The following is a 66,693-nucleotide window of genomic DNA, read 5'->3' as shown; positions in this document are numbered from 1 at the left end:
ATTTTTTAAGGAGAAGCAGGGCATGAATGTTCTCCCTGGGTTCCCGAGTTCTCTCCTCTGGGCCAAACCCCTTCCAATCCACCAGAAAAAAGGTTTTTCCTCTTACCCTCTTAGTGGCCAGAATGTTCTCTACCTCAAAAACGTCTTCAGCGGAAAACGGAGCAGGGGGAGTACCTGGATTGTTGGAAAACGAATTAAACACAACTGGTTTGAGAAGAGATACAGTACATGGAAGGAGGTTGGGAATCCGCAAGGTGGCCGGGAGTTTTAACTTGCAGGCCACTGGGTTGATTTGTTTGAGGACTTCAAATGGACCGATGAATCGAGGACCCAACTTATAGGAGGGTATTTTGAGCCGAACATGTTTGGAGGAGAGCCAAACCTTGTCTCCCGGACGGAATTGAGGCGGATCCAGACATCTCTTGTCAGCATGTTTCTTCATCCGCTCAGAGGACTAAAGAAGTGGGAACCTAGTATTCTCCCAAATGGTGGAAAATTCGCTGACCAGAGACTCCGCGGCAGGGTTGTCCACAGAAGCGGAGACAGGAAACGGAATCCAGGGATGTTGACCGTAGACTACAAGGAATGGGGACTTGGAGGTAGATTCGCTCTCATGGTTGTTGTAGGAGAACTCGGCCCAAGGTAGGAGCTCCACCCAATCGGTATGGTGAGCGTTGACAAAGTGCCGGAGGTAGCTGGTAAGGATCTGATTGATACGCTCCACTTGGCCATTGGACTGTGGATGGTAAGCGGAGGAGAAATCCAGGGTGACATCAAGCAGCTTACACGTAGCTCTCCAGAAGCGCGAAGTGAACTGGACCCCTCGATCAGACACAATGTGGAGGGGTAGGCCATGGAGACGGAAGATGTGAAGGATGAAGTCCTTAGCCATCTCCGATGCAGACAGGAGACCAGGCAGAGGGATGAAGTGGGCCATTTTAGAAAAGCGGTCGGCGACCACCCAAATCACAGTACAACCGGCAGAAACAGGGAGATCTGTAATAAAGTCCATAGCAATGTGCTGCCACGGGGCAGCAGGTACGGGAAGAGGCAGGAGGTGATCGGCTGAAAGATGTCTGGGAACTTTGTTGCGGGCACAGGACGAACAGCCCGAGACGAAGTATACCACATCCTTGCCCGGGGTAGGCCACCAGTAATGCCGGGTAATGAGCAGGAAGGTCTTCTTCTGACCGGCATGGCCGGCTAGTTTAGATGAATGGCCCCAGTGAAGAATCTTCTCCCGATCTGGAACCGCTACAAACATCTTACCGGGTGGAAGACGAGTCAGAGCCAAGGGGGCCATACTCATCACTTTGGAGGGGTCGATGATGTGCATAGGCTCCTCCTCTTAATCGGAGGACAGGAAGGATCGGGACAAGGCGTCAGCTTTAACATTCTTGTCCGCCGGGCCGTAATGTAGGATAAAGTCGAAGCGAGCAAAGAACAAAGACCACCGGGCCTGACGCGGATTGAGTCTTTGGGCATTCTGGAGATATGCTATGTTTTGTGATCTGTATAGATGATCACCGGGCATAGAGCCCCTTCGAGCAGGTAACACCACTCCTCCAGTGCCAATTTGATGGCTAGCAGTTCTCGGTCTCCTATGGAGTAGTTGCGCTCAGACGAGGAGAAGAGTTTGGAGAAGAAGCCACAGGTTACCATTCTCCCGGATGAAGAATTTTGGGTGAGCACCGCTCCGGCTCCCGAGGAGAAAGCATCAACCTCCAGGAAGAACTGTTTGTCGCAGTCCGGACGGTGTAGCACTGGGGTGGAGGAGAAGGCTTGCTTTAAGGAAAGTAAGGCCTCCTCAGCTTCGGGCGGCCATTCCTTGGGATTTGCTCCCTTACGGGTGAGCGCTGTGATGGGAGCAGTCCGAGAAGAGAAGTGCGGGATGAAGAGACTGTAGTAGTTTGCGAAGCCCAGGAATCGCTGAATAGCCTTCAACCCCTCTGGACGCGGCCACTTTAAGACAGCAGATAGCTTCTCGGGGTCCATTCGTAGATCTGTCTGGGAGATAATAAAGCCCAGGAACGGAAGGGAGGTCTGCTCGAAGAGGCACTTCTCAAATTTTGCATAGAGGTGATTCTGCCTGAGCCTAAGCAGGACCTGACGAACATCCCTCCGGTGTGTGGGAAGGTCCGGAGAGAAGACCAAGATGTCGTTCAGGTACACCACTACGCAGGAATATAGAAGGCCAAGGAAGATGTCATTGACTAATTCTTGGAAGACGGCAGGAGCATTGCAGAGACCGAAGGGCATCACACGGTATTCATAGTGACCGTCCCGGGTATTGAATGCAGTCTTCCACTCGTCTCCTTGACGGATCCGGACCAGGTTATATGCCCCACGTAGATCCAGCTTGGAAAAGCTCCTAGCGCCCTTAAGGCGGTCAAACAATTCGGAGATGAGTGGCAGGGGGTATTTGTTTATGACCGTGATTTGGTTGAGTCCTCTATAGTCAATACAGGGGCGTAGTGAACCATCCTTCTTCTTGATGAAGAAGAATCCAGCTCCAGCTGGGGAGGTAGATTTCCGGATGAATCCCCTAGCCAGATTCTCCTTAATGTACTCAGACATGGCTCGGGTTTCGGCCGACGACAACGGGTAAATATGCCCACGAGGTGGAGTGGCACCGGGTACCAGGTTGATCGGACAATCATATGGTCTATGAGGTGGCAGTGTCTCTGCTTCCTTTTTGTCGAAGACATCTGCATAGGACCAGTAAGGTGCAGGTAAACCGGGTAGATTAGCCGGGGTGAGTGGAGGACGAACCGGGTGGACCGGGACCAGGCAGGTCTTATGGCAATCCTGCCCCCAAGGGAGAACTTCACCAGTTTGCCAATTCAGCACAGGTTCATGTCTCTGGAGCCAGGGTAGACCTAGCAATAGGGAGTGAGAGAGTCCGGAAAGCACATGGAAAGAGATCCTCTCAGAGTGCAGCATTCCCACCTGCAGGGTTATATGTTCTGTGACTAGCAGGATGGTCACCAGAGGAGTCTTCCATCCACGGAGGCGACTGCCAATGGTTCAACCAGGGGTTTGGTGGGAATCTGATATTTCTCTACCAGGGACTGGGAGATGAGGTTCCCAGCGGCTCCGGAATCCAGATGTGCAATTTCAAAGTAGCGGTTCTCTCCCCAAGAGAAAGAGACAGACAAAGTCAGGGATACAGAGGATTTATTTTTGCCAAGGACGACCTCTCCGAGCGGTCCTAGACACTGGAGTTTCCCGGCTTCACCGGGCAGGAACGGATGAAGTGCTCCTTACTGCCACAGTAGAAACAGCCTCCCTCGGTTCGGCGAGTTTCTAGACGAGACTTGACGATATTGGTCTGGTCAATCTGCATAGGTTCGGGTGAGTGTGCCCGGGGAATTGCTGGTTGTGAAGCTGGTTTCTGAAAAACAGGAGCAAGACGAGGAAATCTTCTCTCCCGGGCAACCTCCTTGGTAAGTTCTTGGAAACGGATGTCAATCCGGGTAGCTAGTGACACCAGGTCATCCAGGGTAGTAGGAATGTCCCGACCGGCTAACTCGTCCTTAATCCTACCGGAAAGACCCTCCCAGAAGACGGACACCAGAGCCTCGTTGTCCCAGCCAAGCTCAGAAGCGAGGGTACGGAACCCTATGGCATATTGGCCCACGGTGAGACTCCTTTGGCGGAGACGTAGCACAGAGGAGGCCGAAGAGGATTTTCGTCCAGGTTCATCGAAGACTCTCCAGAAAGCAGCGAGGAAAGACGATAGATCGGACACCAGGGGATCCCCTCTCTCCCACAGGGGATTTAGCCATGCCAGTTCTTCTCCGATAAGGTGAGACATGATGAACGCCACCTTGGCCAGGTCGGAGGAAAACTGATGTGCCAAAAGTTCAAAGTGCAGTGTGCACTGGTTCAGAAAGCCCAGACATGAGACGGGGTCACCTTCAAAACGAGGAGGTGCAGAAAGCCGGGGACCTGGGTTGGATGCCGTGGTATTGGTGGGCAGCGGCGCTGCCAGAGCGGGAGTCGCACGACTCGGAGCGGACACAGGTGGGACAGACAGCGTGTCTAGGTGGGAATTGACATTCCGCAGGAAGTTCAGGACGGTTTCCTGTTGGGATCTCTGACGAGAAACCTCCTGGTACAGGTCAGAGAGGGAAGGAGCTTGGGGGCCACTGGGATCCATGGCCCGAGCAAACTGTTACGGATCCGGGTGGTGAAACCTCTGTGCTGCGGTGCAAGGAGGGACCCAGAGGGGCGTAACTAGGTATCAACTCGGAGCGACCTAGGTCATAAGGTGGCTCAATCGACTCCGTGACCAGGGAGGATCCGAGCAGAGGGACCAGGTGCTACTCTGGGGACAACCTTGTAAGGGAGCAGGTGACTCCCACGGTACAGAAGGCAGGGACTGACCGGTATTGCAGATGGGCACAGCAGGCAGGCTGACGAGTGATCCGGGTGGATGGACTGGCAGACACGGCAGGCGGGAGCCTCTAGGTAGGCTGTCAGGTGGTCACGGCAAGTGACAGGCAGGAGCCTCCAGGTAGGCTGACAGGTGGTCATGGCAAGTGATGGGCAGGAGCCTCCAGGTAGGCTGACAGGTGGTCCGGTGGTTATGGCAAGTGACAGGCAGGAGCCTCTAGGTAGGCTGACAGGTGGTCACGGCAAGTGATAGGCAGGAGCCTCTAGGTAGGCATGGCAGGTAGCAAGCGGGAGCCTCCAGGTAGGCACGGCAGGCAGCGGGCAGGTGCTTCCAGGTAAGCAGGCAGGCAAAGCCCATAGACAGACTGGCGGACTGAATGGAAAGTCTGTCGGACTGGAGAATAGACAGGCTGGCGGACTGGACTGGTAGTCAGGCTGGCGGGCAGGACTAGTAGTCAGGCTAGCAGCGGGACCTGAGGGCTGAAGCAGAGGTAAGTACACTGTGCAACAACTAATGCTCGGGCACCTCCATTTTGGAGGAGGTGCCTTATATATGGGAGGACCTCCGGCAATTGGCCAGGGACTCCTTAGGGCGGCGCGCGCGGCCCCTTTAAGAGGGAGGGAGCGCGCGCGCGTCCTAAGCACTGTGCCCGGGAAGCAGTGCACGCCGGCAGCAGCAGGAAGAGGAGCGCTGGAGAACGCCGGGCGGGGAGCGCGGCGGTGAGAGGGACGGCGTCTCTGCCTGGCAGGGAGCAGAGACGCCGATGCTACAAAAATCAAGTGTGACGCTGACAAGATGCCATTTGCCACCAGTTTTGCCATATTTCAGAGCTGCAACGTTACTGGAGTATCAAAAAGCACAAGGTGTGAGATACTCAGGGACATGGCCAAGGTAAGGAAGGCAGAAAAACGACCACCTTTGAACAAGAAACATAAGATAAAACGTCAAGAATGGGCCAAGAAATTTCTTAAGACTGATTTTTCAAAGGTTTTATGGACTGATGAAATGAGAGTGACTCTTGATGGGCCAGATGGATGGGCCAGAGGCTGGATTAGTAAAGGGCAGAGAGCTCCACTCCGACTCAGACGCCAGCAAGGTGGAGGTGGGGTACTGGTATGGGCTGGTATCATCAAAGATGAACTTGTGGGACCTTTTTGGGTTGAGGATGGAGTGAAGCTCAACTCCCAGACCTACTGCCAGTTTCTGGAAGACAACTTTTTCAAGCAGTGGTACAGGAAGAAGTGCGTATCGTTCAAGAAAAACATGATTTTCATGCAGGACAATGCTCCATCACATGCATCCAACTAGTCCACAGCATGGCTGGCCAGTAAAAGTCTAAAAGAAGAAAAAATAATGACATGGCTCCCTTGTTCACCTGATCTGAACCCCATAGAGAACCTGTTGTTCATCATAAAATGTGAGATCTACAGGGAGGGAAAGCAGTACACCTCTCGGAACAGTGTCTGGGAGGCTGTGGTGGCTGCTGCACGCAATGTTGATCGAAAACAGATCAAGCAACTTACAGAATCTATGGATAGAAGGCTGTTGAGTGTCATCATAAAGAAAGGTGGCTATATTGATCACTAATATTTTTGGTTTTTGTTTTTGCATGTCAGAAGTTTTTATTTCTAAATTTTGTGCACTGATATTGGATTACCTGGTGAAAATAAACAAGTGAGATGGGATTATATTTGGTTTTTATTAAGTTGCCTAATAATTCTGCACAGTAATAGTTACCTGCACAAACAGATATCCTCCTAAAATAGCCAAATCTAAAAAAATCCCACTCCAACTTCCAAAAATATTAAGCTTGGATATTTGAGTCTTTTGGGTTGATTGAGAACATAGTTGTTGATCAATAATAAAAATAATCCTCTAAAATACAACTTGCCTAATAATTCTGCACACAGTGTATATGTGAAAAATCCATGAGTAAAAAAATGCACATGCCGCTGCGGAAACGCACTAAAACGCATATAATCCGCACATGACTGTATCGATAAAGTTTTGTCAATGCTAAATACCAGGAAGTATCAAAAACAAAGCAGCTTTATTTAAAACATGACAAACCAAAAAGAGACATGAAAAAACGTAAAGTCAAAAACATGATAATAACGCATGTAAAAAAACACAGTGAAAATTCCCCGGAAGGAAACTTAATTTATTTAATAGGTGCAGAAATTCTGCAGAAGAACCTGCAATGTCAAAAACTACATATCTTGTGGAATACATTTTTTATTGTTTGATGCATACAATACAATAGTGTAATCTACTATGCTATTCCAGGATATTTTCATCATTTCCACCAGTACTTTTCAAGGCCATACACCAAATGCAGTTCAGGAATTATGTGTGAACAGAGCCTAAAGACTCCTGTTGGAACTGCAATGGTTGCCACAAAGGTCACGGTCAAGATGTTTCAGAAACAGATAGAACACAGAAAAAAAAATGTATGAATTTTATTTGGTCATGAAAATGTAACTTTCATTGTTTTAATAGCTGGCTAATTTTGTGATATGTCATGGCTGCATACTGTATATGCTCCTACATTACTTCATCTGTTGGTCTGTAATTTATTTGCCAGAGCGGGCCGGCTTCAGAACGGGAACAGATCTCTGTGGGAACTGCAGCATCAGCACTCTGGAAATCTGGATGTAGTTTGATAGTTTTCACTTTGTCGGGCGTTTGAAGTCCAAACCGTGAGGGTTGATAATACAGACACATTATAAAAACATCCATCACTGTTCTTAAGTCTTTTCATGTTGAAGACCATATCTGCAACTTTCTAAAGGAAAACAAATAATCACAAGCAATGATTACCAGCGGTAACAAAATGTAGTACATCAAATGTGGAGCTTTCCTGGGGGCTGAAGTCTCTTCACATTGTGGCATCAGGGTTCTGTTTCCTGAAGTGTCTGTCGCCCCTGACAATTGAGATAACATCTCAGCTCCACTATTCTGCCGGACAAAGAAGACACAGAAGTCCGATAAACCCATTATAAGTCAGTGGGATCTGCCAGGTGTGAACCTTTATAGGCAGAGAGTTGAGATGGCCATAGACTTTAGATATCCGACATCTATTCCTTCTAACTCCCCTGAGTATAGTCATTGTCAGCTCCACTGTGCGGGCATGTGTACTCGATGGTGGTTGAAAACGGGCTGCTTCCAAACTCCTCTAGTAGAGAAGCAAACAACTGGGCTTGTTGAAATCCAACATGTCCAACCCTTCACTGTAGAAAAAAGGCATGGACCGTACATCCATAAATCATATATTGAACTATTGTTGCTAAGCAAAAATTTACAAAATTTACAAAACTGAAAATGAGGTTCTTAGTTTATCTGATCAGACTGTATGAAGCCCACTGCCACGTCATGGCAGATCTCTTAGCGGGTCCCTGACCTTAAAGGTATGAGCCACTGGTGAAGCAATGCCCCGCCAGCAGGGGGAGAGACCCAGATGCCCCACAGTACACAAGCTGCAAGGCAAAGCCCCTATGGCTCCAGGTCACGACACAGCACAGGAACAGCAACTATAGCCATAGCCACCACACACAACAGGTGCATAGATAATGAACAGTGATAGGCGAGCACTAAAATGATCGAGTGCTCGATGCCCGGGTCGAGCACATTGGAATACTCGGGTGCTCGAACTGAGCAACGAGTCCAATGTAAGTCTATGGGAAACTCAAGCATTTTTCAGGTGGCTTCCCCCGGCGGTCTGCAGACGGCCTAAAAATTGCCCAAATCGATGGGAACAGTGCTCAAATGACATGGGAACTGCATGGGGCAGAACCCTGGAAGCATTTCTGACTCCCAGGTCACTTCTGTCAACAACGTTGTCAGAGGTATTACACCACTTTTAGGGACTCACAATAAAACATACAAAAAAGAAACCAAAATGGACTTTCCTGGGAAATATGTTAAGGAACATCTTTTTCAGGGTAATGACTTGCATATAAAGCAAAATAAATAACCAAAAACAAAAATGCTCCTCCACACCTTGGACTATGTACACACGTAGTGTTTTTGATGCGTTTTTGCACTTTTGCATTGCTTTCAACCGTGACAAATGCATTCACCAGGAAATGTCATTTTAACATTTTACAACCTTATCTGGCCATGTGGTGTGTGAGATATCATCAGACACATCGTGTTTCATTTATGAAGGAGGGATTCTGAAAGTCACAAAGCCTATTTTTATAGGGCCATCAGGCGGCCTTTACTATTCTTAGAGAGCCATCAGCCGGCTATGTTTTATTGTTCCAATTACTAAAAAGTGGGTTTCCTATACTGTTATTACATATGCAGTGAGCGGCAGGGTTGCCCAAAATTTAGACGCACTCCAATGCCCCTTGGAAGAGACATAGAGGAGGGCCTCATGAAAAAAAATGTTCCCACTATTAGGAAGTAGGTCTCCCATTGTGTTTGCCTATGCAGTGAATGCAAGGGTTGCCAAACATTTGGAGGCACTCCAATGCCCCGTGGAAGAGACTTGGAGGTCAGAGGGCCTCCTGAAAACAATGTTCCCATTATTAGGAAGTGGGTCTTCCATTGTGTTTGCCTATGCAGTGAATGCAAGGGTTGCCAAAAATTTGGAGGTACTCCAATGCCCCTTGGAAGAAACATAGTGGAGGGCCTCCTGAAAAAAAATGTTCCATTATTAGGAAGAGGGTCTCACATTGGGTTTGCCTATGCAGTAAATGCAAGGGCTGACAAAAGTTGGGAGGTACTCCAATGCCCCTTGGAAGAGACGTGGAGGAGGGCCTCATAAAAAAATGTTCCCATTAGAAAGGAGCGGGTCTCCCATACTTGTAATACCCATGCAATAAGTGTATGGGCTGACAAACATTTACCCCTGGGGGGTATACATGAACATACTGTATACAAAAAAATTTTTACGGGCATCATAAACACCCTTTAAAAAAATGATGTGGGTGTTGCATCACGGACCACGGTCCACCCTGGTGAAATAGTGGTGGCGGATGAGGATGATGAGAAGGTGAGGACAAGAGCAAATAGCCAAAATCGGGAATCGTATACCCATGTGTGGGTGTGAAGAGGTGCATGGGAATACACCTCCCAAAAAAAGACACTGGATTTGAGTTTATGTTACGCTTATTCGGTGGTGTTGAGAAGTCTGGCCAAACCCAGCCCTTGGTCATTTTTATAAGAGTCAGCCTGTCAGCATTTTCAGTTGATAGGCGGATGCGCTTATCAGTTATAATTCCAAAAGCGGCACTAAAAACCCGCTCTGATAAAACGCTGGCGGCAGGGCAGGCTAGGACCTCCAAGGCTTAGAGAGCCAGTTCATTCCACGTATCCAGCTTGGATATCAATAATTATAAGGCACAGAGGAATCACGGAGGACGTTGGTACGGTCGGCAAGATACTCCCTCAGCATCTTCCCAAACTTTGCACTCCTTGTGAAAATACCCCGCTCCTCAGTGCTTGTGCGATGGGAGGGGCTGAGAAAATTCTCCCAGAACTTTGACAGTGTTCTCCGGCCTCTGCTGGATTGAAGTTGTGTCTCTCTCGCCTGTACTCCTTGGTTGCCAACGAACTGTGACCTCTGCCGCCAGCGTTTTCAGATGGGAATTTTTTTAATAGTTCCGCAACAAGGGCCTTCTGGTACTGCCCCATTTTTGTAGACCTGTCCGCCTCAGGAATAAGAGATATAAAGTTCTCCTTGTAGCGTGGGTCTAGAAGTGTCACCAACCCGTAATGACTGTCACCCAAAATTTTGAGAAAGCGAAGGTCATGGGAAAGGCAGCGCTAGATAAACTCAGCCATGCATGTGACGCGCCCCCAGGACCGTGGGGTACTCGGCAGGCAGGCCTCTGGCTGCTTGCAGGGGATATCACGGTGGCTGGCCCGGTCCGTGACCCAGGGCGGTCAGTGAAAATGGGGGAATACTTTTATATGGGGACTTTTTGGATTTTCGTGATGCCACCTGTGGTGTCTGGTGAGGATCACCAGCGCTGCAACAGTCCTCTGAGACAGATGATAGGGCAGCTTGTGATGGAATCGCTCCCCACAGGTGGAGCGGGCCTCAGGGCAGCGTGGGGGCTGTACTGGATGGTGATGCAGGGGAGAGACGGCAGGACGGTCCCGGAGGAAGGACGGACACTCACATGGGGGTAAGCTTCATTACCTTTACTGGTGATGCTGCAGGCACGGTCCAGGGTACTCCAGGTGAAGGGCGCACTTCTGGACTCTCCCCAGTGAGCGGGTATGGGGCCACCTGATCCGTTGCTTTATTCTCTAAGCTTCAGGCCTGCCTGGAGCTGGGCCTAGCTTGTTTACTGTCTCTCTCTGCACCTGCTGACCTGGTGGTAGGGCTTTCTCTTTGGAGATCACTCTCCCTGGACGCTGGGACCTCTGTGACTCCTAGACCTGGTACTACAATCAGCATTAGGTGGACCTGGGACCTGTAGTTCTCCAGGGGTTCCGGTGGTTCCTACTGGGTATAAGGAGTCCCTGTAGGCGCGGACCCGGTGTCCGGTATATATATCGGGGTGAGCATGGTATGCTCCTCTGCCCCCCTTGCTACTTCTTTCTTCCCACCGTCGACCACACTCGGGGCCCTCACTACTTGGCAGCCGGCGTGCTTCGTCTTCACCGCTCTCTGCTCACTCAGAGCTGAGTTCCTGTCTGGACACTCACAGACTGAAATGAAACTAAGACCAAGAGTGATATGCCTGGCTCCACCTTCCCTTTATATATCCCTAACGGGCTCCCTCTGCTGGTCTGAGGTGGTAGGTGGAGGTGTATGAATGTAGTGAGGGCCTCTTGTGGAGAAGTCCATCCGTGCACCCTTCTGGGTTCTGTGGCACCAATGCACAGCAGGGCGCCACACATGCCAGACTGCTAACAGGCAAGACTTCCATGTCCTCACCAAGAGGATGACTGACCATGCTCTCCACCTCCTCCTCCTCTCTGTCCTCTGGCCATCCACGCTGAACAGAGGGTATGACAGTTGTGCAGGTAGTACCGTCTAGAGTGCATGATAATAGCTCCTGTTCATCCTCCTCCTCCTCTTCCTCATTGTCACCCAATCCACGTTGGGATGAGATGAGGCTGGGCTGTGTGTAATCACCCTGTATGGTTCCTTGCTCCATCTCATCATGCTCCGCCTGCAATGCATCCTCTTTGACTGTGATCAGAGAGTATTTCAGAAGACAGAGAAGTGGGATGGTGATGCTAATTATGGCGTCATCGCCGCTCACCATCTTGGTGGAGTCCTCAAAGTTTTGGAGGTTGGTACATACAGTACAGACCAAAAGTTTGGATACACCTTCTCATTGAAAGATTTTTCTGTATTTTCATGACTTTGAAATTTGTACATTCACACTGAAGGCATCAAAACTATGAATTAACACATGTGGAATTATATGCTTAGCAAAAAAGTGTGACTCTGCGGTCCAGCTCACCCCAAACCATCTCGATTGGGTTCAGGTCTGGTGTCTGTGGAGGCCAGGTCATCTGGCGTAGCACTCCATCACTCTCCTTCTTGATCAAATAGCCCTTACACAGCCTGGAGGTGTGTTTGGGGTCATTGTCCTGTTGAAAAATAAATGATGGTCCAACTAAACGCAAACTGGATGGAATAGCATGCTGCTGCAAGATGCTGTGGTAGCCATGCTGGTTCAGTATGCCTTCAATTTTGAATAAATCCCCAAGTGTCACCAGCAAAGCACCCCCACACCATCACACCTCCTCCTCCATGCTTCACGGTGGGAACCAGGCATGTAGAGTCCATCCGTTCACCTTTTCTGTGTCGCACAAAAACATGGTGGTTGGAACCAAAGATCTCAAATTTGGACTAATCAGACCAAAGCACAGATTTCCACTGGTCTAATGTCCATTCCTTGTGTTCTTTAGCCCAAACAAGTCACTTCTGCTTGTTGCCTGTCCTTAGCAGTGGTTTCCTAGCAGCTATTTTACCATGAAGGCCTGCTGCACAAAGTCTCCTCTTAACAGTTGTTGAAGAGATGTGTCTGCTGCTAGAACTCTGTGTGGCATTGACCTGGTCTCTAATCTGAGCTGCTGTTAACCTGCGATTTCTGAGGCTGGTGACTCAAATAAACTTATCCTCAGAAGCAGAGGTGATTCTTGGTCTTCCTTTCCTGGGGCGGTCCTCATGTGATCCAGTTTCTTTGTAGCGCTTGATGGTTTTTGCAACTGCACTTGGGGACACTTGTAAAGTTTTCCCAATTTTTCGGACTGACTGACCTTCATTTCTTAAAGTAATGATGGCCACTCGTTTTTCTTTACTTAGCCTTATGGCAAGAAAAAAGCAGCTATGTGCCCACGATGCAGAAATGCTCAGGATTTTTTTCTGAGCGTTTCTGCATCTTCCTGGCAGAAAAAAAACGCATGCGGATTGTACATGCGTTTTCCTGCCAGGGACATGCGGAAATTAAGCGTTCTTCACTTGCATTTCCGCATGCGGGTTGACAAGCGCTTTCCAAGCGATTTTAGCATCACTTGGAAAGTGCTTGACAACTCGGTCGCACTATATAAATCCATGCAAACGGCATGGATTTATATAGTGTGACCCGAGAGAATGTAAAAAAATAAAAAATAAACCTATACTTAGCTTCCGATGGCCCCTGCAGTCTTGCTGCGCTCCTGTGCTGGCTGCCGGCAGATCACGGTGCGCTGTACTGAAGGACCTGCCGTCACATGACTGTGACGTCACCGCATGTCCTTCAGTCCTGCGCGATCTGCAGGCAAGCACAGGGAAGGAGTCCGGGGGCCGTCGGAAGGTGAATATAATCTTTATTTTTTATTTTATTCTTTTTTTTACAGCTTTTAATGGTACCTGGGTGAGGAGGAGAGTCTCCTGTCCTCCACACCCGGGAACCATCCGCACATTAGAACGCGCCAATTACGCAAGTACAGATGCAGTCTTGTGGAATTGGCGCGTTCTAATGCAAGCACTTCCGCAAAATAATTGGTAGTGCTGCGTTTTTTTCCGCAATGATAATCCGCAGCGGAAATTTCCGCAGCATGTGAATAGCACATGCGGATTATCATTAGGGAACATGGCAGGCCTTCTACCATGCGTTTTTTAAGAGCTTCTGCAGCGTTTTTGCCGCTAGAATATAAGACATATTTTCAGTTGTTTCACACTTTTTTGTTAAGTATATAATTCCACATGTGTTAATTCATAGTTTTGATGCCTTCAGTGTGACTGTACAATTTTCATAGTCATGAAAATACAGAAAAATCTTTAAATGAGAAGGTGTGTCCAAACTTTTGGTCTGTACTGTATGTTTGACATCCATGTCCACTCCTGAGGTCTTATGTGTGGAATCTGAACTGAATACCGACGGCCTTGTTGATGCTTGTATTCAACAACTGCCCTCTTCTGCTCACAAATCCTTCCCAACATCTGCAGTGTAGAGTTCCAACGTGTGGGGACATCACATACCAGTTTGTGAGCGGGAAGCTGAAAATGTCGCTGAAACACGGCAAGGGCGGTGGAAGCTGTAGGTGACTTTCTAAAATGGGTACACAGGCGGCATACTTTAACAAGAAGATCCGGCAGCTCGGGTAGGATTTGAGAAACCGCTGAACCACGAGGTTAAGCACATGGGCCAGGCATGGTACATGTGTGAGCTCGCCTCGCCTCAGAGCCGCCTCCAGGTTCCGGCCATTGTCACACACGGCCATGCCTGGCTGTAGGTTCAGCGGTGTGAGCCACAGATCTGCCTGCTCTTTCAGAGCTGTCCACAACTCTTCAGCATTGTGCAGTTTGTCACTTAAGCATATTAGCTTCAGCACAGCCTGTCGTCGCTTGGCCGAGGCAGTGCTGCAGTGCTTCCAGCTTGTGACTGATGTGGTCATTTCGGAGATGGAGACTGAAGAGGAGGAGGAGGCTGAGGAGGATGAGGTGCAGGACCTGTAAACTGTGAGGGCAACCCTGATTGACCTAGGGCCCGCAATCCTTGGAGTTGTGATGACGTGTTCCGCCCCAAGGTCCGACTGGGTCCCGGCTTCCACTATGTTAACCCAGTGTGCCATCAGCGAGATGTACCCTCACTGCCCACAAGCACTTGTCCACATGTCCGTGGTTAGGTAGACTTTCCGGGTAACTGCATTGTTGAGGGTACGGCTAATGTTTTGGGACACGTGCTTGTGTAATGCAGGGATTGCACACCAGGAGAAATAGTGGCGGCTGGGGACCGAGTACTGTGGGACGGCCTCCGCTATCAGGTTGCGGAATGCTTCCATCTCCATGAGCCTAAAAGGCAACATTTCGAGCGCAAGCAGTCGTGAAATGTGGGAGTTTAGTAGTGAGGTCTGTGTGGCGTTGGATGCGTATTTGCGCTTGGGTTTCAAGGATCGGTGTATGGACAACTGAACGCTGCGCTGGGACGAGGACGTGGACGTGCTTCCTGATGCTGCTACTTGAGAGTGTGCAATGACAGGTGCAGGGCAGGAGGCATCTTTGCATGCACCATGGACAGGGGATTGGCTTGCATGCACAACAGTGGAAGAAGCAATGGTACCACCTGCAGACACTGTTCCTGGACCCTGGGGTTCGGCCCACAAAGTCGGGTGCTTTGCTGCCATGTGCCTGATCATGCTGGTGGTGGTCAGGCTGCTAGTTTTGCCACCCCTGCTGATGCTGGCCTGGCTTGTGGTGCAAATGGCCTTTTTGCGGCTATCGGCAGAGTCTTTAAAAAACAATCAGACTCGGGAAGACCTAACAGTTGTACTGGCAACTTTCTTTGTGTTGGTGTTAAGGGGAATGGTTGCCTGCCTTCTGTCTGCGGCCACCACACTGCTTCTTCCTGCCTGTTGGGGTGCTCTGCCTCCCTCCCCCTGTGTGCTGCTGTCCTCGCTCTGCATGTCCTCCTCCTGACTTTCTGGCAATTGTGTCTATTCATCATCCACCTCTTGTGACACTTTCCCACCGTCGCCTTTGTGTGACCGTGGCTGCTCAAATATTTGGGCATAGCTACATGCAATCGCCTCTTGACCCACTTCAAGTGGACCGGGCGAGAGGCCTGAATCTATAAATGGAAAAGTGAACAACTCTTTGGAGTGTTCAATTGTGGGATCAGTTGTCTCCGGGCACTCTGCATGGTGGGAGGAAGGAGGTTCAGGGTGAGGAATATGCAGTCCAGATTCACGGCTATTGAGACTTGACCGTGTGGAAGACAGGGAGGTGGTGGTGGCTAAGTGACTGGAAGCATTATTCGCTATCCAACCAGCAACCTTTTGACACTGCTCTGGGTTCAATAGTGGTGTGCTGAGGTCCCCTAGGAATTGGGACAGGAAGGTCGGGCGAGAAGATGTGGGTGTTTGTTGTGGCACAATTTCAGCTTGCCCACGGCCTCGGCCTCTGCATGCACCACCACCTTCACCATCACGTCCAGTTCCCCGTCCCTTGCCACGCGCCTTGCCAATTTTAAATGAAGGACAATATCTTCCACGCTCACTACAAATGGCTGAATTTGGAGCCGTTATATGTAATGCGTATGATGGAGAAACCACAGTTTTAAATACCTGGCCTGTAGATAACTATTTTGAACAGCAAACTGGTGTCAAAAACTTTGCTGACACACTGAAAAAAAATTAGAATGAAGGTCACAAATGGCAGAATTTTCAGAAAACATATATGTGATCCGTGTGACGGACAAACCTCAGTTTTAAATACCTGGCCTGTAGGTAACTATTTTGAACAGCAAACCGGTGTCAAAAACTTTGCTGACACACTGAAAAAAAATTTGAATGGAGGCCGAAAGTGGCAGTATTTTCAGCGCAATTATATGTGATCCGTGTGACGGACAAACCACAGTTTTAAATAGCTGGATTTTTAGTGCTGTAATATGGAAAGGACCTGGCTGTATTCTGCAGTGCCAACAAGCAAATGGCGCAGAAAACGGTGTTCTCTGGATTGCTTTTTAAGCAAATAATGAGGATTAAGATCCAAAAAAAAGTATTCCTGGCCCCTGAGACCTGGGCCTTTGTCTAGAAATGTCTAACAGCAGCAGAAGGCAGAACTGGAATGGAGCCTTTTGTGCTATATGCACTGCAGTCTGTTATATACACTGCCTGCCTGCCTATATACACTGTCTGCCTGATATCTCTGCAGATGGATTAGTCCTCAGAAGGACTGTTTGTTGAGATGGATATGTGTGATGTACTTGTTCTCTCCCTACACTACCTAATACACAAGTAAATCTCTCCCTAGCTCAGCAGCACCTCTCCCTACACTGCCTGATTGCGGAGTAGACTGAGAAACACAGCGGCGCCAGGTCTGATATAGACCCGATGACGCTGTGCGGCCAGCCAATCACTGTAATGCCACAACCATCATGGCTGTGGCATTACAGTGAGTGGCAGGCAATCCCTGCATGTTGATTGGGACTGTAAAGACCGCCAAACATGCAGGGAGGGGACCCGAGTTCCCGCCCGAGCATCTCGCAAGTACTCGGCAAGCTCTGAGCATCTCGAGTACTGAGATGCTCGGGCGAGTACTTGCGAGTATGCTCGCTCATCACTAATAATAAAGTCTAACCTTACACGCCTGCGTGCACCAGAGGGAGGTGTTTCATTTGGGCATGTAGATGGCACAGATCAACCACATCCTCTCTCTCACTGCAGCAGCTATACCAACACCACCAGCAGCAAAATGGCCAAATCCCCTATTTGATGCTCTTCACATTCTTTGCACCCCAAAAAGTGCAGAATATCACACGACCTAAAGAGAGTGGCCAGAAGATTATTACACTGCCTGTATGCAGAGTGGCCCCACAGGGCCTGCTTTCAGATTACCCTCCCCCAAAAAAAAATAAAAACAAAACACAAAAACAGTGTCGCCTACCTCCTCCTCCTACGCATCTTCCACCTACACTGCCACGTCCACCTCCACCTCAACCTCCTCCTTCACTTGGACTTCGCCTCCTGGTTCAAAATTATTATTTTTTTATTGTTTTCATTCTACATTATTGTAGGTCATTTACCTACCCACATTTGTTTGCAGGGCAATTTCCTACTCGTATCCCCATTTTGCTTTCTTTTGCAGCCCCCTAGACCTTACTATGACCATTTTTTCAGCCATTTTAAAGCACCAAAGTTTGGGTCCCCATTGACTTCTATTGGGTTCGGGTCCAGGGTAAACTTCGGACCTGCTCATCCCTACCCAAAGGGTAATTGTATTTTAATTGCATTCTGTACATCCTTAGAGCTTGTGCACATGACTGTATTTTCGGTCTCAGTGCGATTCAACAAAACATCAGATCTCACTCAGACCAATGTTATTCTATTGGGCCGTCTATATGTCCGATATTTTCCTTGGATTGAGTCGGTGCAAAGAAAAAAGTCACAGTTGGATTATCAGATCGCACTTCGCCATGCAAGTCAATGAGTGCGTGCAAACCATTGGACTGCACTCGGACGACATCTGAGTGTAGTCCGATTTTCATGGACTGTCAGAATGGAGAAGATAAAGAATTTTTTTTCTCCATCTTCTCCTCATTCAAGAAAATCGGATCCCACTAAGATCACTGTGATCAGAGTTTGATCAGATTGTTATTAGTATAATCGGCCTGATTCTCTAGGGTGAGAGAAAATACGCTAGTGTGACTTTTGCCTTACACAAGCTCTAGATCATTTCACCTCCCCATGAGTTCAGTCGTACTTGCCTTGTATGTGTGGTAATCAGCCTGAGATTTAATACACAAATGGAGGAAAATCTGCAAATTTCAGTTTCTGGACCTGTTTAAAATTCCTATATTATTACTTTTCCATTTCTGACCCTAAATGTCCTACTGGTGGAATGTACTAAGCGTTTACTCTTTCTCATTCTGTTGGAAAGGAACAGACATTGTTAAATGTGCTGCATAATCACCATTTCCTTCTTTTATAATATCGATTGCATGTGGGATATAAACTTTTCGAAAGATATGCATAATATACTGTATGTAAGTGAAGGAAGGTGTTGACATCCAGATTTGGCAGGGAATCAGTTAAATAAATTAAAGGGATTGTCCTTTGAAGATAAGTTATTCCATAGCCTTACTTGATTGGTGGGGGACTGATAGCTGGGACAGGCACCGATCGGAAGATCAGAGAACTTTGATCCTCACTATAATAATGCAGCAGTGCTCATGCTCGGCCGCTGCTCCATTCATTCCCTATGGGGCTTCCGGAAAAAGCCAAGTGCATCGCTCGGCAGCCCCATAGGGAATGAATAATGCGGGGTTGGGCACGTGCACCACCGCTCCATCAGTGCGGCTCCCAAAGGTCGGATCTCCCCTGATCTGTTATCACATGGATAGGTGATAATTTCTCATTACTGGAGAACCCCTTTAAATAAGTTTAGGAAAATATAATAAGATAATAGCATTCTTTTCTCAAGATCCGAGAAATAGGAAATAAAATAGTAGTGTGACATTGTAGACATCAAAAGTTCTGTGGTTTAGAAATGACATGATTATGTTTGATGCTCAATTCCTCTATGAGAATATTCTTAACGAGGCCGGTTTCACATATCCTTTTTTTTTTATCAGGCATGAAAAATGGTCCATGTTTTTTTTTTCAGTAAAATGGACCAATGTTTGGTCCAAGTGTCAGTTTTAACAATCCTTGTTGCATTTGGTTTTCTTTTATAACAAAGGAAAAATGTATTAGCTTCTCCTCGTCATTAAATAGTAAAGAACGGATGGCACGTGGATGACATCTTTGTAATTTTTCATGGGGCCATCGACCTGCGTTGGTGAGTTTGATCCCCCACACGGATCTAATTAGGTCATGTCTCCGTTGTTTTTTTTTTGTTTGCGGACAATAGGTCCACAAAAAATATGGATATATAAAAAGGAACATTCATTATATTTGTAAAACCAGAATCGCATTTGTCAGCTTGCTGTAGTGAAAAATAATGAAATCAGTGATGGCTGATAGGCTGCAGTACACACATGGCATAACAACGTTAGGCGAACGTCAGGAGACAACATCATTGGAATGGCGCCCATGTGGGAGGTGACTATAACTTTTTTTTATTCTACACAGGAGACTACAGGATTTAAAGGGAACCTGTCAGCAGAAAAACAAAATCAGACATGTAAACTACCCAGTAGAGACTATCATAGGTACAAAAAATACAGATAGCACTCGTACAAGAAAAACTGCCATCAGAATGAACCCTAAGGCTATGTTCACACATCATGGTTTTTTCAGCGTTTTTTGCTGCAGATTTTTATGCAAATTTTTCAGCTGCCTTTTGCAGTACCAGCAAAGTCTATGAGAAACCAGAATTATCTGCTCACATATCATCTTTTTTTTTGTTCCGTAGTTTGTGCCTTGCATGTATTTTTGGAAAATAGAATATGTCACTTCAATCAGCGTTTATTCAGCATTTTCTCAGCGTTTTTTCACCCATAGGAAGTAATGGGTGGTGAAAAAACGCTGAGAAAATGCTGAAAAAACTCACCAAAATTTGCATCAGCGTTTTTTATGGCAAAATAGAATGGGGTTCTTTTGTTTCACAGAACTTTATGTACATGGATAAATAGACACAGAAGGACAGTGAAAAAAATGCTGAAAAAACACACCAAAAACACAACAAAAAAGCACCAAAACTGCAATAAAAATACTGAACAAAATGCCCCTGAAGATAAAGTTTTGCTGCAGATTTGTGACACAAAAAAACCATGATATGTGAACATAGCCTTAGGCTATGTTCCCACGAGGAGCATTTGTTTAGTTTTGATGTTGCACCATTTCTGCACCCATTAAGTAAGATTGGTTACTTGCATTTTTTCGCGAATATATAGCGTACAAAACTCACCAAATTTCAATGTGGGAACATAGCCTATGGTCACGGCCCCACTATCAGTATTCGGTCAGTATTTTTATCAGGAGTGGGAGCCAAAACCAGGAGTGGGTGATAAATGCAGAATTGGTGACTTGTTTCTATTATACCTTTTCTCTGATTGTTCCTCGCCTGGTTTTTGCTCCCACTCCTGAGAAAAAATACTGACTGAATACTGATAGTGGGGCCGTGGCCTAACAAGAGAAATTTGGTGCTGCATACAGTGTTAGCCACAGCTACTAAACTAATGTAGTAGTGTATATAGAGTGACGGGTGTAACCGCGTCCTCACTACTGACTGACAACTGGCCCCAATGCAGAGCGGTGACTGATCCAGTGCTGGCGCCGCCCTTGTGACTGAAACCCGAACTCTGCCGGGGGAATAAAGTTCATTTTCTCCCTGCAGCGTTTGGCTACACTATTATCCTGCAATTTAACCCCATTTCTGCAGGTTAATAGTGTTTTGTCTTGTGACGGGTTCCCTTTAAGAAGAGGTTGTCCAAGTAGTGGACAAGCCCTTTAAGTTTTGCAGATATTTACGTGATGCTTGCACATGTCTTTTAAGCAGAACTGTCACTAGATTTCATAAAACAAACATTATTAAAAACATTTCTCAGACCTAGTGAGGCTGGTGCACTTACCTTGAAAATCTATGTCAGAATTTACTGTTTAATCCCGAAATTAAAATAAACATTTTTATGAGTTCAGGTAAAGAGTGAGAGAGCTCCTGAGGTGAAGTGTATTCTATCATCACTCATCCAGCCTGACTGACAGCTGCAGCTTGTACTGATCAGTGTGGGATCGCAGCAGCAGCAGGGAGGAGGAGGTACACTGAAGAGCTATCAATTAGACAAGGTGGATGGAGATTGTGTTAAACTATAAACTTAAAATGGATTATGCAAACTCTCATATATTTTCAATGTAAGTATACTGGCCTTATCAAGTCCAAGAGATCTATTTACTAATATGTGCAATTAATATTACAACATCTGAGGGTAGATTAAAGAAATGTAAATCAATCAATATTGTCTCTCCAAAAAAACAGATTGCAGCATTCAATGAGTGTCATAACAAAGCTTACCGTACAATAGGTATTATACATCAGACCATGTGTGGTGTAACCATCCTACTTTAATTCCTTACCACTTAGCTTATCTAGCATTGCAATATTATTTAGCAAGAGCAAAAAAAAAAGTACACGGAAATCCTTTAATCAAGCTTTAAGCAACTCTTGCTGCTTTTACCTTAATGTTACTTCATTATTTTAATGTCCCACTAAGATAATGACTTCATAATTACTCACAGATGTAATTAGCTTGGTAGCTGTGGCTAACATTGTACGCAGCTCCAAATTTCTCTGTTAGGTTACGTTCCCACGATGAGTTTTTGGTGAGTTTTTTTACTCTGCGTATTTTCGAAAAAATGCAAGTAACCTATTCTACTTAATAGGTGCAGAAATGCTGCAGGATATCTGAAAAAACTCACCAAAAGCTCATGGTGGGAACATAGCCAAGGGATCATTCTGAAGGCAGTTTTTCTCGTACGAGTGTTTTTCTTTTTTGTGTTTTTCATACCTATGATAGTCTATAGGGCTGTTCACATGTCTATTTTTTTCCAGTGATCAGTACAGATCCAAATGTTGGATCAATATCATCAATGCAATTCTATGGGCCCATGAAAATATCAGATAGCTCTTGAATGCTATCCATGTGCTGTCATTTTTTCGGTTATAGGAAGTTTCCCCCCAGCAATTTGCCCCCAGCAGTTCGCCCCTATCAGTTCGACCCCAAGTACATTTTGCCCCCGCACATTTCGCCCCTATCATTTCGCCCCCAGAAAGATTCTCCCCCGCACATTTCGCGGCCGCACGTTTCGACCCCGGACCGGGGCGAACTGGGGGCGATATGTGCGGGGGTAAAACATCCTGGGGGCCAAATGCAGGGGACGAAATGTACCCGGGGGCGAAATGTACCCGGGGGCGAATTGCTGGGGGCGAACTGCTGGGGGCGAAACATCCAATTCCCCATTTTTTCATGGACTGTTTCAGAAGCTTGAGAAATGTCCATTCGTTTTTCTTTCATCCTAGATGAGACTCTGACAATATTAACTGACACAGTGACAAAACTCTGATGACACTTATTAAACACATTGATGAAATTCGGACTTTTTTGTGGAGGAGAAAAATCATAGCCATATGAAGGAGCAGTAAGGCCGAGCATGATCTGGCCACGGGTCTTAACTTATCAGCCTCATAGGCACAGTCAGACCGCGAAACATGGATGTATGATTCTGGTCTTAATTGTATGCTCTGTGCATAAGAGGAAACTGGTACTTGCAGCAAATGACATCAAGGGCCATAATATTTCAAAAGGCAACACTTTTTCTTGTAAAATGTTTCTTAAAGGGAATGGGACACCTATGCTATATTGTAATAATTACAATAAATAATTGAAAAACCTGTTAGTGATATATATTCTTTCTTTAATTTTTAATTGTAGGGTTTTTTTTACTTCTATTTACTATATATAATTATGGAAGCAGTCATATTGCCTGAGAATCTGTTAACAGTGAGCGAGAAGACCCTGCTGATCATAAGAGCTTACATACTACAGGAGAGAGAGTACCCCACTGACCATAAGAGCTTACACTCTATAGGAGAGAGAGGACCCCACTGACCATAAGAGCTTCCACTCTATAGTAGAGAGAGAAGACCCCGCTGACCATAAGAGCTTACACTCTACAGAAGAGAGAGAAGACCCCGCTGACCATAAGAGCTTCCACTCTATAGTAGAGAGAGAAGACCCCGCTGACCATAAGAGCTTACATGCTACAGGAGAGAGAACCTGGTTGACCATAAGAGAGTACACTTGTGACAGAGTCACTGGTATGATTTATGAGGGGAGGTATGTGTTGCACAGGTTGCTAGCCGGTGTGAACTGAAACCAATACACATTCTGCCTGCATGTTATATGCTGGAGGGTTAACTCATTTAAAGGGCGTGGTATTAGGGGAATGACATAGAGATGGGAGGGACGTCATTCCCCATACCTCCACCTCAGGGTGTGGCTGAGCAACGTTTAAATGTTCAGTCCTTTTCTTTTTCTCTGTGTTGTGTTTGGAGAGGCAAGGTCTCCAGACTGGACAGCCATAGCTCAGGAGGGAGCTGAAGGCTGGACATAACCTGTGTGGGCAAAAAGCACACACATATATGGACTCTGCTACAGTTTTTTGTTTTGTTTTGTTGTTTTGCCAAGTAAGGCTGTGCTTATTTTGCTGGAGTGCATTGCTTTATGCTGTTAATAAAGCCTGCAAAGAAAACCCAGGTTCCTGAGTCTACTTCCAGAAGTGGCCGAGCGAGTCGTCCTACCACAGTTGGTGTGAGTGTGCGGGCAAGATTCCAGGAACATATGTACCTGCCACAGAGACCGGTGGACGTCCTGGGTGAAGGCCGCCAGCCAACCAGAGAAGTCTGGCAGCATGGAGGAGCTCATTAAGCACCTGGTGCAGAGCCAACAACAGATGCACCAGCAGCTCTTGCAGAGCCAGCAGAGCATGCAGCAGAGCCAGCAGCAGCATCAGAAGACAACCAAACTGTTAATGCAACAGATCCAGTTGCAGCAAAAGTCGCAGCAGCAGCACCAGCAGGAGCAGCAACAGCAGATACAGCTTCTGACGGACGCCATCCAGGGCAGAGCAACCGCCCCTCCCCCAGGGCCGACTGATGACTCCCACGTCAGGAAGGCGGTAAGACGGGCAGAAAATGACCCCCGGGGATGATGTAGAAGCCTTTCTGACAGTCTTTGAGAGGGTGGCTGAACGGGAGAGACTTCCACCAGAACAGTGGGAAGAGATTCTGGCGCCATATTTGTTGAGTGAACCCCAAAAGGCATATTACGACTTGTCATTGCAGGATGCCAAGGAATATGCCAAGCTAAAGACAGAGCTCTTAGCACGCCTGGGAGTGAATATGGCGGTGAGAGCCCAACGAGTCCACCACTGGACGTATGCCAGCGACAAACCCCCTCAATCGCAGATGTTTGACCTACTGCATCTCGTTCAGAAGTGGTTGCAGCCAGAGTCCTCCACTCCGGCCCAGATGGTTGAGCGGGTGGTGATTGATAGATTCGTGCACTTCCTTCCCAAGTCGGTACAGACTTGTGTTGCCCAGGGTGATCCCCAGAACGCAGATGACTTCATCGGCCTGGTAGAAAGGTATCAGGTGGTTGAGAAATCCCTCGGGAAACCGGATATAGTCATTTCTCCGTACTGGGATACCCAAAAAGGGGCGGGTTCACCACGGAAGGGGTCTAAAGCCACCACTGGGGGGCGTCCCACTCCCACTGAAGGTGCCACAAGGACTGTTGTTATGTAGATCTAAATGTGGGGAACAGAGCACACAATAGGGTGATACCCTATGGAGGGAGAGTAGGAGAGTGCTGGTTACACTCACCTGATGGAGTTGTGACAGGCACAACTCCTATGAAGGCATGAAGAAAAACAGCTGCTGCTGCCCCGTGGCTGGAAGATAAATCCTCCAGGAGATATTGGATCCAGTTGGATAAACACGTAGGTAGGCTGCGCTGCTGAAGTGAATCAATTCTTCAGAGATGATGATGAAAAAGGTGCCACAAGGACTGTTGTTAAAGATATAGTCTGCTGGCGGTGTCACAACCCTGGACATGTAGCCACCCGGTGTCATATGTCACCTGAGCCCATGGACTGCAGCCAAGGAAGACGAGGTTCCTATTATGCTTATCCAGCCTGCAGTGCGGACTGTCGACCCTGTGAGGGGCCGCAGGCATGTGCCGTATCCATTAATGGAGTAACGGTGCTTGGACTGTTGGACTCTGGGATTCTGGTGACTTTAATCAGAGCTACCCTTCCCCACCAGTTGATCCCGTCCAAAACTGTGGGTGTTCGGTGCATCCATGGCGACGCCAAAGACTATCCCGTGGCCATAGTGACAGTGGGAACAGACTGTGGCACCCAGTCCCACGAGGTCGTGGTGGTTAAGGACCTGATACATCTCGCCATACTGGGCAGTGATTTTTCTTTATTTTGGGACTTGTGGGGGAAGGGAACCGGACTAAGTAGTATGGGAATAAGCCAGGTCCCTGGAGAAGAACCCCCGATGAAGTCTCAAGTAAATGAACTCCCACTGTGCGTCTTTGCCGGCGATGAAGTTGAGACAGTGACCGAGGAGGCCGACCTCCCTGAGTTGGATGTGTCTGGAGGAAACTTTGGGACTGCTCAAGTTCAGGACCTGACCTTAAAGGGGGCGTTTGACCAGGTTACTGTACGTAATGGGGTTGCCCAAGAGCCGGAGGCCGATACCAGGTTCCTCCACTTTGCAGTTCAGGGGGAGTTGCTGCATCATGTGACTAAACTAAGGGGCAGCGAGACAGTGGTACAACTGTTAGTGCCAGGACCATACCGACGGAGGGTACTGGATATGGCACACTCACATATTCTGGGGGGACACATAGGGGTGGATAAAACTCAGGAGAGAATAGTGAGGAGGTTTTATTGGACAGGATGTTACCGGGAGATCTTAAACTATTGTAGGTCCTGCCCCACGTGCCAGATAACCGCACTCACCTCCCACTTCCATAGCCCCTTAGTTCCACTAGCTGTGATAGAAGTTCCCTTTGAGAGGATTGCCATGGACCTCATGGGCCACTTAGTTAAATCGGCCTGGGGCCACCAATATATCTTGGTCACCATGGACTATGCGACCCGGTACCCCGAAACGGTACACTTAAGGAACTCGTCCAGTAGGAGCATAGCTTGGGAACTGGTCCACATCTTTGCCAGTATCGGCCTGCCGAAGGAAATCCTGATGGACCAAGGAACCCCATTCATGAGCAAGGTGATGAAGGAGCTGTGTAAAGTGCTTCGGATTACCCAGCTGCGAACCTCTGTTTACCATCCACAGACCAATGGCCTAGTAGAGCGCTTTAATAAGACTCTGAAAGCAATGCTCAAAAAGATAGTCGAGAAGGATGGTCGAGACTGGGACTACCTGCTTCTGTTTCTAATGTTTTCCGTCAGGGGAGTTCCCCAAGCCTCCACTCGCTTCTCTTCGTTTGAGCTTCTATATGGCCGGCATCCAAGGGGTCTCCTAGACCTCATTCCCACTGTCGAAAGTAAATTCCTGGCCAAGTGGCAAGGCCCGTATGAGGTGGTGGAGAAATTCAGTGAAGTGAACTACCGAGTCCACCAGCCTGGCCAAAGAAAACCGCACCAAGTATACCATGTGAACTTGCTCAAGCTGTGTCGGGACCGGGAACCGGTGGAAACTCCTTCCCTGCGAGCCCCTCCTGAAGGCAAGGTGCAAGAGGTCACTATAGCAGAGACTCTATCGCTGGCCCAGAAGCAACAATGTCGAGAACTGCTACAGCGAAATCGGGAGTTGTTCTCAGAGTTGCCGGGGCATACGTACTGACAGAGCCACATGTAAGAGTGAATCTGAAGCCGTACCGGATTCCGGAAGCACGCCGGAAGGTGATCTCTGACGAGGTAAAGAGGATGCTAGACCTTGGGGTGATAGAGGAGTCAAAGAGTGGGTGGTCGAGCCCAATCGTACTCGTGCCAAAACCCAATGGAGAGTGTTTTTAGAGGTTGTGTAATGACTACTACCGGCTGAATGAGGTGTCCAAGCGTGACACGTACCTGATGCCCTGCGTTGACGAACTCATCGAGAGGCTTGGACCGGCAAGGTACATCACCACTCTTGACCTGATGAAGGGCTACTGGCAGATCCCCATGTCCGAGACAGCCAAGGAGAAGACGGCTTTCTCGACACCTGATGGGTGCTTTCAATATACTCGGATGCCGTTTGGACTACAGGGGACCCCAGCCACCTTCCAGAGGGCCATGGATCGGATCCTAACCCCACATAAGAAGTATGCCGCAGCCTATCTTGACGACCTTATAGTCTTTAGCCCAGACTGGGCTAGTCATCTACCTAAGCTACAGGTTGTTCTGGATGCTCTAAGGAAGGCAGGATTTACTATAAATCCAAAAAAATGTGCCGTCGGAAAAGAGGAGGCCAAGTACTTGGGCTATGTCGTTGGAAGAAGCGAAATAAAGCCGCAAGTAAATAAAGTGGAGGCAATCCAGACCTGGCCGAAACCGCTCTCCAAGAAGCAAGTGAGAGTGTTCCTGGGAATTGTGGGATATTACCGGCGGTTTATCCCAAATTTTGACATGAAGGCCGCGCCACTGCCGGATCTCCTAAAAGGCACCAGATCAACCATGGTGAAGTGGACGGAGGAACTAGAGACCGCGTTTCAACTGTTGAAGTCAGCACTGCGTAAACAGCCGGTCCTAGTCGCACCAGACTTCAAGAGAGAGTTTGTGTTCCAGACAGATGCTTCAGAGGTTGGTCTAAGAGCCGTACTCTCTCAAGAGATAAATGGGGAAGAGCATCCCATTCTCTATCTGAGCCAGAAGCTTTCATCCTGTGAGAAAAACTACGCAATAGTAGAAAAAGAGTGTTTAGCCATAAAGTGGGCTGTTGATACACTAAACTACTACCTACTAGGCCAGAAGTTTAAGTTGGTGTCAGACCATGTCCCGTTGAGATGGTTGAGGGAAAAGAGGGGTAAAAATGCCAGGGTAACTAGATGGTTCCTAGTTCTTCAGGACTTCAACTTTCACACATAGGCCCGGGAACTAACACTGGAACGCTGATACCCTTTCTAGAATTCCTTGTCTGGTTTCGGAAGGTGCTTTGGGCAGAGGGGGGGGATATGTGACAGAGTCACTGGTATGATTTATGAGGGGTGTGGCTGAGCAACGTTTAAATGTTCAGTCTTTTTCTTTTTCTCTGTGTTGTGTTTGGAGAGGCAAGGTCTCCAGACTGGACAGCCATAGCTCAGGTAGCAGCTGAAGGCTGGAAATGACCTGTGTGGGCAAAAAGCACACACATATATGGACTTTGCTACAGTTCTTTGTTTTGTTTTATTGTTTTGCTAAGTAAGGCTGTGTTTGTTTTGTGGGAGTGCAGAGCTTTAGGCTACTTGCCCACGATGCAGAAGTGCTCAGGATTTTTTCCTGAGCATTTCAGCATCTCCCTGGCAGAAAAAACGCATGCGGATTGTACATGCGTTTTTCCTGCCAGGGACAAGCGGATGTGAAGCGTTCTTCACATGCATTTCCGCATGCGGGTTGACAAACGCTTTCCAAGCGATTTTAGCATCGCTTGGAAAGTGCTTGTCAACTTGGTCACACTATATAAATCCTTGCAAACGGCATGGATTTATATACTGTGACCTTAAAGAATGGTAAAAAATAAAAAAATAAATCTATACTTGCCTTCTGATGGCCCCCGGAGTGTTGCTTCGCTCCGTCCTGGCTTGCCGGCAGCTCGCGGTACACTGCACTGAAGGACCTGCCGTCACATGACTATGACATCAGCGTAGGTCCTTCAGTCCACCGTGAGTTGCTGGCAAGCGAAGACAAGGAGACCGCGGGCCATCAGAAGGTAAATATAATATTTATTTTTTATTTTATTCTTTTTTTTACAGGTTTTATGGTACCCGGGTCTGGATGAGAGTCTCCTCTCCTCCACACCCGGGTACCATCCGCACATTGAAACGTTTGGATTCTGCATGTACACATGCAGTGATGCGGAATCCAAGCACTCCAATGAAAGTCAGTGGCAGCGAAAACGCAGCGCTTCCGCAAAATAATTGGTAGTGCTGCGTTTTTTTCCGCAATAATAACCCGTGGCGGAAATTTCCGCAGCATGTGCACACCACATGCGGATTATCATTGGGGAACATGGCAGGCCTTCTACCAAGCGTTTTTTAAGTGTTTCTGCAGCGTTTTTGCCGCTGCGGAATCGCTTAAAAAACGCATCGTGGGCACATAGCCTTATGCTGTTAATAAAGCCTGCAAAGAAAACCCGGGTTCCTGAGTATACTTCCGGAAGTGGCCGAGCGAGTCGTCCTACCACACACTCTACAGGAGAGAGAGAGAGGAACCCACTGACCATAAGAGCTTACACACTATAGTAGAGAGAAGACCCCTCTGCCCATAAGAGCTTCCACGCTACAGGAGAGAGGACCTGGCTGACCATAAGAGATTACACTTTACAGGCAAGAAAGAGAGGACCCCGCTGACCATAAGAGCTTACACTATATAGGAGAGAAAGGACCCCACTGACCATAAGAGCATACACTCTACTGGAGAGAGAGACTTTCTAAGTGACTCTGGAGATGGACAACGACTCATACGAACTGTGCTCTGTTGGGAACCGTTGATCTGTCATGGTCCAGGTACTGACCACCACTATACAAGGTATGATAATCGGTAAGATGTAATAGCTGCAGGGTATTATGGGAAAGGCTGCACAACAATGTAAATTGATGTTTGCCTCCTCTCCGATGCATCAGCAGTGTGGGTAATGGTGCCAGACACCTTTTGTTTGCGACCCACAAATTGAAACTCAAAATTTTCAAATTTATGTGAAATTTGTGAAATTCAGGAAATTCGACTCAAACTAGATCCTCCACAAATCCATCCCCTCCATAGCTGTATTTAGAGACATGCTTTAAAGCAGCCACACAAACCACAGACAGCAATAGACATGAGCTGTCTCATTGTCTTTTACAGGACAGTTTTCTAGGCATGCTCTCTGATCTGTGCAGAGGTCCTCCTGCATGGAGAGAAAGGAGGTGAGTCGTGACAATCTCCTTTCGTGAATGGTTTAATTTTTACATAGATGTTACTTTTCATTGTACTCCTGAATATGATGATAATGAGAGAACAGGAAACATCAGCCTATTATGACAGACTTCAGCTTTTCCCGATGCTGCACCGGTCCCGCGCTGCCATCTTGTGACTGCAAGTTCTGACTGACTGGAAATCAGAGGCAACAGTCCCAAAGTCTCAATGTAAATCTATGAGAGACTCTTTTTGGTCTTGTTCTGGCTCTCAAAGTCTTACTTTGAGTTGTGACTTTCGGATCTCCCAGCAAACAGTGGAGCGATCCGGCTGGTGACAACCTGCAAAAGATGACTTGAGAGGTGCTGAGAACAGCAGAAGATGACAACTGGTAAGTATAATGCTAGGGGCAGGGAACTTAGATTAGTTACACCACTCCAGCGCTGGAATAAAAAAATGCTGGAGTGGTGCTTTAAGATTTATTTTTAATAGAGATAGTGACACAGAAAATAAAAAAAAACAAATAAAAAAAATAATGCTTAACAGAAATAACCTGACGAAAACAATCAGTCATTCTCTCATGACACATCCCTTTATTATTTATCCCATTATTATTATTCATGTCTTTTAAAGTAAATTTCTCTATACGCATGGAGACATGAGACCTCTCTTAAATTGAATTGTGTTATATTTGCTGTCTTGCTAAGTGCAAATTACATTTTATACATTTCTAACTGGGAAGAGACTAGCTGCAGGGGCTGTTAATGAAAATACTAGACAGGAAGTCTGTCCGTAAATAAGCGCTGGTAAAACCTTATACCCAGCAATAACCGGGTAATTGATTGACACAAGTGATGCAAATAGAAGATGTGTAAAGATGAATCTGATCCACCACTTTTCGCACAAGTAGAAAGACTGGTGTCCACTACTAATAGAGCAATATATCTCTGTCTTCTGGCCTTACACGTGAGATCACAGTTAAACAACATTCTCTAAAAGGTTACTATACCCCTATTTAAACCATTCCTTGAGAAAGCCATGGAGAAACGTACGTTGGAGTTCTGGGTTCTTTACCTTTAGGTCAGTCTATATTTATATATGATATGTTTACATTTGACTTTTATTGAATTATTCCTGAGTTATTTAGTCATGTTATATCTTATAAATAGCGTATTTTTACTTTTCACTTGCAAAATTATTATTTTCTACTTATTTGACTATGTCCTTAATGCACATTTACTTACCATAGAGCATAATACTGACTATATGTATTATCTCCATGTCTAATGCGTTTTTCATGAACTTTCTTCCCTGTGACGCTCCCTGCACATTTTAATGCAATTGTCATGCTTCTGGATTCGAACCCTTGATTCTGTGTTCTGTAGTTGGCATCTCTGTCCGCTAAGCTACAACTAATACACCTGTTTTTTGGGTGTTTAAGTTCTGTTATCTTTGTTTCTGTTGTGTTTGGGTAACAGGTGATTTTTATTTACTCTGCCTGTCCTATCACCTTTCGAGTGCAGCTTTAAATACCTTCCCTCATTGGTGTTTCCTGCTGGTGATAGACTTTGTTGGATTCATTCACTGTGCTGTAGTTTTTGTTAGTTGCAGTTGCTTTGTGTGTGATTCCTTTTTACCTTAAGGAACTGATACTCTAGCTATCCTAGGGGCTGCTAAGGACATTCAGGGTAAGCCGCCGTCAAGTGGGAGTGCAAATTTATACTCACCTAACACCTAATCCCAGAAGCCATTGTACCCTGTTAAAAGCAAAAATAGAAACAACCATATCCCTCACCTGTCTGAATTGATGAAATAATCCATAGTGTCCCATGACAATCTGGATCACTTGAAGGGCAGTCACATCATCAGTCACTGATATGACTGCTCTACACGACAGCAGGCTAAACACTTGCACAGGCAGTGTATAGCGCTGAGCTGCCATGAGAGAGTTCACAGGAGTTCATCAGCTGATGAACCCCGGTCACCTCACTTATGGCACAGCTGCTACATGAGAACTTTCTCATGCAGTTGCAGTGTCATAAGTGAGATCACCAGAGCTCACCATCTGATGAACTCCTGTGATCTCTCTCATGGCAACTCAGTGCTTACACTGCAGGAGCAATTACGCTCCGGTCAGTGTGTAGCCGGCTGCCGGGTAGAGCAGTCACATCAGCTGATACAAGTGATCCGAATCATTGTGGGACAGTATGGATTAAGTTGGATAGGTGATTATTATGGTATTTATAATTTTTCTCTTTTACAGGTGACATGGGCTTCGGGATTAGGCGTTAGTGTGAGTATTATGGTGTTTTTTCATTTTTGATTTTTTACAGGGGACAAAGACTTCAGGTATTTGGTGTTAAGTGAGTAGAACTGTGTTTTTTATTTTAATATTTATTAATTTTAACCTTTTTTTTCTTTACTTTGAGCATAGGCGCTGGCTGATGACAACTCCCATCAGTGGCGCCTGCTCTCGCTGTTATCAGTGACAGCAGGCGTAGGCTGATGGGAGTAGTACTCTCATCAGCCGACGCCTGTGAACAGCGGTAAGCTTTTTACCGCCGGTCAAAGTCACAGCTGCAAGATCACACTGACATCTGACAGCGTGATCCCGCAGCGCTCTAACCACCGGTAACGATCTTACCGCCGATCAGAGCCCCTGTTTCCAGCACAGTCACGCTGATGATAGCGTGGGAAACCACAGATTTTTGGGCCACCCATTTATATGAATGGGTTCCGGGTTTGGGTACTGTTCTGGTACCCGAATTGAACTTTTAATAGATGTTGGACCGAACCTGCCGGACCCGAACATCCATGGGTCTGCCCATCACTAGTCCTAGACCTAATGGTGAAGAGAAGAATTAGCTGGGTAGAAAGGCAAAATGAGCAATTGTAAGTACACAGTGCTATATAATCTGATGATTGCAATATATTAAGAGTGGGGGGTGTGGGAGTGCTTCTTTAACTGACACAGTGGCTTAGCTCGCATTCATTGAGGAGCTCTCTGCCTGTAGACAAGGCAAGAAGAGTTTCGCTAATACTTCTGTTGGATGTGCTGTCCCTGACTCACCTACCCATCCAGGCCCGGTTGCACACTTGGTTACATTTTCCTGCAGTTGGTGCTGCAAGGGAAATGTATGTCCGGGTACCAATTCTTCTTAAGACATCTCTTTGAGGCTTATTTGTTACATAGGTCTCAAAGATCACATGATATCTTAGTTGATAATGTTGCACATTTTAAAAAAAAACATTGTTGCAATGTGTTTTTTATGTATTAATTAAATAAAAACTATGTTTTTTCATGGAATCCTCTGGTGACTTGGACTTTTGAAGAATACATGTTACTACAGTGGTGAAGTAAAGCGGACCCAAGTTCGCACAGGGGTACACATTGGTGGTGCATGGGCTTCTATACAATCTATGGAATTGTCAATAGTCCTGAATTTACATTGAATTAAATTAAATAAATGGTACAGAAAAAAAATGTTCCCTTCTCTTCTGGCACGAGACATCATATCATATCAATGGCACTATCTTACCCTTAAAAGAGCAGATCAAATAGATTTCTCCCGACAGTGGCAGCATGTTATAGCTGAAAGAAGAGAGTCTTTGAGAGTTCTGCTTTGTGAACTTCAGAGGAGACATTTACAGTAACATTAAATGACTCCAGCGCTTGGTATTTTAATTAGACTCGGTTTAATCTTACCTTTTTTCCATCTGTAGTCACTGAGGACTGCTCTTCTAAACATGCCTTACTGCACGGCTTAGGGGAATGAAGTCTATCAATTGTTTACATGCTCTGGCATTTAACAAGGAAAATCAATGATTAAATCAAATGATAGCCAGATCTGGATGTTACTAACACGGCCTTAAGACATGACAGAGCATCTTCTGTAGCAATTTCTCGGAAGAACTCTCATTGACCTCTGACAGTGAAATCTTTTCTCTAACCTCTGCCCTATGGAGCAGTGATACACATTTTAATGAGTTTTGAATATCCCAATAGAGTTTGTTAAAGAGATAATATATAATTTACAAACTGTATATTTTTCTGTTTACAGGACGTTTTGCACACAAATGAGAATCATAAAACCTTAAAAAAAAATTAATAACGTACATGTATAAATATTAACATTGTGGCCAGTGGGGTGGGGGGACTACATTTTTTTAAGCAAATTTTTATCCTAAAGTTATGTAATGTGATAACTTATCAATCGTGTACTCTTGGATTTGCTATTCTTGCTACAGGTCACATGGTGGGCCTCCTCAACCATTAATAGGACCAATCATGTGCTGTACATCACTCACATTATTTTTCCCATCTGGACCTTCCCCCGAGTTATACATTGTCATAAGTGATTACAGTCTGAAGCCCTCTTCATCACAACACTAAACCACACAGGTGCTGTAACCAACGTGGTCATCAGACTGCTCACGAATATGACGCCCCTTACACTGGAGAAGGCTCCACCAGGAGAAAATCACTTTCATGATGTACAGAACTAGATGCATCTCGCCAGAAAGGGGGCTGGTAGAAAAAAATGGTGGGTCAGTGAGAATATGATTAAAAAGGCATATTACAAAAATACACCATATTAGAATATAAAGTGATTTAAAGCAAATGTTATTCCTTGTTAATCATTTTAAAAAGGACCCGTGACTAGCCATACATTTTTAATTTTGTTACCTGCTAAAAATGTTGCTGTTCTCCTGAATTTGGTGTTTTTTACTTTTGGTCTTGCATTCCTGAGATATGGCCCTCTCTTACTTTTATATATAGTACTCCGCAAAAGTTTTAGGCATGTGTGAAAAAACGCTGAAAAGTAAGAGTGCTTTTAAAATAGAAGTGTTAATGTGGCACCCCTGAGGATTCAGTCGCCACAGAGGTACTACACCTCACCCAGAGGTGTGGTGTCTCCTTCTCTCAGGTAAGGAGGGAGTGCGGCCCGGAACCCCAACACCTGTATCCAACACTACACTGCTCCAGGCCGGCTGGAAGGGCTAGATGCACTGTGTCTCCTGCTGAGCCCTGTCCCTGGCTGGAGTGGAGGGAACCAAAGAAGGGGGAACCAGTAGTGGGTGTGGGTGGAGGATGCAGAACAAGAGAGCACCATAATAAGAGGTATATAAAGGGAAGCCATCTTAGGGTGGCAGGCAAGACAGAGAAGTGAGTGAGCAGTAAGGAGGGGAGCAGAGTCTCTTCAGGAGCTCTGCTCCACAAGTGGGGCCTAGTGATAGAGGCCCAGGAGGGGGGTAGAGGAGAAAGGCTCCGTTCTACAGAAGGGATCCCAGGGGGTACGGTGAGTGCAGGACGGCACCCGTACACCCCGAATCTGCCAGGTGTCAGAGGGATAAGGCCGCAAGAAGGGGACCGGCCCCTGGACCAGCCGTGTTACTCCAGCTCTCGGCTGGAAAAAAAGGAGGCTTCTGCACTTCCATGGTGCAGTCGCCACAGTCTCATCCTAGTCACCGTGAGGGTCAAGTAGGTCCGGGAACTCCAGGTTGCCCAGAGGGACTTCAGAGAGCCCGATCGGGACTGTGTGTGGGAAGCGCAGGGCAGGAGGGAGAAGACCCAGCGCGGGAAGTCAGTCTAGTTAGGAAAATAAAGAAAGCGGGGTTCCGTCAAGCTCTCCTGACATATCTGAGGAAGAGCTGAACCCCTGTTCTGGTGGACGCAGTGCGACGCGGGAGGCTGATACCCGTACAGTGTACCTGAGAACCTTGAATATGAACTGTGAGTAAAACTCGGATGACTGCACTCCACTGCCTCCGTCAGTTATTTCTGCTGCGCCTTCTCTCCTGCACCACAAGCCCCAGCACCCCCCACCATCTTCATCTACACTGCCCTGAGGCCCACTCCACCTGAGGGGAGCTGTTCCATCCTAGCTGCCCTATCAACTGCCTCAGAGGTCTGCAGCAGCGCTGGTACAAATTACCAGAAACCACAGGTGGCGTCATGATCAAACTACAAATCCCATATAGACTATCCCCTTTTTGTTGACCGCCCTGGGCCACGGACCGGGCCAGCCACTGTGACATATTCGGACACCGAGTACCCCACTGCTCTGGGGGCGCATCATTAATAGATTATTTTTTTATCAATTAACAAAATGCAAAGTCAATGAGCAAAATCAAATCAATATCTGGGGTGACCGCCCTTTACCTTTAAAAGAACATCGGTTCTTCTAGGTATACTTGCACATAATTTTGAACAAATTCGTCAGGGAGGTTGTTCCAAACATCTTGAAGAACTAAACAGAGATTTGTGGACATATACTTGTGCAAATCCTTCTGTCTATTCATGTAATCCCATCAGACTGGATGATGTTAAGATCAACGCTCAGTGGAGGCCATATCATCACTTCCGGGACTCCTTCTTCTTCTTTATGCTGCAGATAGTTCTTAATGACATTGCCTGTATGTTTGGGATCGTTGTTGCTGTAGAATACATTTGGAGCCAATCAGATGCCTCCGTGATGGTATTACATGATGGAAAAGTGTCTGCCTGTATTTCTCAGCACTGAGGACACTAAATATTCAAATCCTCCACCATGCTTCACTGTTGCCTGCAGACATTCATTACTGTACTGCTCTCCAGCCCTTCATAAAACAAATTGCCTTCTGTTACAGCAAAATATTTCACATCATCAGTCCAGAGCACCTGCTGCAATTTTTCTGCACCCCAGTTCCTAAGTTTTTGTACATTGTTGAGTCGCTTGTTCTTGTTTCCATGTAGAAGGTATGGGTTTTTGCCCCAATTCTTCCATGAAGACCACTTCTGGCCAGACATGCCCAAACAGCAGATGAGTGTAGCTGGGCCCGACTGGTTGCTGCCAGTTCTGAGCTAATGGCACTGCTGGACATATTCCCATTTTGAAGGGAAGTAAGCATGATGTGTCTTTTATCTGCTGCCCTAAGTTTCCTTAGTCAACCACTGCATTTATGGTCCTTGATATTGCCCATTTCAGAAAATATCCATTGTACAATACCATCTGAGAGGCATCTGGCTCCAAATTTATTCTGCAGCAGAACATTTGCATACATGCGATCACGTGCTGACTAGACGTGCACAGCCTCGCTCAATACACTTTTCAGACATTTCTAGTCTTAATGTGGTCGAAAGTATGAAAATCGCATACTTGAAGTCACATGACCACCAGCTCCCGGTGCTGGGACTAGAGAATTCTCACAGCTTTGTGCTGTGAGGATTCACAAGTCTGCAGTCTGGTACCCCAAGACTGGATAACCCCTTTAAGAACTATCTATAGAGCAAAGAAGAACAAGGAGTACTGGAAGTGATAGTATGGCCTCCACAGAGCCCTAATCTCAACATCATTGAGTCTGTCTGGGATTACTTAATCAGACAGAAGGATTTGCACAAGCGACATCTACAGAAGATTTGTGGTTAGTTCTCCGAGATGTTTACAACAATCTCCCATCAAGTGCCTTCAAAAACTGTGTGCAAGTATACCCAGAAGAATAATAGCTGTATTGAAGGTAAAGAATGATCACACCAAATATTAATTTGATTTAGGTTTCATTTTTGATCAATCATTTTGTATTTTGTTGATTGATAAAATAAATAATTAACACTTCTATTTTTTAAGTATTTTAATTTAAGAGCATTTTTTGACACCTACTTTAAACTTTTATTCTTTAGTATCCTATGCAAGATAGGTGAAGGTTACTGAAAAATTGTTGTTTTCAGGCTCACTTGGCTATGGTTAGTCTTAAATCTCTACAATCTAGGTACTTGTGAAATCTGCTTGTCTCTAACTGCAGGTAAAGACATGTATTCATAGAGCAGAGAGGAGGCAGTGTTCCTGATACCGTCTCCCTACATCTCTAAATAATGCGTAAGAAAGACCCAGCTGTTTAGCCAGAACATGTTAGAATATTTTACATTCCTTACTCCTGTACTGGTTTTTGTGTACATTATTAAATCCTTTTGCACCTCTGCATCTTACGTAAATGGAGTGAGTATTAAGCTCGGTAGACCGGCCATCAATCATTGCTGAGAACACTCATTTACAACGGTTTCAGTGACAAGTACACTCTTTTATTCTACAAAATGCATGATTTGACAGCGGTTTGGGCGGGGGATTTGTAAGTTTTCCAAACATGGCTGCAGAGGCTCAAACACAGGTCAGGAAAAGCATGATTCATTGGGGAAAAAATATTTTGACTTATTAACGGTTTACTAGAAAGTAAAAACAAAAATGAAGTAAAAAATTATAATAAACTACACACTTCGTGCTTACAGTAATATACAGCTCTGGCAAAAATTAAGAGACCACTGCACAGATTTCTAAAAATCCCCATCTCTACATGTCTGACAGCCATTCCATTCCAGTGTCAGTTGAATTCCAACCAAAGTCCACCTCATTCTACTTAATGTGCTTCTGATTAGGTGATCACCTGAACCAAATCTTATGTAACGAGGGAAAGTATAAAAAACCCTTCTGTGGTCTTCACAATCCTCTCACAATAGGACAAGCTGGATGGCAAAACAAGTGCTAGGAATAGCCCAAAAGTAATTTAAATAAAAAAATAACTTTTAACCATGCCAAAGGAGTTGAAAAGAAAAGTCTTGAGTGAGGAAAAGAAGGGCTCAATTCTGGCTTTACTAGCAGAGGGATACAGTGAGCATCATGTTGCCTCCATCCTTAAAATTTCAATAACGGCAGTCCATTACAACAAGGTCAAGCAACAGACATTGGGGACAACAAAGCTAAAGACCGGCAGAGGGCGAAAGCGACTCTCCACTGACCGGGATGACCGTCATCTTATTCGAATGTCACTCAGCAACCGCAAGATGACATCAAGTGACCTACAAAAGGAATGGTAAATGGCAGCTGGGGTGGAGTGCACGGCAAGAACAGTTGGTAACAGGCTCCTAGAGGCCTCAAGTCATGTAAAGCTAGAAAAAAGCATTTCATCAATGACAAGCAAAGGAGAGCCAGGCTGAAGTTTGCCAAAGACCATAAGGATTAGACCATAGAGGACTGGAGTAAGGTAATCTTCTCTGATAAGTCTAATTTTCAGCTTTGCCCAACACCTGGTTGTCTAATGGCTAGACGGAGACCTGGAGAGGCATACATGCCACAGTGTCTTGTACCCACTGTGAAATTTGGTGGAGGATCGGTGATGATCTGGGGATGCTTCAGCAAGGCTGGAATTGGGCAGGTTAATCTTTGCAAAGGACGCATGAATCAAGCCGTATACAAGGTTATTCTTGAAAAACACTTGATTCCTTCTGCTCAGGCAATGTTCCCCAACTCTGAGGACTGTTTTTTCCAGCAGGACAATGCCCCATGCCACACAGCTAGGTCAATCATTGTGTGGATGAAGGAGCACCACATCAAGACCCTGTCATGGCCAGCCCAATCTCCAGTCCTGAACCCCATTGAAAACCTCTGGAATGTAATCAGGAGGAAGATGGATAGTCACAAGCCATCAAACAAAGAAGAACTGCTTACATTTTTGTGGTGGCATAAGACTGGTGGAAAGCATGCCAAGACGCATGAAAGCTGTGATTAAAAATCATGGTTATTCCACCAAATATTGATTTCTGAACTCTTCCTGAGTTAAAACATGAGTAGTGTTGTTTCTAAATGATTAAGGACTTGTTTTCTTTGTATTATTGGAGGTCTGAAAGCACTGTTTCTTTTTTATTATTTTGACGATTTCTCATTTGCTGCAAATAAATACAAAATTTTTAGCTTTGAATTTCGGACGCATGTTGTCAGTAGTTTATAGAATAAAACAACAATGTACATTTTACTCCAAAATATACCTATAAAGAGAAAAATCAAAGAAAGTGAAAATTTTGCAGTGGTCTCTTAATTTTTGCCAGAGCTGTGTATACACTGCTCAAAAAAATAAAGGGAACACTTAAACAACAGAATATAACTCCAAATAAATCAAACTTCTGTGAAATCAAACTGCCCACTTAGGAAGCAACACTGATTGACAATCAATTTCACATGCTGTTGTGCAAATGGAATAGACAATAGATGGAGATTATTGGCAATTATCAAGACACCCTCATTAAAGGAGTGGTTCTGCAGGTGGGGACCACAGACCACATCTCAGTACCAATGCTTTCTGGCTGATGTTTTGGTCACTTTTGAATGTTGGTTGTGCTTTCACACTCGTGGTAGCATGAGACGGACTCTACAACCCACAAAAGTTGCTCAGGTAGTGCAGCTCATCCAGGAGGGCACATCAATGCGAGCTGTGGCAAGAAGATTTGCTGTGTCTGTCAGCGTAGTGTCCAGAGGCTGGAGGAGCTACCAGGAGACAGGCCAGTACACCAGGAGACTTGGAGGGGGCTGTAGGAGGGCAACAACCCAGCAGCAGGACCGCTACCTCCGCCTTTGTGCAAGGAGGAACAGGAGGAGCACTGCCAGAGCCCTGCAAAATGACCTCCAGCAGGTCACAAATGTGCATGTGTCTGCACAAACGGTTAGAAACTGACTCCATGAGGGTGGAATGAGGGTCCGACGTCCACAGATGGGGGTTGTGCTCACAGACCAACACCGTGCAGGACGCTTGGCATTTGCCACAGAACACCAGGATTGGCAAAGTCGCCACTGCTGCCCTGTGCTCTTCACAGATGAAAGCAGGTTCACACTGAGTACATGTGACAGACGTGACAGAGTCTGGAGACGCCGTGGAAAGCGACCTTCAGCATGACCGGTTTGGCAGTGGGTCAGCAATGGTGGCATTTCTTTGGAGGGCCGCACAGCCCTCCATGTGCTCGGCAGAGGTAGCCTGACTGCCAATAGGTACCAAGATGAGATCCTCAGACCCCTTGTGAGACCATATGCTGGTGCGGTTGGCCCTGGGTTCCTCCTAATGCAGGACAATGCCAGACCTCATGTGGCTGGAGTGTGTCAGCAGATCCTGCAAGATGAAGGCATTGAAGCTATGGACTGGCCCGCCCGCTCCCCAGACCTGAATCCGATTGAGCACATCTGGGACATCATGTCTCGCTCCATCCACAAACCACACCACAGACTGTCCAGGAGTTGGCGGATGCTTTAGTACAGGTCTGGGAGAAGATCCCACAGGAGACCATCCACAACCTCATCAGGAGCATGCCCAGGCATTGTATGGAGGTCATACAGGCTCGTGGAGGCCACACACAATACTGAGACTCATTTTGACTTGTTTTAAGGACATTACATCAAAGTTGGATCAGCCTGTAGCATGTTTTTCCACTTTAATTTTGGGGGTGACTCCAAATCCAGGCCTCAGTTGGTTAATAAATTTGATTTACATTGACGATTTTTGTGTGATTTTGTTGTCAGCACATTCAACTTTGTACAGAACAAAGTATTCAATGAGAATATTTCATTCATTCAGATCTAGGATGTGTTATTTGAGTGTTCCCTTTATTTTTTGAGCAGTGTTTATTTCAATGATTATTCCATATACTCTGGAAGGGTACAGATATATACAGTACAGACCAAAAGTTTGGACACACCTTCTCATTTAAAGATTTTTCTGTATTTTCATGACTATGAAAATTGGACATTCACACTGAAGGCATCAAAACTATGAATTAACACATGTGGAATTATATACTTAACAAAAAAGTGTGAAACAACTGAAAATATGTCTGATATTCTAGGTTCTTCAAAGTAGCCACCTTTTGCTTTGATGACTTCTTTGCACACTCTTGGCATTCTCTTGATGAGCTTCAGGAGGTAGTCACCGGAAATGGTTTTCACTTCACAGGTGTGCCCTGTCAGGTTTAATAAGTGGGATTTCTTGCCTTATAAATGGGGTTGGGACCATTTTCAGGGGTACCATCATTTCTGTCCAGGCCTATTTCATGAGTTTAATTTTTTTTTTTAAATTCTGTGGAAGCAGGGTTGAAAAGCAATGACTGACTTTCATTTGTTCATTTTCATAGATTTTTAATTTATTATTATTACTTTTGTCAGATTCAAGTTATTTCTGTGACCATTGTGGGTTTTTCTTTCATTAAACGAGGGGTACCAACAATTTTGGCCACGTGTGTATATACAGGGTGGGCTACTTATATGGATACACCTAAATTAAATGGGAATTGTTGGTAATATCAACTTCCTGTTTGTGGAACATTAGTATATGGGAGGGGGAAAACTTTTCCAGATGGGTGGTGACCATGGCGGCCATTTTAAAGTCAGCCATTTTGAATCCAACTTTATTTTTTTCAATGGGAAGAGGGTCATGTGACACATCAAACTTATTGAGAATCTCATAAGAAAAAACAATGGTGTGCTTGGTTTTAACGTAACTTTATTCTTTCATGAGTTTTTTACAAGTTTATGACCACTTATAAAATGTGTTCAAAGTGCTGCCCATTGTGTTGGATTGTCAATGCAACCCTCTTCTCCCACTCTTGACACACTGATAGCAACATCGCAGAAGAAATGCTAGCACAGGCTTCCAGGATCTGTTGTTTCAGGTGCTGCACATCTCTTATCTTCACAGCATAGACAATTGCCTGTGGAACCAGTGACACGGCCATTTCTGCAAAGTGTCTCAGGGTTCATTTTTCAACATTACAATCCAAGACCACATGTTACATGTTGCTACTGTGAGCCTGCCTGCGTGGTCTAAATGTGCTACCATGGCCTGCGGCGCCTTTGTCTTCCATTGAGCACATCTTGGACGTCATTGGTCAGCTATTGCAAAGGGAGCTGCCAGCAGTGGATCTTGATAATTTGCGTGTTCAAGTGCATATGGAGTGGCAGAACATTCATTAGACCAGGGTTCCCCAACTCCAGTCCTCAAGGCCCACCAACAGGTCATGTTTTCAGGATTTCCTTAGTATTGCACAGGTGATGTAACTATTGCCTGTGCTGATGATGGAATTATCATCTGTGCAATACTAAGGAAATCCTGAAAACATGACCTGTTGGTGGGCCTTGAGGACTGGAGTTGGGGAACCCTGCATTAGACAACCAATAATAACCTCATTGTTTGCAGTCAAGGCTGTAAGCGCTGGGATTTCTGTGTGTGGTGCTCATACTCGATACTGAATAAATCGAGATGTTTGGAAAACTTTGCTTCCATTTTTTCATTATTTGCATATCATTAACATTTCTATCCATCTTGTGATTTTCATAACTCTAAGGCTGCGTGCCCAAGTTGCGGATTACAAGCGTTTTTGCTGCGGATTTTCCGCAGTGGAAATGCTTGTTAAACGCAAGGTAATCCGCACCCCATGGTCCCCAAGGGGATTCCGCATGTTCTATGCACATGCTGTGGATTTTTCCGCAGCGTTTATGCTGCGTACAAAAATCCGCAGCATGTCATTTAATTTTGCGGAAGCGCAGCAGAACTCCCGCCATTGACTTGCATTGAGACGCACAGAAACCGCGACTGTACATTTTTACAAGCGGCTTCTATGCGTCTCTATGTGCGGATGGTACCCAGTTCTGGAGGAGAGGAGACTCTCATCCAGACCTGGGTACCATTGTACCTGTAAAAAAAGAATAAAATAACAAATAAAGTTTATACTCACCTTTCCGAAGGCTTCTCTCTGAATGCCAGCAGCGCTGAAGGACCTTCGGTGACGTCACAGTCATGTGACCGCAGGCCCTTCACCGCTCTGTCTCGCAATATGCCGGCAGCCAGGAACCAGCCAGGAAGCAGCGCTGCAGCCACGCCGGGGCCTCGGGGGTGAGTATAGCTTTATTTGTTTTAATTTTTACGGTTCACACTGTATAAATCCATGCTGTTTGCATGGATTTATACAGTGTGACCTAGTTGTCAAGCACTTTCCAAGTGATGCTATCGCCTGGAAAGCGCTTGTCAATCTGCATGCGTTTTTTCTGCCAGGGAGATGCAGAAATGCTGCAGAAATTTTCTGCTTCATTTCTGCATCGTGGGCACATAGCCTAAGACTTTTCCTTCTTGGATTGGGTGTATGGGTGCATAAGCTGTTTATGAATATATGTCACAGTAGGAGTATAAATGACAAGCTTTTTGAAAATAAGAATATAAACTGGGGACAATCTTTTCACATACAATTCTGAGATAGTAATTGTAATCTATACACTCAAGGTCCAATTACATTTTCAAAAATGGATTGAAAATGTATTTCCCATTAATCCCATTAACAGCATGTTAGCAGGTGATGCCATTGAGACTTGATCCTCTGAGCACTGGGGTCACCTACAGTACCAACCAGCCTGTACAACATAGAGTGATTTCAGGCCCATTTCATGCGCCTACTTCAATTTCTCTTAAATTAATTACAGGTCAAAATATGGAATTGGAGATGTTCTGTCAGTCGAAGGCTCAAGGAACAGGAAAAAAAATAGAAACATTTGAAAATTACACATGACTCAACTTTTTTTTGCAAATTTGACCTAAAATCACCACTATTTGCCAATCCACAGAATAAGTGATGAGCAGCTATTGCTCCAGTCATTGTCTAGTGGTCTAAAAGAGATGGCGAAGAACAGCACTTGCTTTATTCACTATTCCCACAGACAATAATCCTCTGCTCCAACAGAAGACCTAGGTCCAAGTGACAGGACCTTCAGCAATCAGACACTTATACTGTGAATTGTGGGACAACTACCGCATTTTTCAGATTATAAGACGCACGTTTTCCCCCATATTTGGGGGAAAAATGGGGGTGCATCTTAAAATCCGAACTGGATAATCCAAACGCACTCATCGGCGTTGGTGGAACAGGGTCCCATGGTCGCTGCTGCCGAGAGATCACTGCTGCCGGGAGCTTCTGCCTTCCAGCAGAGGCAGGAGTTGGAAGAAAAGCTGCGGACCCCATGCTTATAGTAGGTGTTCGGTGGTGCAGGGGCTCCGCCGACATTTTGTAAAAGCCGGAGCCCCACACCTTCCATACATTCCTATGAGCCGGAGGCGGCGCATGCGCAACTGAGATCTCGGGGAGGTGGCAGCAGCGATCTCCTGACTCCTGCCTCCGAACACCCTGTCCTGCCTCAACCCTGGACCCTGCCACCTGGGACCCCGCTCCACCAAAACCTCAGCCCCCCAAGGTAAGCTGATTATAACAGGCACCAGTTTTTAAAAAAACATTTTTTCCTATTCTCCTCCCCAAAATTTGGGGTGCATCTTATAAACCGGTGCATCTTGTTATCCGAAAAATATAGAAGCACTCCTCCCATCAAAGTTTTTATCCTCTTAATATACTGCAATTATCATATTCTATAGCGTTGTGTACTTACAATTGCTCATTTTGCCTTTCTACACAGTTAATTCTTATCTTTTCCATCACTTGATTAAAAACAGACTAGCTGAACCCTTCTAAGCTCTATGTAGACACAGAATGTCTCTTTCCCTGCATGAGTCACCCCCCTCTTCAACTCCTGGCCCAGCTGCTCCGCTTCTCCATCTGCCAGGGACTTAGCAATGAGTAGAATTGTAGTTCCAATGATGACTCATGCAGGGAAAAGAGACTTCCAGTTTCTACATAGAGCTTCTAAGCTCAGCTAGTCTGATTACATGTGTTTTTAGGGCATTTCCACCGCATAAACGCACTAAGAACATGTTACCAACGGATTTTCCGCATCTAACGCAAGTCTATAGGGGAAAAACTCAACGTAACCGCAAGAGAAATTGACATTTTAAACACGCACCGCAGGTCAGTTTATGCTGCACAAAGAAAAAGCACAGTACAGTATAAATCCCATTCACTTTGCTGGAACTGCAAGATATGCAGTGTTAAAAATGGACCAAATGCTCATTGTGGGAGCTTACCTTAAGGGCCCTTTATACTGAAAAATTATTGTGAGTGACCATTCATAGGAACACTCGTTTCACAATAATTGTGGAATATTTACAAGCTGCCATTCATGATTGCTGATGCATACATTCCTCTCCTAGCACAGACATGCAATGTAAAGAAAAATAATAAGTATAAACATAGGTTTAAAGGGGTTTTCCAAGTCGGGCATGAATTTCTACAGTCCTCTGTGCAACATGCACACTCTCAGGATTCTGCTCTACTCGCTGATTTAAGCAGATGTCACGTGACTGCTCATATGCGGCTCTATGGAGAGAAGCAGGAAGAGAAGCTAGTCAACATGTGACCACCAGTATGTAAATTGCATGTGAATGCTCTCAAGATAAAGGCAACAGAAGGCAGACAGAGCAGAATCCTGACATGGTGCATATTGCACGCTGTAAGGATGTGGAAAGATGCAGTCAGATAGAGGTACTTTTTGCTTAGCCCATTAAGTCCCTTTTATTTTATGTATGTGTTGTTCCATTTTTCTCTGAAAACAGACTAAGGGTGCAGTCAGTCTATTACTATGCAGCTGTCGTGCTTGGTCAGGAGAGCCACCGGCCAATCCACGTACTGTGACCCGATCTCTGTCCGATTTATACAGCCATCTGACTGCACCCAAAGGCCACGGTCCCACTATCAGTATTTGGTCAGTATTCGGTCAGTATTTTTTCTCAGGAGTGGGAGCCAAATCCAGGAGTGAGTGATAAATGCAGAATTGGTGACTTGTTTCTATTATACCTTTTCTCTGATTGTTCCTCATCTGCTTTTAGCTCCCACTCCTGAGAAAGAATACTGACCAAATACTGATAGTGGGGCCGTGGCCTAAGGGAGAGAGGTATAAGTTTTCTATCTGCTACTGCAGACAGAGAATTTGGGGGGGGGAGTTTTATACCTATTCGTCTTACATTGGGGGGAGGACGAAGAAGAAAAGAGCTGATCTTTTAAGACAAAAAAAAGATTTCTTTTTATTTATATGTGTTATGAGACAGAAATGACAATAATGAGGTGAGAATTGCCTGGAGATATTTTCCTTTGTGTATGTTTAGTGTTCCTTTAACAACCTCACGTTCTCACATCCTCAACCATAACGCTGAGCAGCAGATGTGAGCTTTATCATTGCCTGCTTACATTTACATTATACATGAAATATTGAAAATTAAAACATTAGCCCTTCCTTAACTATGAGCCAGATAAGCATCGTCCACCTGGTTTCACTTAGAAATGAAGTCTTGGCTATAAGATGGATTTTCTATATGGACGATTTATCGTGCCTTAATTTATAACAGTTATTTTATCGGCATGCTGATGCCATGTGATCACCTAATGCAACAATCTCAACATTCCTCATAAACCACATTAAAGGGAGTAGATTGGACTCAGACCCATACAGTATACTTTCTGGGGATGCCCATATACCTTCAATAGCTGTCAGCTATTCTTATAGCAGATAGCTAGCTATTCCTCCTGATCGCCTTATATAAATGCACCCTCTATTAGAGGGGTTGTCCGGTCCAAATTGAAGTTTGCAGTCGCTGTGTGTGACTGCAGACTTATGAATCCCTCCAGTGCACGCACTGTGTGCTGCGGAGATTCGCCAGTTTCTGAGCAGGAACCGGAGGGTATGTATGAGTTATACATACTCCCGGCCAGAGCCCGTCCAGTGGACGCTGCCTTGCTCCATACACTTGTATGGAGCGAGGCCGTGCCCTCTAGTCGGCCGCGCCCACTGGATGGCCATGTCACACAGTGTGACTGCAGACTTATTGATCTGGACCAGACAACCCCTTTAAGCCTGTCATGGATATAATATGTATCTATTATAGTCTATGGGACTATTCACACACCTATGTTTTTTCTAGGACAAAAAAATCATATGTCCGATTTTGATCCAAGTCACTTAGCAAAATCAACCTAAAAGTCTATGATTCCATGGCAGAACGCATTGCCAACCATGCGCTATTCATTTTTTTAAGATTGCACTATTATAAGCTTTGAAATGTTTTTTTTTCAAACCAGAAAATCACCGATGAAATTCTAATGGTAAAAACTAAAAAACAAAGGTCAAACACTCATGAAAAAAAATAAAAATCACTGACATCTGAATGAGGCTTTAAGGTGAGTATCCACGAGCCTTTAATGGGTAGAGTAGTGGTGCCCAACCACCAAAGATAAAGGTCAATTGAATAATACTCATTCATCTAACAGGTGTCTGTTCTTCTAACCCAATGCACATGCATGCCCAGTACACCTAAGCATGCATGCATTTTCAATAGGGAGAGAGGAGTGAGCCACTTGCCAACATCTCCATCTGTGGTTTATCTCTTAGGGAAACAAATGGATCAAGCATTGTAAATCAGCATTCCTGAATCCTTCTCTTCCCTAACGTAAGGGTTAATCACAGTTTACTGTATTGTTGGAAATTTGTGATATGGCCAGTACAGGGCAATGGCGAGAGGCCAGAATTGGAGAACGGGGGTTTGGCAGATGGTGGGCGGTTGGGAGGAGTCGAAGGAGAGTTCGGGTGGAAAGTGAAGCTGCGGATTCTTGGAGAAAGTTGGATACAGCGGCGCGACTCTGGATCTGTTGTTGGTGACTCTGGGACGCGTTTTTCGGCTTGACATGAGCTTTATCTCTAAGGACTTAGGGAAGCCATGCATTGGAGAGATTGGCATTTCCTAAGAGCTTCAAGATGGCATTTCTATCTCTAAGGATTTAGGGAAGCCATGCGTTGGAGAGATTGGCATTCCCTAAGAACTTCAAGATGGCGTTTCTATCTCTAAGGACTTAGGGAAGCCCTGCGTTGGAGAGAACGTCATTCCCTAAGAACTTCAAGATGGCATTTCTGATTATTCGGGACTCAGCCAAGCAAGGACCCTTCTACTTCAGTCTCAAGACGTACCAGTACCATCTTAAATCTGAATATATATGCGCATATATAAATAGCCTTATAGCGGTCCAGTTAGTTAGGAGAAAAGGCCTCTTCTGTAAGAGACACTTCAAAAACTGTTCAGAGTAGGCGATTTCTAAAGTGCTGGCACAACACTGTCGTTTTATTGATTTATGAACAGAAGGGGTTAATCGCATTGTATTTTGCTTGCATATAACTGTTAATTCTGTTTAAGTGTACCCGCTGTAAGGTAGCACTAATGATCATGTTGAGAGGCACTCACTTCACCGGGTCAATTAAAGCACACATGCAACGTTTTTCTGGTAATATGAAGTCCAGCAGTTTATTACACATCATAAACTGCTTATAACATAGTCCATCTCAGTGGCTAGCAGGAATGTTACACATGTAATATCCTAGAGCCTTTTCAGTGGCAGCTATGCCCGCTTGGCTTCAGATACAGACTTCAGCAAGGTACAACATCAATATTAATTTAAAGCACCGATTTACCTTTGCCGGGTCTTAGCTGCTTCTATCAGCTCTGTTCTGCCACAGTTGTGGATTAAGGCTCCCGAAACGTGGTCTCTAGGCCACGTGCCTTCCAGGGCTACTTGTGTCCCAGACACAGGGACCAGGCCTCTTGCCTCTCAAGGCTAATGGTGTCCCAGACACAGGGACCAGGCCTCTTGCCTCTCCAGGCTAATGGTGTCCAGGACACAGGGACCAGGCCTCTTGCCTCTCCAGGCTAATGGTGTCCAGGACACAGGGACCAGGCTTCACCACCGTTTCAAAAACCACCAGGATTTATATATCCTTCTGTGCGCACAGGACCTGTGATGATGTCACAGTCATGTGATCAGTCACTTGAAGGGGAGGTACGTGGTCAGCCAGAACACACCCCCTCTGACATTTTGGCAATGCAGCAAGCCGCTGCATTACACTGCATATACTGTTATTTGGTGATATTGAGAGTAACTGCTGTCATTGTATTTGTTGCTTCTACACTGTTTACCTACCATCCTTTACTTTGTTTTATAAACTGGTTAGTAAATATTCATATTATATTATGTAATCTTTGTGCCTGTCTGCTGATTGTTGCTGTACCCTCGTCCTGTGGTCATCCCTCGTCCATGTTTTTACCTAACATAATCTGTCAGGGACAGATGGTCTAGCGGTTTTGATGTAATCTACGGTTAACTTTAATTCAGTGTGTATAGGGACCTTAAACTGCTGCTAGATATTGCTGGTGTAGAAACATCTTCCCTGAGAATTAAAGGATTGGAAGCAGAGGTGTACACAGAAATCATGGGGCCCCATAGCAGAAGTTCTAATTGGGAACCACCCCCAAAAAATAAAAATAAAATAATTGTCGCGGTCACAGAAGAGCATGTCTCACAACTTTCCAGCCTTTACATAGTAATTTTCCTCCTGCTGAAGTCCTAGATTCCTCTTTCATTGTGCCCATAAAGTATGATGCCAACAAAAGTGCCCACCTAACACAGTATGATACCCCCATGGTGATTTTCTCCACATTAGCCTCTACATGCACAGTATAATGACCCTACTGTACCCCACCTCAACTCCCCCGGCAAAGTATGGTGAACCCAACACAGTATGACCCCCCAACTGTGACCCCCACACAGCCCTCCATGCAGTATAAAGGACTTACATACAGTATAGCGCCCCCCCATGGTCTTCCATACAATATAATGCATCCCCAATGGTCCTCCATACAATATAATACACCCCCCATGGTCCTTCATGCAGTATAATGCAACCCCCTAGCCATCCTTACAATATAATGATCTCCCCATGGTCCTCCATACAATATAATGCACCCCCATGGTCCTCCATACAATATAATGCTTTCCCCATGGTCCTCCATACAATATAATGCACCGCCCATGGTCCTTCATACAGTATAATGCACCCCCCTAGCCATCCTTACAATATAATGCTCTCCCCATGGTCATCCATACAATATAATGCACCCCCATGGTCCTCCATACAATACAATGAACCCCCATGGTCCTCCATACAATATAATGCACCCCCATGGTCCTCCAATATATTATACCCCCCATGGTCCTCTCTACAATATATAATACTCCCCATGGTCCTCTATACAATATAATGCACTTCCATGGTTCTCCATACAGTATAATACATCCCCATGTCCCTCCATACAATATAATACACCCACATGGTTCTCCATTCAGTATAATGCACCCTCCATTGTCCTCCATAAAATATAATTTGCCCCCCATGGTTCTCTATACAATATAATGGGCCCCCCATGGTCCTCCCTACAATATAATGCGCCCCCATGGTCCTCCATACAATATAATGGGCCCCCCAGTGTCCTCCCTACAATATAATGCGCCCCCCATAGTCCTCCCTACAATATAATGCGCCCCCCATGGTCCTCCATACAGTATAGTGCACCCCCATGGTCTTCCATACAATATAATGCACCCCTCATGGTCCTCTATACAATATAATGCACCCCCATAGTCCAGTATACAATATAATGCACCCCCCCATGGTCCTGTATACAATATAATGAACCCCCCATGGTCCTGTATACAATATAGTTCTTCCCCAGATGGTCCTGTATACAATATAATGCACCCCTCATGGTCCTGTATACAATAAAATGTGCCCCCCATGGTCCTGTACACAATATAATGCGCCCCTAATGATCCTGTATACAATATAATGCGCCCCCCCATGGTCCTCCATACTCTATAATTGCCACCAGTCACTGATTTAAAAAAAATAAATACAATGTCACGGTCTCCACACTTTCCTTGTCTGCTATGTTACTATTGTGTGGAGGCTGTCAGTCTGTTTTGGTTTTGCTGGGTCATTTCTGCAATCATCTGTGTTCACTTCCCTTGATTAGTCTTCTACTTAAGCATGCTAGCTCCTTTACCCAGTGCCAATTGTACACTTGCTGTTGCCTGTGTAGGACTGATCTCTCTGTGCTCTGTGCCTGACCCAGCCTGACTATTTTCGCTTACCTGGATTTTGACCATTTGCCTGTTATCTGACTACTCTTTTGTCTGCTCCCTTTGTACTGCGCCATTTTCCTGGACTTGACTTTGGATTGTTTGACCTCCCTCTATTTATCCAGTAAGTAGCATTTACATAATATTTCTTTCAGCAATATTAGTCTCTTCTCTCCTCTTCTGAGACTGTTATTTCTGTAGTGACTCGCGTCACATACAGTACTCACCTCTCCTCGTTCCACTCCAGTCTCCTCAGCGTGTGGTGTGAAGTGCCGCACATCTCAGAGCAGTTGGTGCCCAGTAATGACGTCATCGCGCCCGCTGCTCTGACACGTCAGACGCTGAGGCAGAATGATGGGGGTGGAAGTCTCGGCTGATGCTCCCTCCTCCATTATCATTGCTTGCGATGATGGATGGAGCCCTGAAACGCGTAAGGAGTTCTGAGTTAGCCATATGTGGTTTCTTTTCCCCAGTCGTCTTTTCTAATAATTTTATTCAAAATGAAAATTAATAAAGTATAAAGCTTTTACCATAAAAATTCTTTATTTCATCCTTATTACAGGGTTTATGATACAAATGCCAATCGGCTCTGTGCCTTTCGACTTGGCCCGATTCATTCTGTTTTGTGTGGACGTATATCTACGATATGGTATTCTGAATGACATATGTTGAGGGGGGGAAGGTTTTCAGGGTATGGTGGAGGGGAGGGGGTTAAACACCTTGGCTGAGAATGTTATTTGTGAATGTGTAACTGCTATAAAATGAATACAAATTTACTTGATTAAAAAAAAGGTCCACGATACAGAGATGCTGGTAAGAATCATGTTTACGCGTTTCGACCCTATACTGGTCTTAATTGTACGCTTTTTTTTCTTCACATTACCATTGCAATTTTGCTGTTGATCTGTATTGGATATGAAAGGCAGAATTCATTTACTCATTTACAAGGTCCGGGAGTTTCCACTTTCCTTGAATCACTTTATAAAGTTTTTCCCTTTTCTGCGGTGCCGGATTGCAATTTTTTTCTTTTTTGTTACTATATTGTACTAGCTTGATTCCCTATAACCACACTGGTGATATCCACTCTTCACCGGGGTTTTGTGCACTCACTGAATTTTACTGAGCAATCTTATTTTTCTGGCTTCCGTAGTTTCAGCAATATATTTGTTTTTATATTTTAGTGTATTTTATTTTTCCATTGCTCTGGGTTATGAGTGTTCTGATTTATTTTATACACTGAGTACACTTGTATCAAGACAGCGATATTATTTCATATCCTAAGGCAACCAAGATAAACATCTCCGCATGTAAAGATACGTCTGAAAGTATACAAAGCCCTGCGATGATATCTCCTAGTGTCATTTATGTTCATCAGTGCTGATTCTGTATTTGTTCAATATTTCTTGTATATTGCATAATACACTATTGTTATGCCATGGTTAGAAAACTTTTAAATCCACTAAGCAAACTAGATATTCCAAAAATGGTAAAAGGTAGAACATGGAAAAAGCACAGTAAGTGTTGGAAGAAACAAGTAACAACATGATGACCGTACCAGACCCGATCAGGCGGTCCAACAAGGTGGATGGCAGTGATTACTATATAAGAGGATGCTTATGAATACTGTAAATGCTCAATATCATACAAAGAGACTAATGATGTTATTCACATCTTAGGTTGTCCTTATGTTGAATTCTCTTTGTCCAACAGTGTCGTGGAGACACCTACCTGTAAGTATTGGACAAAGTTACCCATTTTGAAGGGAAAGGTCAGTAGATTTACGCTGCTTGAACCACAGTCGGTAAGAATCAGGGACAGGTTCCCTTTAAGATAATGTTGACTACTGTGTAAGTAAGGAATTATCATCAAGAATGGAATTTTTTTATTTTTTTTTATTTATATAGCTGTTCAATGTATAGCAACAAAAAGGTGAGTTCCCTTCCTGAGGTCCATGGGTCCCTAGGCATTTCCCAATAGTGTAAACTTCAAAATTTGGAAATAAAAAAAAGGCCAATAGTCACTAAGTTAAAAGGAATCTGTTAGCACAAAATGACTATTCAAACCAAGCACAGACAGTGCACCCTTAGTGTGGCCAAGCAGTTCAGTGCAGCCTCCCGCCTACTAGGTTTGTATCTATCTTCGCCTGCTCTTCCTTGATTGACAGCTTTGGGTTTATAGGAGGCAGAGAAGAGAACAGATAGATGGGAAGGTAAACTAAACTATATGGCCATGCCAAGAGATGGCTGAGCTCCTGTGCTTAGTTTGAACAGTCATTTTGTGCTGATAGACTCCCAATGATCCAAAATACACATCTGTTGCATTTCCGAAGATGAACAGGGTTAAAGTGATTCAGTGGCCAAATGGCTCTGGATCTAAACCCAACCAATCACCTATGGGGAATTCTTAAGAGACAATTCTGCAGAGCATCACTCTTCATCCAGCTGTCAGGTTCTAAAAGAGCTCGTTCTTGAAGAATGGAAAAAGATTGATGTTGCATTGTCGGCAATTTATTCATTCCATGCCTAGAAGACTTGGTGCTGTCCTTAAAAATCATGGAGGTCATACAAAATATTAGATGTAGTAGTTCTTGATGTGGGGTCTATTCATTATTGCATCAACTAATTTGAGTAAAACTGAACGTTATGTGATGAAAGTTATATTATTAATCTTACTTTCATGTTATGGGTTAAAAAAAACGTTCTGTGAAACTCAGTCTTGTCAAAATGTTGGAAATTGTTCTTGTGTTCAGTGAGATATTGATTAAAATCTTACTTTTCAAAGGGGATGTACTCATTTATGCTGAGCACTATAGGTAAGGAAAAGAGTAAAAATTATAATTTGGGGATCGATAAATTACACTGATTACTAATAAAATATATAATGCTGCCACGTGATGTATGTGTATTGGTAACGACAGTTCTGCAATAAACAGCATTGTTCTGGCAGTCACCGAGCAAATTGTAAAGCCATTAAAATAACGATCTCCAGGTTTGGCATCAAACAGAGAGCTCACATGTGGAACACATTAACCAAAGGACTTTGGTTTTAGCATCAGGCAAGAACAAAGAGAGATAACACAAAAGCATTAAGTCAGCCTCTTCAGTGGCCATGCTGTCCTTTAAAGTTGTCATATTCTGTTACCACTAATTGACAGATTGCTAGAACATACTTTCATTGGAGGTACATACCAGTAGGAGATAAGTCCTCAGTATTACGGATGGATGATGTAACGCCATCACCCTTCTCCCGACTTTAATTAATCCAAACAACACTGAAAAGGCTGATGAAAGTGATAGAAGAATGTGTCACCAGGAGGGAGAAGTTTAACAAGAAATCTCTGCATGAGCTTTCTATTCTACCTTTAGTCACTGACAAACCGTTTCTCCAAAGACATTTATTAACAATACCTCCAGGAACTTTTTTGGTCCCAAGTATAAAGGATTAACCTACCCAAGCGTTTCGCAAGAGCCTCTGCTTTTGCTGTCAGCACTGACAACACGGGAGGTCATACATCCTAAGTAGAAATGCTAATGGCTTTTTCCAATAACTGCAGTGACTTCAAATATGCAGAAACCCTATTGGGGTAAATATCAGTGAAAACTTTTTGTTAGGACTTATCGACATGTACTTGTCCATTTTTCATCTGCAAAAAAAATCAATTGTTTTTCCTTTGTGTAATGTACTGTTTTTTAATCAATTTTTGGTCCATGTGTCAGTTTTTTTCACTTAGGCTGGCCTTACACATTAGATGGCTGATCGCCGATCTTTCGGCCGACAACCAACTTAGTCAACTCTCCTATACACAGGGATGCCGCCGACTAACACGAAGTCCAGTGGCTTATCTCCGGGAGAACAAAGCGATAGGCAGTTCAAAATGGGAAATGCCTGATCAACATCTCCCCTGACCATCAGTTGGCTGGTGCCCCCATACACATTAGACTGTTGGCAAAACCCGTTGATATAAGCGGGTTCAGCTGACATTAGTGTAATGTTTATGGGGGCCTTAAAAGGATTGTCCACCACTAGCACAACCCCTTCTTAAACTAAATGTATGGCCCCAATAAAATAATAAAGCCTATAGTCACCTCCCGTGCCAACTCCGTTCCAGCGGTGTCAGCACTCGCGGTCCCGGGGCTGGGATGCGGTGGAATGCCCGGCGCCCAATCAGCACTGGTGTCACTGTCCCCGCCTTCGGACAAACTGGACATGAAGAGGAAGTCCGGGATCAGCTGTAGTCCTGGCTTCCTCTTCATGTTCAGTTCGTATGAAGGCGGGGACAGTGACACCAGTGCTGATTGGGCGCCGGGCATCATGTGTCATTCCACCGCATCACAGCCCCGGGACCGCAAGTGCTGACACCGCTGGAACAGAGCCGGCAAGGGGGGTGTCCTAGTAATGGACAAACCCTTTAAATCTCATCCTTCTTTTGCTCATGTCCTAGACATCATATCATTAATAGGCCACAGTAAAAGTAAAAGATCAGGGATGTACTATAGAACTCCATCACTATTGATGACTTCCTAGTGCACAGATCTCCAAGAGATTGCTACGCAACAATGAAGCTCCTTGCCCAAAACATTTTCTTCTCATTGAACGAAGGATGGAAATGTCTATCAGATCCTTGGGAACAACTTTTTAAATAACCAATGTTTGATGTTTTATGTCTTATCTCTAGTTTTCTAGTTGTGCACCCTTTTTACCCCTTTTAGGCTTAGTTCAGATGACTGCTCTTTCAGTCAGTGTTCTGTCCATGTGCGTAGCAGCACACTAACCCAATACTAACCCATGAGCCAGTGCATTTTAACTATTTTAGACACAGATTAATTGTCAGTGTAAAAATATTGCAGCATGCACTAATCTGATCTGTTTTATGGGCCAAAACAGTTCATACAATAGAGTGTAGCTCCTTAACCTATCTGAGATGTGGTTGAGTGCAGAGGGCCAGTCCTAACAAAGACTAGCCAAATTTTTACAATGGCCATCTAAACCCAGCTTAAAGCAATAAGAAACGTCTCCCGTGTGATTTCCAATGGCTAGAATGAAATGGGGCAATGTTATGTAAATGTGGCCATATACATTAGGAAAATATCCAGAAATGCATGTGTTCTATTTGTGATACCAATCCAGTGACAGAAAAATTTGGTGGAGGCTTATCCCCAGGTAGAAAAAAAAGGATCAGGCATTGAAATTCAACATCGCTGATCCTTCTCTCCCCAGAAATTATCTGTCGGAGGAGAGTCGAGAGGTCGCCAATTATGTAAAAAGATCGTCTCGTCCTGGTGACTCGTTAACTGACTTTTCAGTAATGTGTATTAGGGTCTTAACTCTGGATCAGTGCAAAATAACTAAAGTAATGAATTTACAAAGTTGCTCAACTTTTTACATAAATTCTAAATCTAAATAGCCATTCACTGATTACTAACTTATTCCAGTGTATTTGTATTCACAAGAATGAATCAGGAAGACAATTGTGCAGGAACCATTTAACGATATGATTCAGCTTCCTACACACCTGAATAAACTCCAGACCTATGACTATCCTGGGGATATATGATTCCAGCTTCCTCCTGCAATCCTTGATCTTAAAAGTTGAGCAAACAGCGTGCAATGAAATTAAAGCTAATGAGTCTCTACATTATAGCTTATTTCATGAGGAAAGCATTTCAATGAGGAAAGCATTCATTGTTTTTAATGTGTTGAAAATAAAGGTAAGATGTCCCCCACTAGACTGATTTCATGGCTTAAGGCCCCCAAATAAATTTGATTAATGTTGACTGAACCCACTGATATCAACGGTTTCGGCCGATGGTCAAATGTGTGTTGGGGAGGTGGCCGACTGATCATCGGGCGAGATGTTGATTAGACATGTCCAATTTCAGATTGCCGATCGCATTGTTCTTCCGGAGATAAGCTGCTGGCCGACAAGTCAGTAGGAGGCTTTCTCATAGAAAACACAAGAGTGCTCAGCTCTCCTGTGTATGGGATAGTTGGCCGGGATGGCTGTTGGCCGATTAGCCAAATCATCGTTCAGCCAACAGCCATCTAATGTATATGGCCAGCCTTATTCTCAGCTCAGTTGTGCACCACAGAAGGTGGGACTATGGAGACTACCGAGGGCGACTGAGCTATGCTCAAACTATATTGCAGCTTCAATGGGAGTTACAGAAATAGCATGGCTCAACTGTGCTTGCCTGTTTCCGTAGTCCAATCTCCTGTGGCCAACTCGGGGACTGATAATCTTATATCAGTTTTGAATGGCTCACATGGAAATAACCCTTTATAGCACTTATGCCACAAAAAAAGTGGACAGATTAAATAAGTATATTCTTAATATATTAATAAAGGGTTTAAATGGATGGTTGGGGTTCCCAATGGCGCCTCTAGAACCCTTGCAGAATATAGAAGTTCCAGAAAAGAGGAATCCTTTTCTGAAGGAATAAATCGGCGGTATTCCGCTCTCAGAATTGGGACTTGCCATTGTCATTTTCTCACGACAATGTTGTTTTAAAAAACACTTCAGGAAAAGTACTATATATCAGTTTTTGGTAATGTCTGTTTTTTTCTTTTTTGAATTTTCCATGTCAATATCTATTTTTGAAAAATACTTGAAAACTTGCAGTTTTCATTCTTGCCAGTGAGTTTTATTAAAAGCTGACTCTTCCCGTTCTGTTGAGATGTTTGCGAGTCAGCTCATTATCATAATAGGCAGGATTACAATACAAGTAACACAGAATCGCACAATTTACAACACGTAATGGTCACAGCTCACCTCTCCTCCCTCCCGGTACAATTGCATCTGCACAAATCACATAGCATGCCCTCAACACTCTCCCAGAGAAGTCAATGAATAACTCCAGGCTATTGTTGTCCTTGGTCCATATAGCCATGTCTCTGCATGCTACTACCAGCAACTCAGGCAGGACCACTACCACTTGTAATCATGTACGGAAAATAAAATGTAAAAAATCTACAATTATAAAAGGAAAAGAAAAAAATATCATGTTTCACAATCTAGTTTACTGAAAAAATATAGGTGATACCTTGCCTTTATGTACCAGTTTAATCCGATAGTTCTATAATGGACAAATAATTCACACTTCTTTTTTCTCGCTGATGAAGGGTAACCTTGAAAGATGTGATAATAGAGTGAAATGCCATTATTCACAGCTGTCCATCCCGACTGCTCCAGAAGTATGCTCATTTGGATTGTGCATTATTTTTTCGGTAGTGATAGAGATGCATCGCTGCCAGGCACTTCTCCTTTGGGAACAAAGGAATATGTATTCTGAAACTGATCCTTCTTCTCTTCTTCTCCTCGGAAGACAGAAATTGACAACCAACGACATAAACATTACACTGTCAACCAATCTCACCAAAATTAGCGTTTATCTAAAGTGTACGGACAGCTTTACAAAGGCGTTATCTATCTTGCCCTTATTTGTCTGCTTTCGGATATTTGTATTGTGGTGAGAATGGATTTAATCTGGATTATCATCTGCTAAAATTGAGAAGTCATTCAGTTGACCATTGTGTTCTCTAGGCTGTGTATTTAGTCATCATCAATCTTCTAAGCAGAAAAACTGGAAGTAACCCAACAACAAGGTACTTTTGAACTGAGGTTTTGCCTTGTGGCTTTCTGCCGCTGTGCACACCTAAGTACGTGCGCTACATGAATGCTCAGGGAACCTCCTCAGGAAACTCCTTCCATGGTGTGCCGAGAGACCTCACATTGGAATCTCTGTGCTGCGTAGGCACATGCTGATTGCTTCAGCAGTGCACACTGTAGGTTAAAGATCATTTTCCAGCTTTGTTTTTTAAGGGAAATGACAACTAATCATGAAGGCATAATAGTCTTTCTTTTTTTTTTAGGAACACTTTACACTTGCTTCCTGATTTGTGGAATTTTGTCCAATTTCCTACCTCGCTACTTCCCACGTTAAACGTAGGTTACCCAACTAGTAAACAATCTCTTGACTCAGTTTCTTTCTTCTATTGTCTTCTTGACCTCTCACAATTCTCCTTCCGCCTCCAACATTCCACCGAGTACAATGACAGACGTGACTTGTGACGAAGCCACAGCTAAATCAGTTAGTTCTTCCTACTTATAGTTTCCAGCTACCTAGAGCAGGAGGACAATATCATCATTACATGATCACCATCCCTCGTTTTCGAAACCAAGTTAGAAGTGTTTTTTTCCTGGACTTAAACAGGTTGTCTTAAAATACCAACCCCTATCCATATATGACCTTTTTGGACATACTGAAGTCATAGAAGATAAGGTGCCGGCTTGAGAGGTCTTGTGTAATCTAGAACATTGTAGAACACATGGACGGCTATTCGTTTGAATTACCGGGACGTAATGCCAATTTTATGCTGGTCACTTTCGTTTTAAAAGCCATACCAAGATGCTCAGCTCAACCCAACCCCAACTCTACATAAAAGAGGTGCCATCTTCATACCATGAGCTGACTGGAGAGTCTGTGGATATCACATCCTCGTTATTGTTTGCACAAGCACCGTGACTCGTTTGGACTCATTGCAGATATTTGATCTGTCTTATCTAATTGAATAGAACTGAGTTGCAGCACCAGGCAAAGCCAAAATTGTGCGTGTAGTGCTATGTCTTTGCATGCAATAAGGGGCTGTTCTTTCTGCTGACCGCAACAGATTAAACAATAATGGCCTATCCCAATGTCCCATGTCTGTTCAGCAGTGCACGATCTCCAAGCTTCCCAGCTTTTTGCTTGCTGCGAGAGGTGCGCTCCTGCTTGGCAGCTCGATGCTTCATTGGCCTGAATTGTGCGCCCCCGACATGTGGCAGTTTTGCCTCTGCAGCGGAGAGCAGGGGCACTGGAGATGGCCAGGATTGGTAGCTAACTCCATCCAGAAATTCAATGCAGTGCTTACAAGCTCTATTGGAAAGAGCTTGTAAGCACGCACATGTTCAGCCAATGCTGCTGATCCTAAGGGCTGCTTCAAACGTCCATGCAAATCGATCCGAGCAACGGCCAATAAACGCTTTACGGTACACGCTCCGACTGATTTGCATGGACGTCTGAAGCAAACCTAAAGCAACAAGCTGTGAACAATAGAAAAAAAATTGTAAATATTAGGGAAACAGAGGGAAATGTTTTATTTTCCAACAATACCCATGAATAAATATGGGAATATCCCTTTAATGAAAATAGCCAATTGCTTGTGATGGCGGACAACAAATTACTGTTCGCCAAAAAGTGATATCAGGATTTTTGGTAACATCAACTCATCTGTCAGTTAACGTTATGATCCTACGAACAAATTGATTGGTGACCAATTTAAAGGACTGTTCTCAAGATAATAATTTATTCCCTATGGTACTTCCAAAACTAGTGGAGCTCTGTGCCCGGCTTTCACTGGCAGCGCCATAGACAATATTTTATGCATGGGCTCCTCTGCTTCATTCAAGACAGGGCTCTGCCAAGCCGAGTTCCCAAAGCCCCAGTGGAGGTCGCAGAGATCAGTAACGTATACCCTATCATATGGATAGAGAATAATTTATCTTGGGAAAAACCTGTTAAAGCTCTTTAAACAATATAGTGCACAGCTTTGATCATCCAAAATAAATAGATTGATGCAGCTTAACTACTTTCAACAATGGGCAATTATCACTCACATTATTATGTTTCCATTGTTAGGATCATAGTACATTAACCAGGTCTCCTGCAGCAAGCGCTATGAGACACACTGAAATACTGACATATTATAACAGTAGAATATCTTTGTCTTTCCAGTTTGAAATAAATAAAAACATTCTGATTCTATTGTGAAAAACTCCCGGAGATACCTGGTTAAGCTCAGGTACTAAATGCCTTGTATACAGAGCATGGGTCAGCGGTCATGGCTTGCTCTTCCTGTAGCATCCTTCTGTGTTCAGCTTAATGTACAGAACACAGTGGCACTCCACATAGAAGAAGCAGGGTTCATATGTTTATTAAGTATAGGAAACAGTTACTTCACTATGTAGAAAACTTGTTGAATTTATCTTTTATAAGTCCCGACTACTGTGCCATATAGTGCCTCCATTCAATACAGTATAACATCTGAGGTTTTCACTTAGAACCAATAATCGATCGGGAGAACGTCTTTGGCTTTTGTAGGAAACCTCACGGAAAACATTGATCACCCATCACAAGATAAATGAAGATCTGATCACTAGGGTGTTCTACTGCTTGGACCCACACAGATTAAAGGTTTCTTTTCAAATCAGTTGGAAATGGAGCTGTAGGGTCATTCATGACCACTGCCTCTTCATAGAAGGTCTTTGGAGTGATCTAGATAGCCAAGTGCTGTACTGCCCTATCCGCATCAGATAGACATGAATGGAGCCAAGTCGTGCATGATCATGACCCTATTACATAGGTCTAAAAAAAAAAACATTTTTTTTCAGATGCCAGTTTTTTTTAATGGATTTAGGGTATTTTGAGGGTGCTGAATTAAAAAAATCCCATTACTTTTGCTGAATTGGTTCTGTTTTTTGAGATTATTCATCTGTGAAAATAATGCATTCCCCCAGTGCAACTTGTGTGATAACAAATGGAATAGCTTTTGGTCTTTTGACTCTTTAATAGTGTCATAGGTAATGAAATATCCTATATAATTATTTTGTATTTCAATTTGTAGGCTTATGCAAATTGTCTCTTCAGAGAGGAAGAGGACCAGAACTCTAGTGCCACCTATAGGAAGTAGCAATCCTAAAAGTCAATATCGACTCTCTAACGAGCCTGGTCACATGATTTAGGATAAAAACCAGAACCAGAATCTCAATTTGCAAACACTGTGTTTCTGGGTACTGCCCCTCATCAGTGCAAAGTGTGAGCTTTGGTTTGGCTGGGTGAGAGGCGTCTGACCGGGATCCAAGGGGATGTTTCTCCTTGCGAAGAGTGACACGTTAAGCATGTCAAGGTGAGGAGACTTTTAAGCTGCGATGCTTCTCTGGGAAATATGAAAATTGTCTATTCAGAGACAAGAACTCTAGTGCCCCTATAGGAGGTAGCAATCCTAAAAGTCAATATCGACCCTCTAACGAGCCTTGTCACATGATTTAGGATTATAATTTGTAATCTTACAATGCTATAAAAGCGACTTTGAAGCCAGAATTCTACTGTAATTCATTCATGATTAATTATCTCAGAAACTGGAGCTAATCTGGCAAAACCAAAGTCATATTCTTAAGACATTATATTATACAGGGTGCCTCTTTATTGTTATATATTTTATTATCTGCTATATAGGTATATACCAAAAAGGAAAACCATCTGCCTCTGACTAAGGCCAGTTTCACATAAGTGTTTCGCAATTTGGTACATGGTCTGTGCACGGGGCTCCTTGACTTGAACTCTGTGGCTTCACGGGCATGAAGAATCACGGGTTTGTGAAATGGTCTAAATAAGTTTATTTTGAAAAAGGAGTGTCTTACAATGACATCCCCTGTCAACCAAATTATATGGATATCGAAGACAGAGGTCCTATACTCAGTCCAAGCTAAATAGAGAGGTGCTATATAGGAGCAGCCCCTATTCTTGTGGAGTCATATGGATGGCTTTTCTTGTAAATGTAATACTATATCTCTGATGCATGGTCAATAAAAAGGGAAATACCAAGCTCGATGTAATTTTCTCTAGCAAAACCAGTTTTCCAGGGAGATTGGCTGATCACCACTGCAGCCATATTTTGAAAAGTGATTGTTTCTGATGAGACCACTACCTTTAAAAGAAGTCTGTCAACATAAACCGACTGTTCAGACCCAACATAGGTGGATTATTGGTGTAGCCAAACATTTCAGTGGACTCTACACACGTCTTGTTCCTTGATTGACAGATCCAGAGTCACAAGAATGAGAGAAGGGTGGGGATAGATCGAAAACAAGTAGGTGGGAAGTCACACTTATCTGCTGACCATGCCAACGGTGCACCCAGTGATTGTGCATTGTTTGCACAGTCATTTTGTACTGACAGTTAATTCCTTTGTACTGATTTGTGAATATGGATGTTCAGTTTTCCATGGTGCTAAATGTATATAGTATTATAAGGACACATGGCACCAGCAGGGGGTATTTACTATATTTATCTTGGTAAGAAGTACAAGCTGTGTTCCAAATCACAGATGTAGGGACACTCCATCAGGAACATAAGCAAATGTTAAGCATGAGGCTTTCTGACAGATTGGAACATTTGGTGAAAATTTAGCAATAAAAAAAAAGTACATGAACAAGAATAAAAGCCACAAGAGAACAGAGAGTCTGATAGGAATTCTTTTTTTTATGTTATTCCAATAAAAAATACATTCATACAGAAATATAACAATCTTGCAAAAAAAACAATTTTCAAATAAAATCTTGTAAAACAAATAATAAAAAAAAAAAAACGGTTTTCATTTTACAAAAATCTTACAAAGATTCTTCAGTTAACAGGGTGTTCGAAACAAAAACAGATAAAAAAAAAAAAAAAAAAATATAATAATTCACTAATAAAAAGTTTTCCCCAAATTTCAAGCAAACGTAGATTCCAAACCCTCCCACCCCCAATCAGCTTGACTGAGGCTCGGTTATCACCTGAACAGAGAGTGTATTTTCTTATGAAGTAAATTATAGGCATTCATATATCTCCCACCCTATTGAAAGAATGATGATGGCATTTTACAAGCAAGACAAGCCAGTGCACGTCGAGCACTTTTGTTTATCTCCTTGTGATTATTATGGCTAAACTTCTAGCACTTCAAAAAAAAAACGTGTTCAGAAATGCTGTTGGTCTCTGGCTTATACAAAGACTACATTTTTTTTTGCCATGTTCACACAACTATCTGATTTAAAAAAAAAAAAAAAAGCGGAGGTGCCGGCTTAACTGGTTTTATGCCAAAACCAAAATGAAAATGACAATTTACTTACACAGTAAGTTTAAAAGCAAACTGTTAGTTATTAGGCCAATACGTTTAAGACACTATTTTAGTAAATGTACCTTTAAAAAGGTATAAAACACTGCCATGAACAGCAAGTCACACATTAAAGACTAATTGTTTTGCTCCCCATAAAATAACATAAAAAAATAAAAATCTATGTTAATGGCTTTGCAGTGTAAGGAGTACAGATGCCATGGAATTTCAGAACATAATTCTTTCCAAAAATTTAATTTTTCTTTTTAATTCATTGAATAGCATATTTTGTGTTATTCTCCAAATCAAATAGGAGACGGCTTACTTTTGTGGCCACATCCTAGATGGTATTCCTTCTTTTCAGCTGGTGGCTTCATTTTTTTTTAACATATGGCTGTATAGGCACTTGTCCCCCAATAAAAAGGATACTTTTCTTGTAGAGATCCGATGTGCCAGTCATGAGAAATCGAGTGTAGAAACTAAATGGAAGTCAGGCAGGAAGTGCACCGGGGGCGTGTCAGTGCACTAGAACTGCTTCTTCTAAGTGCACTGACACGCCTCCAGTGCACTTCCTGTCTGATTTGCATATGGATTTTACATTAGATTTATCCATGACTGTCACAACTCAGATCATATCTACAAATAAGGATTATTTTTATTAGGGATAAAGCGATATTACAGCTTCACCACTGCTTCCAGATGTAAAAAAGTGCCAACAGGTTTCCTTTAAGAATGGACTTGACGGGCAGCGGCTGGTGCATGATATCACCACCTGTCTATGCCCACTCCATCTACATAGGTTATGCCAAGATCTGTGACATGTTCCCAAGGCTAAAATCAGGATCTCAGTAGTGGACTAACACAATCCCTGGAAGGGGGAAGCATGCCAGGGTTGAATTTAACCATTTTGCCAATATAAATCTAGACATTTTATATTTAAAAAAAAAAAAATTAAAAATTATAATAATTGGACTAGGTCGTCTTTAATGTGTGCATCTTTCTGCAAGACAATACCAAGGGTCGCTCGATAATGCAGGATAACGGTCTTCTTTATCCAGCCTTATATTTGGCAGACCCAATTTATTTTACTGCAAAAAAAAAAAAAAAAATTGCAGATTTTTTTTGTCTTTTTAATTTCTGCTATGAGAAAATAACAAAAAATGATAGCTAAAATCTACAACGTTCAGGATATCAACTTTAAAGTTTATTCTAAAGGATTTTTTTTTTTTTTTCCGTTTAGACATTAAATAACATATTACAAAAATATATATATTCAAACTCTTAATACAGCTCTTAACAATCAGTGACCTAAGACTACATAGGCTTGCACCCAAAAGAAAAAAAGTCCTCCTAAAAAGCTATAGCCCTAGTAAATTTTCGGCTATAGAGTGCACGTTTGTCGCATTGTGTTGCTGAAAAAAAATAAAATAAAAATAATATGTTGCCAGTTTTACATTTGCTTTGGTGGATATGGGTTTTCAATAAAAAAAAGAAAGAAAGAAAAAAAAAATATTTAAGAGTTATCCTTCCAAACAAACACATTTTGTACCTTGACAAGTATATGAGCAGTTTACATATTAAGTGCATGTACGGATACATTTGTGCAAGTTTCATGTAGAGCAGGTGTAAGCGATAGCTCTGAACAGATCGGTGTTCTGAGAAGCAGATAACATGAGCGATCAACAGAGTACAGGAAAGAAAGGACACAAATATACACACAAGTGCCAAAAAGCATTAATACGTTTTAGGCTGGGTTCTAAAGGCCCAAATACAGCTTTAGGGAAGAGTCAGACCCAAGAGTAACAGCTGAAAAGAAATACATGCTGTCACGCTCAGGTCTGACTCTTCTCTTAGGCTAGATTCTAAAAGGCCCAAAACCCAGCTTTAGCAAAGAGTCAGAAGTCCATATAACCAGGACAAGGATCGCAACGCAATGCTCAGACTAGCTGATGGCTCTCCCGACCCAAGAGTAACAGATGCATAGAAATACATGATATCACGCCCAGGTCTGACTCTTCTCTTAGGCTGGGTTCTAAAAGCTCAAACACAGCTTTAGGCTTGGTTCTAAAGACCCAAATACAGTTTTAGGCTGTATTCTTCAATTTTTTTTTTTTTTTTTTTTTTTTAACTATAATGTGGTTTAGTAAAATGGTGCGATATGAAACCGCTAATATCAGAAATTTCCAACCAATCAATTGAGGATACTAAATGC

The 66,693-nt window shown here is 44.2% G+C and overlaps 1 protein-coding gene and 1 long non-coding RNA gene across 2 annotated transcripts in view; both read right to left on the bottom strand.

Moving 5' to 3' along the window:
• Positions 1–6,805: 6,805 nt before the first annotated feature.
• Positions 6,806–33,707, bottom strand: LOC141264208 (uncharacterized). Its single transcript, XR_012319829.1, has 3 exons — positions 33,606–33,707; positions 33,439–33,491; positions 6,806–7,184 (listed from the first exon to the last, which is right to left on the bottom strand). It is a non-coding gene; the product is annotated as an uncharacterized lncRNA (long non-coding RNA).
• A 30,714-nt stretch (positions 33,708–64,421) lies between these two features.
• The window catches only part of KLF6 (KLF transcription factor 6), a 9,076-nt gene continuing 6,804 nt past the window's right edge, over positions 64,422–66,693 (bottom strand). Inside the window, exon 4 of the mRNA XM_073677641.1 lies at positions 64,422–66,693. This exon is cut by the window's right edge and continues 1,255 nt beyond it. The gene's annotated coding sequence lies outside the window, so the exon portion shown is untranslated.

Source organism: Phyllobates terribilis, unplaced genomic scaffold (assembly GCF_046119375.1).
Source record: "Phyllobates terribilis strain yellow unplaced genomic scaffold, ASM4611937v1 Scaffold_4__5_contigs__length_816908805, whole genome shotgun sequence".
Lineage (NCBI taxonomy): Eukaryota > Metazoa > Chordata > Amphibia > Anura > Dendrobatidae > Phyllobates > Phyllobates terribilis.
This window is presented reverse-complemented; position numbering and strand designations above follow the sequence as displayed.